We start from the raw sequence: 72,089 nt of genomic DNA on the forward strand, positions 1-72,089 counted from the left end.
TATGAGGGATCTCAGTTTCTTAATGAGGCTGGTAAGGGAGTTTTTTGCATCCTGGGATTTTCCTCTTTTCTGCAATACTTTCTTTTGTTGTAAAGTTTGTTTATGGCAGGGGACCACCAGATTGGCTTCCTTTTTTTGGATGAGAGCATCTTGGTTCTATTTGGGATGGCACGATTCATGCATGAGTTGATGTGCTCGTACAATGCCTTAGTGTAGGATTCAGCAGTTGAACTTTCAGTTCCCGTCTGCATGGGTGTCATGAAGTTTGTCACTTCTGACTTGAGTAGCATAAAGTTGGCTTTGGAGAAGTTTTTTATGGCGGTTTCCTTACTGGGGGTGGGGGTGGGATGTGGATGTTAAGGGTGATTAGCTTATGGTCAGACCTGACTAACGAGGGGGTGACCAGAGGTGTGGAGCATCAATTTCCCATGTTGGTAATGACCAGGTCTAGGATATTAGAGCCCCTGGTGAGACTATGGATTAGTTGATCCAGGGCGTTGGAATTTATGAATTCCAAGAACCATTGGGCAAAGGTGTTGGTACATGAGTAGTTTTCCCAGTTAATGACAGAGTAGTTAAAATCACGCAGTATTAGGGTGTTTGGTTCTGTCTTAATATTTTCCAGTATGTTTAGAAAGGTGTAGTGAGAATCTTGTGGTATGGTGGGGGATCTGTAGCAAGCTACAGTTTGAATTGCAGTCTTACCTAGTGTTAGTTGCTCCTGGAGAATTTCAGACGCATTGTGTTGGGCAACTAGCCTGGTGGTGTGAATATCCTTGGTGAATATTGACACTCCTCCACCTTTAGTGTTTCGTTCCTGGTTTGGTGGCCAAAAAGTGTGGTAAGAGTTGTAGCCTGGTATTACAGGGGTGTTCTCTGGAGCCTTGAACCAGGTCTCAGTTACTGCACAGATATCAATGTTCTCCATATTTAGGAGTGCCTCAAGAGAGGGCATTTTGAGGTTTAGACTTTTAGCATCGAGTAACATTACCTTCACTTCTTTTTGGTGCCAAAAAAGATGGGGTCTAAGGCTGATATTGGACCTGAGCAAGCTAAGCCTATATATCAAGACATCAAAGTTTCTTCTGATGATGGTTCAGTCCATTCTGCCATTACTGCATAAGGAGGATTGGAAATGCTCTATAGATCTTCTGCACATGGACTGGAGGACCTGTTGGGGAAGCCAGATCGTAGGCCAACAGACACTCCAGGAGGCACTTGCTCTTCAAGCTGGGAGCCAATCCTTACCAGTTCATTGCACTGCCATTCAGACTCACCACAGCCCCCCCCGGGTGTTTGCCAAATGTGTATCATTAGTGGCGGCTCACCTGAGACTGTAAGGATTCCAGGTGTTTCTGTACTCGCACGATTGCTCCTAACTGCACTATCGAGGCATCAGCTGGTACAAGCAATGCAGTACCTGTTGTATACCTTAATTCAGCTGGGAATCATGATAAATTTGGAGAAGTCAAAACTAACACCTGTGCAAAGGATAGAATTCATAGTAATGCAACGGAACATAATTTCTCATAGAGCAGCTCTACCCTTGTAGCGTGTATCATATTACTGGATACACTACACCCCCCAGCAAGATTCATCTTAAGAGCTCTAGGTTCCATGTCAGTGGCAGTACTTCTAGTGCCATTGGCAAGATTCTTTATGCGAGTACTTCAGTGGACTCTAGCAGTTCAGTGGTCCATTCTGCATCACCCATTAAATGTCCCAATCAAGCTGACTCCAGTCTGCAGACATCATCTTCAATGGTGGATGATATTGGACTGTCTTTATCTGGAAGGCCCTTTTTCCTTCCCCCTCCAACTGCACAGTGAGCAGGGATGCTTCCTTGTTGGGGTAGGGGACATTATGAAGAAAGACTGGTCCAAGCACATGATCCCCAATAGAGACCAAATTGGACATCAGTATTCTAGAGATGAGAGCAGTCCTTCTGATGTTGCAAAACTTTCCAAAACTGCCTAACTCTAGGAAGGATAGCAGTTCACACAGACAACATGTCAGCAGTCTGGTATATCAACAAATGGGAGATCCCGTTCAAACCCGTTATGCAGGGAGCCCATGAGAGTGTGGGGAATGGGTGATCTCTTTGAATCGCTTTCTTATTGCAACACACATTCCCAGGAAGACCAATGTTCTAGTGTACAGACAGCACATCTGTCATGAGTCCAGACTATTGCCCCTAAATCAATCAGTAGCGAATCAAATCTTCCTCAGATGGGGTCAGCCTTGCTGCGACCTTTTTGCATGTCCCCTGAACACCAAATGCAGCAATTACTTCGTTGTGATCCACCCAAGCAGGGAGTCACCCAGGGATGTCTACATGACTGGCCGAGCCCCCCCCCCCAACCAATTCCTTGATTCCAAAAGTCCTACAGAAAGCCAACATGTTAAAGAGTACTCTGATCCTCATTGCTCCTTTCTGGCCTCATCAGGTATGGTTCCCCATCCTGCGGTCTTGCACCAAATATCCACCATGGACATGCATTCCAGACAAGATGTGATTTTTCATCCATCAGAACACCAACCTTCCAATCTCAGATCTCTTAAGACTTACCACTTGGTTCCTGAACTTACAGTGATTCTAAAAAAGTCCAGACTAGCCCCCCCCCCCCCCGCCCCCATCTAGGGAATCTTACTTGCTTCTCAAAAACCTTTTACAAAAAAAAAAGGTATACAATAGCAAATAGAGATTTTCTGTGGGGGCAGCGAAACAGAACATTGGCCCTTTTTCTTTTCCCATCTCTGTTGTTCTCTTTCTGAGTTCTGTTTTTCAAGATGGAGCAAGGTTTTCTACGATAAAGTTAAAATTGGCAGCAATTGCAAACTTCCATTTTGCATAAGATTCTAATTCACTAACTTCCATATTAGCATCCAGATTATGCAAAACCTTTATGAAAGGGATTTTCCTTCTCATACCCTCCCCCCATTAAAGATCTTTCCCCTCCTTGGGATCTGACATTAATACTACAAGCTCTCAGAGACGCTTTGAACCACTCCTGTGACAAAATTTCTATCATGAAAGGCTATTTTTTTGTGGCCATCACTTCAGCCAGGCGAGTGTCAGAACTTCAGGCCTTATCTTCCAAACTGCCATATATTACCTGTTTTAAAGACAGAGTTTCTCTGAGGACAAACCCCTCCTTCATGCCTAAGGTGGCCACGGAGGCTAACATAAATAAGTCCATTCTTCTTTCAAAGTCATTCCAGCAAGAGCAAATATATGCTTCACCTACTCAGCATTCATAGACAGTTGCATTTCTATCTGCACATGACAAAAAAAACATAGAAAATCTGAGCAGCTATTTATTTCCTTTATCCCAGTTGACTAGGACAGACAGTATGTAAAGTAACCCTAGTGAAATGGATCACTAATTGCAATTCCACCATCATTTATTGAAAGGCTTATAGTTGCCTCGTCCACTAAGAGCCCATTCTACCAGGTCGCTGGCCACTTCCTCTGCTTTTTCAGCTAGAACCTCTATTGATGAAATTTGTGCTGTGGCAACTTGGTTCAATGCACATATTTTGGTCTCGCACTACAAATTGGATTTAATATCCAGACACAGGGCAGCCTTTGGCTCTGAGGTGCTCAGGATATACTTCCATAGGGGGCCACCCAGGGTTCAAGTAGCTGGAGACTGACCTAGTTGTAAGGAAGAATGAAATGGACATCAGATTTAGGAGTTATGTACTTACTATAACTTGGTATCTATGTTGTCCAATTTCATTCTTCCTCACGTCCCGCCTGACCTTCCCCCTTCCAGGAAGTCTAGAGGCGTCTGGAGGATTTAGAGCTACTTAGGCTACCTTTTTTGAGCTCCAGATTAAGGGCAGTATGTTTGCATTTGTAAATTACATTTCTATACTTTTTGTCTTTTTTCCTGGGGCAGTAAACTCTATCTGAGAAGTTAGGGGGAGATCCAGGGCATTATAGGAGTAGGAGGAGCTTGGGACTTAAAGCATCAGTCTTTTGGAATGGCTGATTGGATCTGATGTTGGATTTTATGACCCAGTCATGAGGAAGAATGAAATTGGACAACAAAGATACCAAGTTATGGTAAGTACATAACTCTAAATTTTACAGAGATTTTTATTAACAAAATAGCTCAAATAAGCAAGTACAGACAAATGAAAAAATTTATATGGTGGCACTTAACTCATCAAAGGCCGCAATGCATGTACTAACATCAGAAAATCACTTTAAGCTACAACTAAGGTTGTTTTGCTGGACAAACACTGAAGTTTACATAGCAGGTGTGAATTAAAATTTTTAAAAAAGTCAGCGTTGCATACAATCTGTTAATCAGTTTAATACAAAACATATTTGTAGTAGAAACTGTTCCAGTAAGTTAAGTTAGAATATGGCACAGTAAGCTGCTGTGCTTAGCCATTTGAAGAAAAACTCACCAGGAGAAAAGCAGTAATAGTACACTGCTTATACTGAAGCTGAATAGACTTGTGTCTATCTCTAATTCAAGAACAAATACAGTCAACACAGCAAATTATTCCTACCAGTATGTAACTTTATTCTTTTAAGTAGGCTGTGAGTAAATTTCAGACCAATTGCCCCAGTTTAGAAAAGCAGATTCAGTTTTCTTGATGGTGAATTTAGGCTTCTGCAGAGAGAGAGAGAGAGAACATTTTCATTTTGGGATATGAGTGAATGGGGTGTTAGAGCTGCATTTATGAGAGAATAAAATGCTTCTTTTAAAAACTATGAACAAGTTTGGAAGTCAAAGTAAAAAGCTCTTTCTTTGATGGGCAGCTAGTTTGAAACAAAATATTTCCAGTGGCAGAACAGGAGGTAAACCTAAATAGATTCATAGATTAGTACTAAGCTAACTGCCCTTGCGAGACATTTTAAGCCTAGCCAATTATCCCTTGTGAGACTCAAACCCTTCACCTTGTGTTTGTAAGGCAAACACCTTAACCATTAGTCCAACCTCCCAACAAGGTTAGTTGGTGAAATATTTTAAACAACTTTGGCGTTTTATTAATCTGCTCTAAAAGGAAATCATACATAAGTTTAGGGGGTTGGTAGATGTAGAACTTGGGGATGTTCTTCATCTCACATTGCTGCAGTCCTAACACTTGGGTAGTCCACTGTCCCTCGGTCGGCCCGAATATCAGAGTATAAGGCTGACGTCGGTCAAGGCGCATTTGACTGACATCAGAACGTCAGGGTACAAATGCGCATGACCGACGTCATATCCTCAGTCTTTTTTGCCGCATGGTCCGATGCAGAAGCAGTGTTGCAAGTGCCGTTCGGCGTTCTGAAATTTTTCGAATTCGGAGTTTCAGACCAAAGTCAGAGTTGGTTAAGTACCCCGTTGGGGAATATTTTGGTTTTTTCTTGCCTCAGTGGTTTACCGGATGTCAGAAAAAGTGAATAACTGTATTTCTTGTGGGAAACAGATACCGCATAGGGATTACCATAATTTGTGTATACCTTGTTTGGGACCTGAGCACGACGTTGTTGGGTGTCGCTTTTGTGCTAGGTTCAATAAACGCACTATAAAGCGAAGGTTGGATTGTGCCAGGTTGGTCTTTGGGAAGCGGTGCAATTACAATATGCCGTCGGATGCTCCGACACCGGCTTCCTCAAAGAAGCGCAAAGACAAGGCAGTTAAACCTAGGTTAGAGGAGTCATCCGAACCGGACGCCGGTTCTTTAGAGGCGTCAGTGGAACCGGTGGTTCCGACGGAGGCCTCTCTGGAGTCCCAGGGAGAAACTTTGATTTTACAGGATGTGGCCTCCCAGGAGGCAGGTCAGGCTGTAGGGGCTTCTCAGATAACTGTACTCCCCTCCCTTCCTAAGGGGTCTAGGCCCTCTCTTTCTGCTTCCAAGGCTTCTCCTAGAGGCAGGTCTAGTTTAGCTTCTGTGGGTGTCACTCCTAGTTCTTCAGGTTCTGTGCCCAAGAAGCACATGCTTAAAATGGCAGAAGATTTAATTACTTTAATTAGGGGCTCTATGCCCCCTCCTGATAAGAGGCCTAGGATGGAACCAGTGTTGGGGGATTATGAGCAGGCTTTGGATGTGTCTGAGTCTTCTGCTGAAGACTTGCAGGAGTATTCTCATTATTCTGATTCTGATGTGGATGATTCTACTCCTTCTGCTTCTCCTCCTGAGGATTTTTCTTTTTCAGAGACCCTTCACTCCATGAGAGAGCATTTTAAATGGGAAGGTCAGGACTTCTCTGATTCCAGGAAAAGGCTTAGGGAATTTTTGTTTTTACCCCAGCATAGGCCTTTGGCTATACCTCCTGTTCTGAATGTGGTGGAAGATGTGTTTGGAGGCTTCTCTTAATCCTGATTCTTTGCCTCCTGCTCCTGTTAAACCAGATAGGTATTACAGGGTGCCTGAAGCTCATAAGTATCTTTTAAGAGTCCTAGGGCAGACCCAGAAACTGTTAGCCAGGGGCCTAAGGGTGTTAAGGCTTCTGTTGTCAAGAATCCGGTTCCTGCAGATAAAGAGGCCAGGGCCTTGGATAGATGGGGAAAGAAAGTTTATACTTCTTCCACTCTTGCCATGAGAGCTTTGAATTGCCAGTTTCACATGTTGAAATATCAAAATTATCTCCTTTCACAGTTGAAATCTAAGGTTGATGCTCTGGCGGAAGGTATTGATTGTAAAGAGTTACAAGATTTAGTGCATGTTTCTGAACAGGTGGGTAAGCATTCTTTGCAATGTGGTTTTGATGCTGTACAGGCCTCGTCTAGGGTGGCTGCCACTGGGTCAGTTCTTCGCAGGCATGCCTGGCTGAGGGATCAAAATTTATCTGACCATGTTAAAACTAGGATTTTGGATGCCCCTTTGCAATCTGATGTCTTGTTTGGTTCTCCTGTTGAGGCAGTTTTAAAGAAAATGGAAGACAAGGCTAAGTCTATGCAGACTGTTAAAGATTTTTTGCAGGTTCAGCCTCCTAAGTTTAGTAGAAATTGGCCTACTAAGGGGTGGACGTATCCTTCTTATGATTCCCAGTCTAGGGGTAGATCTAGACGTGGCAGGGGCAGAGGTCAGGGCTCTTTCAGGCCTAGAACAGGGAGTTCTCCTGCACAGTCTTCGGGTGAGGGCAGGGGTCAGTCCTTTCGTAAACAGACCCAATGACTTACCTTTTCAGCTGCCAGAACCTTCTCGCCTGGCAGCACCTTTGGGAGGAAGGTTGGCACTTTTCAAAGAAAATTGGAGTTTGATTACCCAAGACAGATGGGTATTGGATATCATACATCACGGTTACAGGTTTTATTTCCATACCTTGCCTCCTTTCAAAGGCATGCCAGACATTCCTCCTCAACAAAGAATAGAGGCTCACAAGCAAATTTCTCTGTTACTCCAAATAGGGGCCATACAGCCAGTTCCTATGCCAGAAAGAGGCCTAGGATTTTATTCTCGCCTGTTCCTTGTACCAAAAAAGGGGAACACGTGGAGACCAATTTTGGATTTATCTATCCTCAACACTTATCTGGACATTCCCAAGTTCAAAATGTTGACGTTACAACAGCTTTTACCTCTGCTGGGCAAGGATCACTGGATGGTAACTTTGGATCTCAAGGAGGCTTACCTTCATGTTCCTATCAGGCTAAGTTGCAGGAAGTATCTGCGTTTTCGGACTGGGACTTCTCACTATCAGTTCTCTGCATTGCCCTTTGGCTTATCTACTGCGCCCAGAGTATTTACGAAAGTTCTGGCTCCAGTGATAGCTTTCTTCAGGCTGAAAGGAATTCAAATCTATCCTTATTTGGACGATTGCCTGATTCTGGCTCAAGGAAGGGACGATCTTCTTCGTCATTTGGAATATGTGATAGCAGTGCTAAGATGCCTGGGGTATTCTGTGAACGAAATAAAGTCCAGTCTAGCACCCTCTCAAGACATGTGCTTTCTGGGTGTAAGACTGAATACAGCATCCCAGATGGCCTTTCTAACCCCGGACAAACAAAAGAATCTTTCCCTTTACTTCCATCATCTATCTCTTCAGTCCGGGCTGACTGCAAGGACAGTCCTTCAAGCCTTAGGGTTCATGGCATCTTGTATTCTGGTGCTTCCCAATGCCAAACTGCATATGAGGAAGTTGCAATGGTATCTCAAAAATGTATGGACACAGCACTGCCAGGATCTGGACACTGTCATTCCAATAATACCTTACATTCAAAAGGAATTTTTGTGGTGGGCTCAGGAATGTCACCTAAACAAGGGACTCTCTGTGACCCGGCCAGAGGCGAGTCAAATTTTAACGACAGATGCCTCGGACAAAGCTTGGGAGCTCATCTAAACGGAAAGTGGATACAAGACAAGTGGCCTGTCAGACTACAGCATCTACATATCAACTTGAAGGAGATGTTAGCAGTCCAGTTTGCATTAATAGCTTTCAAGGATTTACTTCTTCCAGGGCAGGTGTTGATTCTAACAGACAACACAACTGTCATGTGGTACATCAACAAGCAAGGGGGAACACATTCTTATCCTCTATGCAGGCAAGCAATGATTTTGTGGGAGACTGCTCTCAGTTTACAACTAAGTCTTCAGGCAAGGTTTCTGCCGGGAGCACAGAACTCCTTAGCAGATGTGTTAAGCAGACAAATCATGGATCCCCACAAGTGGAAACTGGATCTTCATGTATTTCAGAAATTGACAGTGTCCTGGGGAACTCCAGACATAGATCTGTTGGCTTCTCCACTAAACCACCAGCTGCCAAAGTTTTGTACAAAGAGGTTTCATCCCACAGCTTGGAAAGTGGATGCTCTTTCTTTCAGTTGGAAAAATCTTCATGTGTATGCCTTTCCACCTCTGCCTCTCCTCCCAAAGGTACTTCTGAAGGTCAGACAGGACAAGCCAAGGATGATTTTGATAGCTCCAGATTGGCCTCGACAGCACTGGTACCCATTACTGAGAAGTCTAGTACGGAAGCCTCCATGGCCTTTGCCTTTGATTCCACATCTGTTGTCCCAGGAGGACAGTCATTTGCTCAATGTCAAACTTCACTCTCTTCACCTAACAGCCTGGCATATTCTGTTTTAAACCATAGAGGGTCTCAACTTCCACAACAAGTTTTGAATGTGATTTTGGAAGCTAGAAGGCCTAGTACAAGGAAAGTGTACGCAGATAAATGGAAGAGATTTTTGTTTTGGAGTGCAGCTAAGGATTTGGATGTTTCTGAGCCTGATTTAAGTGTGGCTCTTCAATATCTTACTGAGTTGTTAGACAAAGGTTTGTCCTTCTCTTCTATTAAGATTCATGCTGCAGCAATTTCAGCTCACTATGACTGTGACCCACCATTGTTTTCTCATCCTTTGTTCAAGCAATTTCTTAGAGGGGCAAAGAATATAAGACCCCCACGAAGGGCTCCTACTCCTGCTTGGGATCTCAGTTTTGTGTTGGAGAAACTTACTCTACAACCTTTTGAGCCTGCAGCTACTGCTGAGTTGAAATATTTGTCATGGAAGACTGCTTTTTTGTTGGCCATTACCTCTGCAAGAAGGGTTTCTGAATTGCAGGCCCTTATGGCAGTTGAGCCTTTCTTAATTTTCCATAAGGATAGGGTATATTTACGTACTAATCCTTCCTTTATGCCTAAAGTGGTTTCTAGTGTGGCTTTAAACCAAACTATTCATTTGCCTACTTTTTATGCAAATCCCCAAAATAAAGGGGAAAAGATTTTGCACACTTTAGATGTACACAGGCAGTTGCGATATTATTTGGACAGAACTAAAGGGTTCAGACAATCTCAGCAGTTATTAGTTTCTTTTGCTTTGTGCTCTCAGGGCAAGCCCGTGTCAAAACAAACTATTTCTAAGTGGATTGGATTTTGCATTGCTTTCTGTTATTCCCATCATGGCAAAGAGATTCCAGCTGGGATTAGGCCTCATTCCACTAGGGCTACTGCCACTTCAACAGCTTTTTTGAGGGGGGTGGCAACTAAGGATATTTTGGAGGCAGCCACTTGGAGTTCAGTGCATACCTTCTCTAGGCATTACCACCTTCCATTGTACTCTAAATCCAGGGCTGGTTTTGCCACTGCTGTGTTGCAGGGCATTTTGGCAGCTCCTGCTTCATTATAGTTTAGCCATCCTCCCTTACCTCTGCTTTGGCATTCTACCCAAGTGTTAGGACTGCAGCAATGTGAGATGAAGAACATAGTACAGTTTTGTACCTACCATAAATGTAGATGTTCGAAGATCCACATTGCTGCAGTCCAATTTACCCTCCCTCCTTCCCCTCTGTAGTTTGAGGTGGTTGTGTGGGTTGGGTTATCTATCTGAGGTATATTGTGTATATTGTATATATTGTATATATTGCACATATTTTTGGTGTTAGGCTGGTTGGTTGTTTAGTTGTTGTCTATGGGTTTTGACCTTTCTTGTTGGGGTCTTCTGACATCTGGGGCAAGAAAAGACTGAGGATATGACGTCGGTCATGCGCATTTGTACCCTGACGTTCTGATGGCAGTCAAATGCGCCTTGACCGACGTCAGCCTTATACTCTGATATTCGGGCCGACCGAGGGACAGCGGACTACCCAAGTGTTAGGACTGCAGCAATGTGGATCTTCGAACATCTACATTTATGGTAGGTACAAAACTGTACTTTCTCCTTAAAGTTTTTGTGATTGGGTGCATCCTCCCATTCAGGTGTAGCATTTTTTTCTGATGCTCCTGCACTCAGGAAATGGACACTACACTAAGAAGAGCGCATTTAGTTCCTGATCCTGCCACTTAATATTTGCAGTTGATATCTGCTGATTACAGTTTGGATAATGCTCTTGACTTTCATCTGTGGAAAGATCCAGTGTTTAATGCCAAAAGTTAAATATTTTACATGTTTGTATCATGCCAAATAACATCCGAACCAATGCCAGCACTGTGGTTATTGGGTGAAGAGCATGTAGAGCAGTGCCATATGTGCTAGTGGCTCCACACAGCCACCTGTAGATATTAGAGGCAGAATAATTAGCCTATCTCATTACCTGTAGGATAGTGTTGGTGAAAGTTCCTCATGTGTGAATAAGTTGGTGTCAGACACAGCCATATGTCTGCTAGAGCACAAACAGGAGGCCCAAAAGATAGATGGTAGGATTTAATAAAGTTCTGTCTGAGGCAAGTTCATTTCAGGAATGTCCTTGTGGCCCCTCCATGTGGTGATCTTGTTCTTAGCTAACAAAGGCCCTGGTTCTTTTCTGTTTTCTATGGTAGTGGATGATGAACTGTTCAGAGGAGGTGCATCCTTTGGCTCTCACCTTGGGGTGCATCTTGGTGTGTGAGCTCCACCCATCTTCCAGTTAGCCAGTACATGCTGACAACCAGTTTAGTCTCGAGGAACATCCCCCTCATGGGCATGGACATAATCAAAGCCAAGTAATCACTCTTTTGTGCCAATAGGGTCTGCTTATCCAGGTAGGTGATAAGGGTCCACTATATCTTCTTACTCCAGGCCATCAAATTTAGGAACATGTTTGAAATCATGTGGGACCTATTATATGGTATACATAATAAGGGGGTATGGCGTGATGTGTCTATGCCACTTGTGGCAGGCGCTGCCTCAAAAGTCAAATCCTTGTTACCAAACACTGGGTGTGCATGATTGACCCTAGTAAATCAGCATGCAGAAATGTATCCCTCCTGAAAATGATGGAGGCCTGGGGACTCCAGCGTCACAGCTTCTTATTAAAAGTTCCAAGACCTGTAGGTCATTATCTGTGAGACATGTAATGTTTTGCCCATTCTGTAGATCCTCAGTAGTCATTTGTTGGTGAAACCTTGAAGCCTTGTATGGAATTCCTTGTGACTCATTATTCCTTTCTTCCAGTTTCTGGAAGTCTCTGAGGAAGAGCCCTCATCCAGGATGTCATTTATGCTGCGTGGAAACACTTTTTCCTCTGGTCTTGAGTCACAAGAAGGAAGACGCTTTCTATAAGACTCCAAACTTTATAGAGGAAAATGTTGATGAGATATCATTGGTTTGACTCCAGCATGATCTTGATCCCACACTTGGACCAAGAACCGCCAACATTTTACCACCTTGCGTACAGGCAAGAAGTCTTGAGTTTTTGACAGGGTGGATAAAGGAGTGTTCTATCTGCACTAGGGCATAGGATGCCTCAGCTGTTTGTCTCACCTCTCCAGATTTCAAGCCTCCCTATTAGAGCAAGTACTGGAGAAAAATTTCTTTTGCACCAAGTCTGGGTCAGAGGAGGAGATGGTCAGTACTCTTCAGTTGTAGTGTGGGCACCCATGTGGCCCAATAATTCTTATCTGTGCTGGCACTATGCATAGTGTCACTGGCTTAGGTGGGTGCCTTCAAAGAATAACCTGGCTGAGGCTATCCTCTTTTAAGAAAAATCTTTCAATCTATCCTAGATATCCCTTTCATGGAGGACATTTTACATGACAAATCTTCTCAAGACTTGTTTTATAACCCATTGAAGAGCCGTGAAGCTCACTCTTCTGTAGAGTATTATGTGAATCCCCTTCATTACCTTTTTTTGTAGCCCTAACCTTTTCCCAAGGAGACTCCTCACAGACTGAGGATGTCTCCTGAGCATTAGGCCGACTTACCTTCCTTTGCCAGAATGCCCAAGAAGATGACTCTGCTTTGTCAGCAGTCACAACCCTAATCACAGTTTAGAACTGTCTGTAAAGGTGGTTCAAGTTTTTTTTTCCAAAAATGGAGAGCTGTTGCCAAGAACAAGGGAGTTCTGCACATTATAATGAATGGCCATATTTTAGAGTTGTTAGAGCCACATGTAGAAAAGACTGCACTCCTTGCATAGCTATTGTGATATCCCTAGAGTCTGCTGCACAGAAGGATCTTAGAAGCTCTCTCTATCCTTTGGAATAAGCTTATAGCTCCTGGGTCTGCCTTGTCATTCTGTTAGGGATGTAGGCTTGTACTACTTCACTGATCATTTATAGTACTTCAGTTTTTGGTGATAATTCCTCAGGGAAGTTTATATCCTGCTATTGCAGGATACCTGGATGATGGTTTTGGACATGATGGATACTTTCTGGCACATTTTTTCTTGGGCTCTACATAGGCAGCTCCTTCAGTTTGTTGTGTATGGACATCAGTTTCAAATGTAAGTTGTCTTTTTTGAGGATTTCCACACCCAAAATGTTTACAAAGGTGTTAGCATTGTTGGGAAAAACCAAGCAGGAGAAGATCTCCATGTGTTCCCCTCGTGGACAAGTGGCCATCATGGTGGCATAATCAAGGGACTTTATATTGGCATTCCTGGAGAGAATGTGGCAAAGGCTGTGGTTTACTAGGGTGACTGTTAACTGATATAAGTCTTCTGATCCAATCTCACAGGATTGTCTTCACTGGTGTAGAGATAGATGTTTTCCATTGTTGGTTGGTCTTGCTTTGGGATAGAACTTAAGAAGTCATGAACTTGACAGCTGAGATGGAAATGCAAAGGACAGGCCCAGCCTGGACTCTGTTGCTCCTTTTGAAGCTGATGGCTGTCAGTCTTCTTGATGCCAATTGCATGCCTTACACTATATGGGTGATGCACTGCTCATCGCTGTACTGGCTGAGAAGGGTGTGTTCTCATAACCTTAGGTCCTTGACAATACAGGAAACCATTCTGGCTCTAGCCAGAGGAAAGGGTCGACCATGGTGGGGATGGCAACCAGCCTTATCTCAGTGCCATAGTCTTGCTTTGGACTCATATTTCCTAGGCCTCCTAGCTAGTGTATCAGAAGTTTGAGTGTGCAAGGAGGCCTTCCATGTAGCAGACATATTATACCAAGTGAAAAGGATTCTCCATGTGGACTAATACACAATACTATACTAGTTGGTAAGTTACAGGTGATCCTGCCCTATCTTGGTGTACTTTGATCCTCAGCTGTGCCATGGTCACAGTGCAAGTATCAGTGATTTCTGCCCATCTAAATCTTGTGGAGGATAGGATTATGAACAATTAATATACTGGTTAAGCAAGTCTTACTTCTTGGATGGTCCTTGTAATGATAAATCATAATATTTGAATTTGCTTACTAGCTATGTTGTGTTGGTCAGGCCACATCTCCTATAGCAGTTTTCATTGCAAAGACTAATGCTGGTGTCAGGCCAGTGAAGGTATTGACATATATTGTGAGAAGCTTCATTTTATAAAACTCTCAGACCATAGTATATCCTTTATGCTCTGTGCCCTGACATGTTCCAGCCACCAAACTTATTCAAAATTCAAGTCTTTGCCAGCCATTAAATAACTTACAATAGCCTGCTTTAGCTAATTGAAATTAACTTTACTGAAGCTGTCACATTCCCAAGATAAAGAATTTGCACCCTTCTTACAGTTAACAAAAGTAATGAAAAAAGCCTGAGTCAGATTATGGTATTCCGTTTTTGACCCAGAGGGTGACGGGACTAACAAGAAGCAGAGTACAAAGGATTAGTCTTGATAAAAATCACTTTAGCTAGCATATCTAGGAGACTCTCTCTCTCTGATGCCCTCCCTGTGGGAGGAATAAAGACCCCTTGTTGAAGTTTCCAGGTAGTTTACTCAGTTAAGTAGGTAGATGGACAAGTGTTATTCTAATACACTACATTCAACAGGTCAGTTATTTAAAGGCAGTTACAGACAATGGTGGGAGGGTCCAGGGGAGCTGATTGGAGGAATCTAGGAGACAGAAAAAGCAAGGAGCCAAACCCAAAGCTCAGATGTTAGTTCCTTATTTGGATATTCCTGAAAAATTAATTGGGTGTACCAGTTCTGCAGCTTATGGAAACTTTTTCTTAGTTAAAAGGTTTTTGTTTTTTTAACAAACAAAAAAAAATTACAACACACCATGGGTTCATGACTGATTTTAGTCCTTTGCACTCTTTCTTCTTATGGGGTTAGGAAAACCTGCAAACCTTTTCTTTAAATTGATTCTACTAAATTGCAGTCTTTAGAAATGTTCAGCAGTTGGACGGATCCTCCTAAATTATCATACCTATTATTGCCATGTGAAAAAAAAAAAAAGTAAAAAGCAGTTAATTCCCCTCAAAGTTTTTATTGCATAAAAATCAAGCATACCCATTTGCAAATGTTACATGTCCCAAAAATGGTGTGTCTTCTTTCACCTGACTCCCAGTAAATGGACTAGTATTCCTTGTCAATCAGTTATTTACTTACTAGTGCTTTATTCCTACAATACACAGTTTTTCTAGCCATGCTGTTACTGATGTTGACAGTGTGGCCTGTTACTGCTCTGTTCCCCTACCACAAGAAAAATGCCCAGGGAACTGAAATGTACTCTAATGGGAAAAAAAAAACAAAACACAACTAGTTCCACACATGGACACACTTTATTGGCAAGGTTCTTCAGAACAGTTTTCAAACACCATTAACTCATTAAATGCTAATTTAATTACATCACCCAAATTCAGATATCCAGCACATTTTAAAGCTACAATCCCAACAAATATAAATTCTTAAAAACAATGTATAATAAACAAACATGCAAATTATTAATATACATATTATATATAAAAGCACTAGTTGATTTGCATGGTAAAATTATAATTCTGTTTGAACTTGTTTCATTCAAACCTTGGTACTTGTCTCCACGCAAGGATATTTGCAATTGAATTCCAATACTTCCAATTTAATTTTCCAAGGGCCACTTCTTATATAAGTACATCCCAGGATCCAAAATTTAAAATAATGTCCTGGGAGTTCTTGAACATGTTTACCTAAGGCACTTTTGTTTTCCTGTTTATGATTAACATTGTACACATGTTCATACATTTGATGTCCTTCTATTCATAAACTGCAGTATTCATCAGATATGGGAATTTGCCTCCATCTAACTCATACATCTGGCCAGTGTACAAAAATCTGCATGCTACTGCTAGGTATGTGTGATGCCACACATCCTCTTGCATACATCAGTCATAAAGGTACATTGGGTATAAAGCGGACGTCAGCATGCACCAACCTCAGAACTCTTCTGCTGCCTGTCCGATCGCTTGTTCCAGACATTCACTCGCCAGATTAGTATTGAACTGTGGTTCAGATAAGTACCCCCTTTGGGTCTTTTTCTTGCTTTTTGTTGCTGCTTATTTTTGGGGTTATTTCATGTAAGCTAGGAAGGGCAAGTGTCAGTGTGGAAGCCAGATTCCACATAAAGACGCCCATGACCTCTTTTTGGTCTAGGCCCAGACCATGACCTTGTCACCTGTGGTATTTGTAAATTGTTCATCCTCAAAACTCTAAGGAGCTACCTAGCTTTGCTTAAGTTGTACTTAGAGGACCAGCTTTTTAAGCACCTGGCACAGGAGATGTATGTGATGTCTGGTCCTTTGAATAAGCCACAAACTAAGAAGGCCAAGAAATCTCAGTCTGATCTACTGGTTGCATTCTCTCTCTCTGGTGTCCCTCCCAAGGCAGATGTAGACCTGGAGGTTGTTCTAAAGTCTGTGGATGTCCTTTCAGCGCTATCACAGGGGAAACCCCGAGGGAGTCTACCAGCATTAAGAAGGAAGTGCAGGTGTCTGACTCTGGCAAAAAGGAGGAACCACGGCTCATTATTTCCTGGGGTCCTCGGGGCGTCACTCAAATCACTGTGCATGAGGATGTGCTTTCTGAGATAGTTGAATGTAGGCCAGTATTTATGCCCTTCTACATTCCATCACACTGAAACTCCTAGAAAGAAAAAAGTGAAGACTAAGCATGTTGTTCCTGCTCAGTCAAAACACCCTCCTGATTGGTAGGCTGTCTTCCCTAATGCCTTTTCAATGCCTTCATGGCCCTGCACCAGTCCTCACCTTCCTCTGTCCCTTTGCAGTCCTTTTCTCCCTCCACTGCATTCAATAGGACAGCTGCAAACTCCTCCTGGGATGAGGAGGAATCCTCTGAAGATGAGTCATTGGCCTATTCCACCCAGCTAGCTTCACCCCTAGGGTATGCCTCCCCAGAAGAGGAATCTAATGGTACAGATTCCCCTGGAAAGGATATTTCTTTGGAGAAACTATCCAAAAAATGTAAGAATTTTTCAAATGGGACTGCTGCCAAGTCTCAGATATTCAAAAAAGGTATTATGACCTCTTGCAGATGGATTCTCCATCACCCTCTGCTATTTTCCCAGTTCTGCCAGCCTTTTTGATGCAATTACTGCTGCTTCCTAGGGCCCAGTTTCTCAACTCCTTGCTCCCAAGTGCCCAGACAGGTTCTACAAGGTACCTGAGGATACTAAGTTCCTGTTTAAAGTTCTGTCTGCAGATCCAGCTACCATTTCTATCACAGCTAAGGCCTTCAAGCTATTGCCTTCTACTTACTTACTTACTGCCCCCTCATAAAGAGAGCAAGGTTATGTAGAGAAAATGTGGAAAAAGGGCTACACCTCTGCTACCCTGGCCTTCAGGGCAATTAATTACCAGACACTCATGGCCAAATACTGTCTGGATCTCCTCTCTGATGCAGGGAAACTCCTTTGAGCTTCCAGATTCTCCTACCAAGGCAAAACTTGCTGCCATTCTCAACTCCTCTGCCCAGGTTATTAGGCATTCCATCAATGCAGTTATGATGCTGTAGATGCCTCTGCTAGGGCAGCAGCCTCTGGGTCAGTTTTAAGGAGATATTTGCTCAGGTTATAACCCTTGCCTAATGACTTCAAGGCCAAACTCTTGGATGCCCCCTCTGTATACTAAAACATTATGTAGTAGCTTGGCTGCAGAACTATTCAAATCTTTACAGGAGAAAGGTAAGGAGCTGCAGGACCTGAAGCATATCCTGGTTTCTCCTTTTCCCAGGTTCCAAAGACTGCCAAACAAAGACTGCCTTTATTAGGAAACCTGTCAGGAAACAAGCTTCTTCTAAATCTATCTAATCCACACTGGTTCAGAAACAGCCCTTTCAGTCCCAGTCTACGCCTGGTAGCATGTGACTACCTGCCTCCATGGCCATCCACTCCCATCCCTTCATCTATCTCTCTCTCTCACGACTTAGAATCGGATCACCCAGGACTCTTGGGTTCTCTCCATCATCCAGAGAGGATATTTCATGGTTTTGGAAACTTATCCCTCCTTCAGAGGCATCCCACAATTACCAAAGGATCAAATGTCCCTCCTTCCTCAGGTAATTTCAGATCTCTCTCTGGGAACTATTCAATGGTCCCTTCTGCTCAACAAGAGAAAGGGTTCTATTCCAGGATGTTTTTGGTCCCAAGGAAGGATGGCCCCTGGAGACCCATTCTGGACCTTTCCCACCTAAACATCTTTCTGAAAGTCCCATTCTTTTGGATGCTGACTTTGCCCTCTCTTCTTTGTCTCATTCTTCACAAAGCTTTCATGGTGATGCTGGGCATCAAAGACGCTTATCTTCACATCCCCATTCACCCTCAATTCAGGAAATTTCTCCATTTTTCTGTTGCTTCCTCTCATTTTCAGTTCTGTGCTTTGCCCTTTGTTCTCTCCATGGCACTAAGTGTCTTCACAAAATGCTTGACTCCAGTCATAGCATTCTGCAGGAATTCATATCTTCCCTTATTTAGAAGATCTTATCCAAGCCCAGTCATCGGGCCTACTTCAGGAGTCTCTTTCCCTCACCAGTTCCCTTCTAGAAAGAGTAGGCTTCACTATAAACTATCAGAAGTCCTCTCTGACCCCATTTTTTCTGGGTTGCAGGATCCAAACAAACAAGATGCTAGCTTCTCTACCCACAGAAAATGTGCTGTTCCTTGCTTCTTACTTCCAGACACTCCAATCTATGACTGCCAGGGACTTCTTATGCCTCCTGAGGTTCATGGAATCTACTAGCCCCATACTGCCCTGGGCCAAACTGCACATGAAGAAAATTCAATGGTTTCTAAAGAGACTGGATGAAACATTCCCACACCCTGGATTTTATGATTACACTCCTATCCTCACATAAAAATGGAGTTGGATTGGTGGATACTTAGGTAACCAAAAATCCTGGTCTCCCCCTACAGCCACCTCTCCCTTCTATAGAGTTATACACAGAAGCTTCAGATAGAGGCTGGGGCATGACTCTACATTCCTGGAGAGTCAGGGATGTGTGGTCTCCCACACAGGCAAAGGAACATATCAACATAAAAGAAATGAAAACCCTGATTTTTGTTTTGAAAATCTTCAAACCCAAGCTTATTCTGGGTTGCTGAGGTGGTTTACAGACAACACCACTGATCTGTGGTATGTCAACAAGCAGAGGGGAACAAAGTCTTACTTTCTATGCAGACTAGCCCTATACGCTTGGGAGTTAGCCCTTCAAAGCCAAGTCTCCCTTCAGGCATTTTACCTTCCCTTAGCTCAAAATGTGGTGGCAGCCACATTAAGCAGGTCCATGACCCAGTCCTACAAATGGGTGTTACACAGGGATGTGTTTCTGGACTTGATCCATCATTAGGGTACACCTCAGACAGATCTCTCTGCCTCCTCCATGAACAGACAACTTCCAAAATTTTGTGCCAGGGTTCCACACCCCCTGGCATGGAAGGTGGATGCTGTATCATTTTCTTGGAAGGGGATGTTTCTGTATGTACTCCCCCCCCCCTTATTGCTCCCCCAAAAGGTCTTACTGAAGATTCATCAGGATAGACCAAAAAGCTTGCTGGTGACTCCTATTTGGCCAATGCAGCACTGGTTCCTCCTCATCCTGCTCTTAGTCAGGGGCAATCATCACAAATTACCCCACAGGATGGGTCTACTCACACAGGACAAGGGAACCCTGATACATCCACAGCTGTCAACTCTGAACCTGGCTTTGTGGGGTGTAGGATTTTGATTCCCTTTAGACAACTGTTTTCAGAGGATGTGCATCAAGTTCTGCAGGAGGCCAGAAAACCCACTACTAGGAAATCCTATGTTTCCAAATGGAAAAGGTTTTCCATCTGGTGTCATAAGAAGGACCTACAGCCACTGTTAGGACAAAACCACTGGAACATCCACCATCTGTGTGAACTGATGAAAGGTGGCCTTTCCTACTCTTCACTAAAGGCTCACCTTTCATCTATCTCAGCTTGTCTGTCTATGTCACCCCCTTTAGCACTGAGGTTAGGAGGGAAACTTTTCCTAAAAGGCGTCCTTCATATTAGACCACCAAGGAAACCAGCTCCTCCTCCTTAGGATCTCAATTTTGTGTTAGAGAAGCTTACATTGGTACCTTTTGAGCTTGCAGCATTGTACATGGAAAACAGTTTTGCTGGTCACCATTATATCTGCTAGAAGGGTTTCTGAGCTGCAAGTTCTGATATCTAATTCCCCTTCACAGTTTTCCACAGGGACAGGGTATCCTTGCGTATCAACCATTGCTTTATGCCTAAGGTGGTCAATGAGTTATCTCTTAACCAGTCCATCAATCTTCCCATCTTTTTTCCTTCCCCTCAATCTAAAAGTGAGAGAATCCTGCATTCTTTGGATGGGCACAGGCAACTCAGATACTATTTGGATAAAACCAAGCCCATCTGTAAATTTGAATGACCATTTGTGTCCTACCACCCAATAGCCTTGGGTCACACAGTTTCCAAGCAAACTATTTCTTCTTGAATTTCTAAAGCTATCTGTTTCTGTTACTCAGCCAATAGCAAGAGCCCTTCTTCTTTACTGAGGGCATTCTCCACTACAGTAGTATCCTCTTCTGGGGCTTTCTTTAAAGGGTTGGACAGTTCTGTCATGGAGGTGGTTACCTGGGCCTCTGTTCATACTTTCACTAAACATTTTAAACTCAATGTCATCTCCAAATCCAGTGCTACTTTTGCTAGGGCTATTGTACATAGAAAATGCTTCTGCTCTTCCTCCTTCCCAGCTTTCCCAAGCATGAGCTTTGGCATTCTGCCATATGTGATGAATACTGCAACATATGAATACAAGGAAATAGAATAGTTGTGTAAAATTTTACCATAACTATAGATGTCCTTCTCTTCTATATGCTGCAGTATTGCTAATCCCCCTGCCTTCCTCCTGATGCTTGCCTGCCTTTCCTGGTGATATGTTTTTCAACTAGGCTAAGGCTGGTGCTTGGCAGCATTCAGTTCTGAGGTTGGTGCGTGCTGACACCCACTTTATACCTGATGTACCTTTATGACTGATGTATGCAAGAGGATGTGCGGCATCACACATACCTAGCAGTAGCATGTAGACTTTTGTATACTGGCCGGACGTACGAGTTTGCCAGAGGTGAACTCCCATATGTGATGAATACTGCAGTATATAGAAGAGGACATCTATGGTTATGGTAAGATTTTGCACAGCTATTCTTCTCCTTAACATTCTTTCAGATTTCCATACGTAAAAACTACAACATTTTTGACAAATCGCAGTATACACCACTTGTTTAGAATACAATTATAGTATGCATTAACATGAGTTCATTGTTTACCATTGACCAGTTTATCACCTTCAAAAATATGACAGCATTGGGCACAACTTCCACATTTATATATGCCCTTCTTATTACCCCCTCATATGCCCCATGTGATTGGTGGAACTTTCTAATATATTTTTAAAATTTCCTATCCTTTCTGTACATAATCTTTGGTTGGGGTCCAAGTATGTCACCCATTTCTTCAGTACGAATGGCATTTTAATTGTTTACAAAAAATTTCTCTCACTTTCTAAGCATGAGCATTAAAGGTGGTGACTAAGGTCCTACCACCTTTATCATCACCTACTTTTTTCACAATACCAATTCTATCACATAATAAGGAGATATAAAAACCTTCCTGTCTCTTTTTGCAAATGTCTTTAGTAACATCCTCTATTAAAGACCTTGGGTACCCTCTAGCTGAAAACATTTTACGTAACAGTTCGATTTCACTAAAAAATGTATCAAACTCTGAAATAATTTTCACTGCCCTCACCATCTGCCCTTTATTAATAGCCTTTTTGTGATGGTGATGGTGAGGTTGGCAACTACTATAATGTAACATTGTATTGGGATATCTTGCTTTCCTATAAATCATGGAGCTAAAACACTTTCTTTGCACATCTTTTTTTTAAACTCGCATCCAAAAGTGTTAAGTTAGAACAAGATTGGTTAAAAGTAAAGGATAGAAAATTAGTGGTATCATTAATATAATTTAAAGACTCATCTAATCTTGATGCACTTCCAATCCAAAAAAAATGCATATATCATCCAAAAATTGAAGAAACAAATTCTAGTTGTCTGCAAATTCAGAATGTAAACCAAACACCCTGTTTTAGTTGCCATATGTTAAAAGATTATACCTAGTGTTATGTTATATGCGTATAAAATTGATAATAATAATTTCTTATACTACTATTTTTTTTATCTAATTTTGCTATTTTTCATTTTTATTATGAATTTGAATGTTTTATATCTACCTTGTAAATGTTTCATATCTACCTTATATAACATATGTACTGTGTAACTATCTTTGGTGCTTTTCTCCACAGGCCTCCACTGAAAATGGGCTACTAGCCCAATTGGACTATCCCGGTAAACACATATAAAATAAATAAAATAAATATTCCTCCTCCCAAAAGGCCATTAGTAAATTAGCATAAATGGGGCACACACTGCCCCCCCATTGCTACCCCTGTCTATTGATGGTATAAGGAGCCTTCGAAATGCACATAATTATTTTCCAACAACATTATAATTGTATTTACATCACTGTTTTCAATGGTTGTATGTTTGTGCAAATATTCAGCAACCCAATTTGCCCCTATGTTTTGAGGAATAACTAAAAAGTTTTTTAACATCCATGGTGACAAAAATTAAATCACCCTGGTATAAGAAGGGCACTACATGCATAAGGAAATCTCATGAATCCTTTAACACTGTGGTATTATGTAGTACATCCTTTAAAAGGAATCTTGCCATGTGGTTTAAAAATACCAGATATTCAAATCAGATTCATCTCATCTAACATTATTCTAGCATAACTTCACACCCTGTTCCATATCCTTCACTCCTATTCTTATACTCCAGCATAGAACCATTAAACAAAATCCACCTTCATAGTCTTATCTTAACAGACCTTCCCTCCTCCATTCCACTATGTTACCTCTAAGCATTCCCATCTTTTCCTGTCTCCACCTTACTTCAGTTATACAGTTAAATCTCATTGAAAGACCTCAGCAAATGTCTCCCACTCATTCTGTCATAAACCAATTCACCCACCTATTATTTTTCCAAAGCATCTGTCATGAACTATTCCAATCTTCTCTTTTATAGATACATTCATGTCTGTAACTCATCTAAAATCTCCCTCATGATTCCAATAACAAATTCTCGTAGCCACAAGTAACTCTCTAAAGACAAAACCCTGATAAAACTTTTTAACTACTATCATTGGACACTTCAGGATTTATCACTCTTGTAACATTCACCCTAACCCAGGACCAAAATAACTAAACTATTCCCATAGTACCACTTCACTCACCTTAAACCTCATCTCACCCTCTCCTTACCACAGCTAGCTCTAGTATTTTAATACTAAATGCTAACAGTATAAGTGTTATAAATAAACTTGAAGATGTGTATTTAAACAGTATTCTCCAGAAATGCTCATTATCACTGAAACTTAAAAAAAAAAAAAAAACCACCCAGCTGCAATGTTCTTTGACTTGAAAGATTGAGAAAAGTTAACTGGAAAAGTTGCAATCATATTCATAAATACACTATAGATCATTATCCATATGAAACTCCTCAGTTCCACAAGGTTGAACATCGACTATCTCTACTCCGAATAAAAACCAAAAAAAAAAAATTGTGTATTGCTGCTTTCTATATACCACCAGGAAATTACTTATCCTTAACTGAATATGTACTAAGCTGGTTTAATAACACTATTAATTTTGAAACTATTGTACTAGGAGGTCTTAATAAATAATAATAAACTGGAAAATCTGCAGCTCTTCTCTAGACTCTAACCCAGTTAACCATTATGGTTTCTCCCACGTCATTGATATTCCTACCAGAATTGCCACAAGAACAGCTAGATTGGATACTAACCACCAACCTTAACTATTCCCTCTTCTGTCTCTTTACCAAATATCATATATGACCATCTCCTCATCTTTGTTCTTAGGAACTGTAACAGCTTTGAAGAAAAAAAATGTGTGTGTGTGTGTGTGTATATATATAAATATAAATATAAAACAACGATGCTTGCAATCTAACTTAATTCAGCAAGGAAATGTTCGTTGATGCATTTCATGAAGTAGACACCTCTAAAAACCATACCTCTTATTTGCTATCATATTAAAACTCTACCTTTCTAGATATTCTAAATCAGCAGGCTCCCTGTAGATGTAAATGAATAAAACCAATCCCTGCTCAGTGGCATACGAAAGAGATCAAACAACACATGTGCAACAGAGATAGGGCATGGAAAATGGTTCGAATATAAAACTCTGTCAGCTCTTGATAATGATGACACCTAAGAAACATAAAGCACCAAATAAAAATGAAAAAAAATACAACTTTAAACTACAGTACAATAACCCTAGACTTTTCTGGTAATCCATTAATAAGCTCCTTAAACCAGGACAAACATCTACACCAACCTTGACAAAAGACAACCAGCTCAACTGCCATTTCCTACAAAGTGTACTTAAAAACAATCCCTCTAGTCTTATTCTTCAGTCTGTTCCTAAACATCAAAACACCTTTTAACTTCCAATCTATTCCCATCTCTGCTATCAAAAAACACATATTAAAACTAAAACCCTGTTCCTTAGCTGCTGCTAATTTCCCCTCAGAATATCTTTCTGTGGCAGCTAACGCCCTAGTAAACTCCATATTATAATTGTTCCCTTAAAGAAAGTCAAATATCCAACATCTGAAAAACGTGGTATATACATAAAGGAGGCACCTCCACAGATTTATCTAATTACAGATATGCAACCATCCTTTCCCGATTGGCAAAGATTCTAGAAAGATGTATTCATAACCAAATTGTGACCTATTCTAGAAAGATGTATTCATAACTAAATCGTGACCTACATAACCTATTATAGTTTAATCACAAATACTCAACATGGCTGTAAACCCAAACACAGTATCACAGCAGCCCTTTTCACCCTTACTAACAATGCCAGTTTAGAACGAAATAAATGTAACTATGCCTCCTCAATCTTTTTAGATCTATGACTTTTGATACTGTTCCATACCTACAGCTATTATCTGAATTCTCCACACTACTATGTCAATGATTAGTATCCTGGCTTTATAACTACCTCTCTGATAGACAGCAGGTAGTTAAGTGGCTACACACCTACTTATCCTTTCTTCTAGTTTTAGGAGTGCCACAGGGTTCCATCCTTGATCGTCTATTCCATATCTCCACTGACTCCCAGTCAAGGCTTCCAAATATGCATAATTAATTCAATATGCAGATGACTCCATCTTTATCTGCTCTACCCCAGCCCTCAAAGCACTACAAAGACTCATCCAAGAGTCTTGAAATTTCACTATCAAACTCAACTTCTTCTTGACCCTAACAAAACAAAATGTATTTGCATGTCAAAACTCCTCAGAATTTTTAACATTCCCTCTAGTAATAACACACCATTTGAACTACAGTATGAAACCAAACTGTTAGGTGTCATTTTAGATGCTAAACCGAAATATGATCACCATATAAGCCATGTGATTAAAAAAAAAAAAAAAAATCAAAAACTTGATACCCTATGTGATGAAAGTTGATATGGCCAGCACAGCTATCTGGAATTTTATAAATAGTTCTGTCATTTGTGAATGTCAACATGATCTATATAGGATGCTAGTGTTGTGAATGTAGTGGAGCTGTGTGCCATGTGTATATCAAACTGCTGATACAGAGGTGTGTGTTGAAAAGGTTTTTGCAAGGTGTTTGAGATGTAGCCTCAGTGTGCCCTACTGGAACAGAACAGAGGTGTACATGCACTATTGTGGCTGTTTAGGTGTATATGTTTTAACAGTGGAGACTGGACTATAGGAGGTTAACCAGAAAAATAGCTGAAATTAAATTACTTTATGGCTATGCAATAAAAGATGGCCCCCTGGATTCACGAACCCTCCATGTAAGACTAAATAAGTCTTACTCAGAGGCTGCAGTTGAACGGTATGACATCAGCATGCAATGAATATTCATGAGGGCACGCTGACTCAACTGCAAGTCTAACACGGACTGTGCAGGAAAGCAGGGGGCGTGTCTGACTGCCGAGCAGTCTAAAGGTCCTCGCCCCTGCAAGTGTCCGAAATGCAAAATGTCAACACACAAGAGCGAGTCCGCTCAAATGTCTGTGTACACAACACCACACTCCCTGACAGTGTAAACCCCCAGCACAGTTATAAAATGTAAAACATTTAATTTTTTTTATTTCTAATTCCGGATATAGCTGCCCGTATTTGCGCGGGTGTGCCCATTGCTTAGCTGCAGTTAGCAATCCCGACATGGAAGAGCATAAGAAGGAATGTTTATGCAAATTACGCCAAATAGCAATAGCGTAATGGTAGAGCATTTGCACAAAGAGGAGGTAATCACGGTTCGAGTCCCACCACTCCCCTTCCTATTTATGTTCTAAATTAGTATATGAAATAATTCCTGACATATATGATTAAAATTTTACTAAAAAACATTGAAATGGCCTATGTGTCAGTGAACAAAATATATATTTATAAAGGATCCTGACATATAATTGCCCGCAGTTAAGCAGCACTGTACCCAGCGCAATATAGGTGCCCATAGTTAAGCAGCGCTTTACCCAGCGCAATAAAGTTGCTCATAGCTAAATAGCGCTTTACCCAGCACAATAGGTTTGCACGGAGGTGCGCATCGCGCCAACCAGTGCACAGTAGGGCAATGTGGAGCAACGTAGATCAAAGTTGTCTAAACACAGACACACCCCCTAGCCTGTCGGGACAATAGTAAAATAAAATGCAATGACAAGGTTCGAACCCAGGACTCTGTGCACCATAATCAAAGTACTGAACAACTAAGCCATGACAGCTTAGGATAAACAGCCACTGTTAACATACATATACTTATAAATGGTAGATTAACCATTACTAAGCAGGTCTGCAGTCAGCCGAGAATTTTCAAAAATGGCCAATCACAAAAAAGTGCGGGAAATGCGGCATATTTAAGCCCCATAGGCGGGAATACTCGCCGCAACTGATTGTAGCTCCCATCTGCAGTTAGAATGGCTGGTGCTGGAGAGGGTACATGCTTTCGAGCGCAACGTTCGGGCATCGAGGAGTCGAAATACATGGTCTGGCTCCTTGTCCACCGTCATGAGTCAAGACTCCTGCAGAGCCAGCTCCAAGGGATGGAGTACAAGGCAGAGGCTTGGAACCAGTAAGCTCATGACCTCACCAGTGTCACAGGCTTTCCTCGGACTGGTGAGCAGGTCCATCACCACCATGCAGACCTGAAGAGACGGAAGCAGGACCTACTGAATCAATGGATGCAGGAGGTCCATGGGATGTAAGATGCACCAATACTGAGTAGGTAGCCATGGAATGCAGTATGTAAGAAATGCTAATTGATTCTGGATAATGGATAGGTATGTCTCAATATCCCTTCATTTACTTCACAGCTGCAGGTGTCTGTGCTGTGAATCAGCAAGCCTATGCATTTAGGCTGCTAAGGCTGCGCCACCAGGCAGGTTAGTGATTATTCTGCATGTATTATTATATAAAATAGGTGAGAGAGCCTGAAAGAAAGTGTTGTAGCCCAATAATACAGCCATAAAATGCCCTGAATAATTCCTCTGCATGTACTGTTGATTAAAATAAGTTAGAGAGCCAGAAAAAGAGTGTAGTAACCCATTTAGAAAGGTAAAATATGTCTGGAATAATATCTCTGCAGGTTTTGTCATATAAAATAAGTGAGCGAGTCTGAAAAAGAGTGTTCTAACCTGTTAATAAAGGTATAATATGTCTTGAATATGCACTGTAATATCAAATAAAGGAGAGAGCCTGTGGAAAAGTGTGTAATGTAATTAATAAAGGTATAAAACTTGGAGTGTGTCTGTGTCACTTACTTTGAAATGTTGTTGTACCCTTGCATTATACGAATAGTACTGTTTTAATAAGTACTGGCAACCCACAGTTGGGCAGTCCCATCTAAAGTGGTTGATGGAAGTGCTAGTAGCTGTGAAGCATATATACAGTACTCAACAGTCAGTTACTGGCTGGCATGCATAAGTAAATCTGGCACACGAGTAGCTTGCTAATTAGATCCCTAGAAATGTGAGTGTGCTACACAAAATGTAGGGTTCTGTACAAATCTAACTGAAAATGTCATGTGAACACATCCAGATATGTAGATAAAGAAATATAAATGCAATCAATAAATATGTAGCAGTCACGTCTGCATCCTGGACAGTTAGTATGTCAGATATGGGTCAGGTAAATAATGAACTAGCCAAACCATTACACAACCTAATGCATGTTGCCAAGTGTAATAATACATGTAGGGGATATACACCTGCAGTCAATAGGAATGTAGTGTAGACTAAAAGTACTTATAAGATGTTAATTGAGGTTTCTTTCTACTACATCCTACTGTATGTGCATAAACAATGCAATTCCACAACTCAATGGGTATGTGTAATCTCAAAACATATTTTGGGACATATGTCCTATTGTTCTATAAATATCTGCATTCACTTTGATGTATGTGCCCTGTTCAAACACCACAATCATGGTGGCCTGTTGCCACCAATCATCCCTGCATGCTGTTGGAATGTCCACGGTTGTTCAATATACGCATGTGTTATGCTTGCTGTTCAACTGTTGGAACCTTGGTGTGTTGGTTTAATGGGAATATTACTGCATGCTGTTACAACTAATTTGGAATGCTGTTGTTGTAATTAAACACACCTAATCACAGAACGTATGGGAAGGCCGGTCCCAGCGGACCCACCTGTCCCTCCTCAGCTGGCGAGTGCACCTGGCACCAGCAGGTCCGGTGCCCAGCCTGGGCTCCCCTCCTCCATTGGTCCTGTGCCACCTTCAGGTGGAAGTGCTGCAGGGGATGGGGCTCGTACCCCCCCGTGCAAGCGTGGGCGGAGAAGGGCCACCTGTCACCCTTTGATGGGTCCAGGTTGTGGTGCGTAGGGAGATCCAGCGTTCAGTCACTGATCCATTATGCCAGCTCGAGGCGAGAGTGGCACGTCTCACGGGTGAGCCTGCCCGTCCTATGCAGCCCCCAGCACAGCCACTCTTGGGGCTGTGAAGGTGCAGTGGTGACTGCCCATGGGTGGGGATCTCCTCAGTTCCACTGTTACCATCTGTGGGCTCATGGGCTTGCGATTTCCAAACATCCATCCCCATCAGTTGTGTTCACCCACCCCATGTGTCATACACCGCCCCTGTATGCATCTTGTTTGTCTTGTCTGTTTACCTCCCCAACCATACCTACTTCCTCTACCTCACTTTCCACTCTCACCTGAAAAAAAAAAAAAAAAGGGCAATCTGTACCCACAAAAAAATTACGCCCCATACATAGCTGCCCATTTTGCACACATGTCCGTTGGACATGTAAACTGATAATTATAATTGGCAGTACAACATACTTTGTTGTCCTCACCCCTCTCCCAGGGGTGGAAGGTTTCAAATTTCACTCCAAATGTATTGCATATGGACAGCTGTTGCTGGTAAAGAAATGGGCAGCTATGGACCTTCCCTACACCCGTGCACATCCCGAGCTTGTTTTCCTACTGTCTTTCCCTCTTTGTGCCCCCTTTTTCACCACTTTCCTATCTCCCCATTTTTTTCTTTCAAAGAAATTAGCATGAGGGTTAGCGGGAGTAAGCACTTTTAAGCAGTAGTAAGCGGGTTTAAGCGAGTGTGCGCATGTGTGCGCTTAGCTAAGCATCGTGCAAACCCGCTTACAACTGCTTAAAAGTGCCTTAGTCACTCTATTTCAGGGCCCTTGTTCTGCTCAGCAGCAAAATAAAATACCTCTGTCAGTCTTGAACCCCAGACCTTGGACACACTAGACTGCATGAAGTACCACTAAGCCACAGCAGATATACAATAACTTGGTGCTGAAATAAATATATCATGCATTACAATGAGGGAATGTAAAGGGAAAATAGGAATGGCATAACACAAATTTTGTTCTGTGGGTCTTTACCAGCAGTTGTTGTGGAATTGCATGACATGACTGTGAAAACAGAACCAGACATTCTAGCAGGGAATAATGTTACAGTAGCACCTTACAAACCCCACAGTTTCAGACCAGGATAAACACTGGCATAGTTGAATAGGGCAGAGGCCAGACTTCCCAACTGTGACTGCTTTACAGGGATGTCCCTGATTCGTAAACAAATCTTAGCTGTGCCCCTCTGAATTACTCTGAAAAGTACAACATTAGGCAGAAAAGTGAGTAATCACACTTAATGAATAATGTCAATAAGTGAGAGTAGATACTGCTTGCACATCAGAAAAGGTGTAGTAATACATATGCTCCGATTCCCTTGAAGTCTCAACTGAAATATGTCTGTAATATATTACAGGTGTATCTCACTTATATGTACCGTTCCCTGAGGCTGTTCAAATATATACCTGAGAGTATCTGAGGCCTGGCAGAAACAGAATCACACAGGCATATCAGCATTTATGCTGTTACACACTCTAAAAATAGCTTTGGAAGGAGTTCCACAAGCATGCCCTTATGTAGGAGTACAACACAGAAATATCACAGGATGTAGCCATGTATGCTAGCAACCAACTGTGACAATGCCATTGTTCCAGTGCTGAAAAGACTAGTGTGGTGCACAAAGAATAATAGGCTAACCTCTGGCTACCATCTGGATATGTCCACAGGTGCAAGCTAAGCAGACAGACTACTTGCCTTGGTAGACTAACAGGTACACAGCAACCCTGTATGTTCAGCAAGATAAACATCACACAATAATAAATAATGCTCTCTGCAGTTCTGCACCCCTACCCAAAAGTACTATATACCTGTGTATTCAGGCAAAACCAAGGTTGTAGGTAGGCATACTCAGTACTGAAATATGTCCAGTTGTCTTGAGCAGCCTGTGCTAATGTCAACACAAACAAACCACAAACTGTTCAGAAGTGAGTAACTTAATAATTACAGTATAGCAGTTCACAAACAGAGTATGTGCCAGAGGAATACATTGCAATAACTACTTTTTTATGGCAGTTAATTGTCTAATTCAAAAAGAAAGAACATACTCCCATGTATCCTATGTTAGCATTTGGAGGGGTGAGTAAAAGTCTACACTGTGAAGTGTGTACTGGAAGCAGCAACATTCAGGTTTAAGTACAACATACATATCACTGGCTACAACCGTAGCTTCAGATATGAGACATATACCAACCTTCTTACTGACACAATGGTGTCCAGAGCAAACAAGCATGGGCCCCACCTTGGAAAGCTGAAAGGGCTACACCTACCTAACCTAGCATTTTATAGCAGTGGGCTGCAATCACAGTGAGTACTGCAATTACCACACAGCAGGCTGCATGCAATTACTAAATGGTGAGCACCAATTGGTGCAGAGGCCGTCACATGCACATGTGCAGATACCTAGAAAAGCAGTCTGTACCTGCTGTCCACACATGCAATAATATCATTGCTGGAACAGAGAGAGAGAGAGACAGAGACACAGACAAAAGAGACAGAAACAGACAGAGAAAACCCAAAAAAACAAACAAAAAAAAAAAACCCAGTAACAACAGAAGGAGCAGAGAAATACAAAGGTAAGGTATGTAACACATATGTATTTGCCGGCATGTAGTAGATGTTCTTGAAGAGTACTCTACATACTGTGAATCATCCATATGTGGCAGCAGTATGCATCTATATGTATCTGCACATGTGCATAGGGCAAGGGACATACTGCAACTGTTAGTGAAGGGTGGACATATATATATGTTGTTGAAGGTTGTTATGTGCATATATCTATGTAGGTTGTAGTGTGTGGCATAGAAAACAGCATGCAGTGCTGGTATATGTCATGTGGTGGTTAAACACTGTGGGACTGATTTGTCAGATCTGCTGCGTTACAGCCAGTGAGGCCTGCTAAAGCTACATGGGCTGAGGACACCAAAATGCATTCTACACAACACTGTGCAATATTATTACATAACTGTATATCTCACAACTGTCTCATAATTGATATCCCACCATGAAAGGTGGACTGTATATGTGCCTATATGTACAGCAATGGATGTTTAGATGTATGTGTGTATATATATATATATATATATATAGAGAGAGAGAGACACAGGGTCATACGTACTGCAACAGGTGCGTGGTGACCAAGGCATGGACTGAAGACCAGTGTCGATACTGCAGTGCCATCCCTCCTTTCCAAAACACTGTACCCATTAACTACCACATAGGTGGAAATCTACCTAACACTGAAGGTGTGATGAGGAAACATGGGACACAGGTGGACAGTAGCCTCCCCTTTGATAATCATAGTGCCACACTAGTCTTGTAATCTGTCTATGTGGTACGTGTCATCACAAAAGTTGTGTCATCTAGGGAAATATAGGTCAGTGTTCCCCTCCACTCATCACAATGCCCTGTGTGGTACGTACCTCACATGACAACTACAGCAAGTGGAAAGGCCACAGGCATACCTCACAAAGAGTAATATCAGCCTCAAACAGATGCCCTATGCAGACTGACTCACAAAACCATAGCTAGACTGTGTTGAATACCACCCACACAGAGGTGACCTCTGCCGGACATACAGAGGTATGTCACACCCATAGTTGTTGGACAACCACCATGTCAACATATCACAATCCCTCCGGGCTACATGCTCTAGGGCCCTAAACCTCGTCAGCTCACTAAACAGCACATGCTGGAGGGATAGGTTCCTATCTCAGAGATATGCCATACTCTGGAATAAACCACCTATCAATAGCAAACAAGGCTCCTCATTAGCAGTTGTCATAAATACCCCTGATGATTGTTTGGGAGATAGGTAATACACCCCGGGAATCACCTCTGTGGTTCTGGTTGACAGGGGCGAGTGAAATCAAATTACGTGTGTGTCAAAGGCCAGAGTAGCATATGGCTAGGTTGCTGTAGGCCCTAGGGCCAATAGCGTATTACCTACCTATGACACGATGCACACACACATGTACTCAGTGCAATACCTGCTATGTGAGGTTGAATGAGTGTGACGGTGAATGTGTGCAAGGTCTGTAAAGGTGTGATAGCTTGGTGTGAATTTGTTTCTGTCATGGTAGTTTGTATCCTAGTTGTGAGGCCAGCAAAAGATGTGTATGTTATTGCTAGGCAGACATAGTAGTATGGCATACATTGTGACGTAGTTCCTTGTTGACGACTGTGGTGTCCCATGGTAGGTAGGCTAAAGCAATACATGTATGCTTAGTGAGTGGTACTGCTGGTGAATCCAACTCCCATATGAACTGTAGTACTACCTGAAGCTGAAGGCCTAAACAGCACAGTATGGTGCATGTTCACATTGCTTGGAAACACTTTTTTGTGTGTTTCCTGTAGTCTGCACAGATTACATACCTCAGGCATAAGGTTTTGTAAGTAGTGGCACACATTACTTTATGGTACACAGGTAAAGCTCATCTGGGTTGGCATACATTTGTGTGTTGTATGTATGTATGTCTGATGTGTGTGTAATTATGCCTGTTCCATGCCCACAATCATATGTGTGTTACAGGGTATACGTGTGTATCTAGCAACATGTATACTCTGTTACAGCAGTATGCCACCTATATTAACAACTGTGCACATATGTTAGGCAGGGGTATGGCATCAACGACTAGGGTGGTTTACTGGTAATACTGTAACTGTACTTTACATTCATTGCAATGGGTGACATCTTTCTTCATGCATTAGCTTGATATATACCCCTGTGGTGAAGTTGTGCATTTTGTCATAAACAGTGTGCCGGGTACTGGTGTATAATGGTTTGATATATAGAGTGCGCCAGGCACTGTCAGTCAGTTGTGGCCTGAGCACCAATATGTGGTATTGAACGTGTGTATCCTCTGACAGACAGATGGATGCTATATATGGCAGTTAAGTGATATCTGTAGTTAAGAGTGTAAAGTGTGCCACATGACTCGCTCACACATATTGTTAATTTCTCTTTCAGGGCGATGGCCCACCAACGTAATCCCTGTTACACAGCAGTGGAGGAACAGGAAATCTACCACAGCCTGGTGCAACACTACTCACTGCTGTTTTCCAGAAGCAGCCAGCACCAGCATGAGCAGACTGCACTGTGGCAAGATCTTGTTTGTCGGGGAAATGACATAGGCATGCATAACCGGACATATGAGCAGGTACGCCATCACTGCAGTGATTTAATTAGACATGTCCAGCGGTGTGCATCTGATATCCATAGACAACAGCTTGCCACAGGTGGTGGGGTGGCCATTCACCCCCCCCCTCACCAGACTGGAGGAGCTGCTCCTAAGCGTGGTGGCTCCTGGCCAACAACAACAGCAACAGACATGTGTCGTCAGGGAGGCCAGAGCCACCCAGCATGTTGACATGGAGTGTGCAGGTAACATGCCCTATCTGTAGACTACTGTTACCTGTATTGTTAGATTATGCATATGTGAGATGTGTACTGTGTGTTTAGCAGTTGTGCTGCCTAGTGTTGTGCAATACTAATATCTGCAATATTATCTGTATACCTGTGACTGTCGACTGTTGTTCTACTGTAGTTTAGCAAACCCACAGTAGCAATGCCACAGTTGTGGCCACTGACAAACTGTCTCATATTCTTGTAGGTCCCTCTGGTGTGACAGCAGGGCAGATGATCCATGCTGGTGAGTGTGTTATGACTTTAATATTGATAATGAAATGTGCATGTCATAGGTGAGGTGTAGGCCATGTACATGTAACACACCTACGCATAATGCATGCTGTGCATGTTTGCTGTGAGATGTTGCACATCTCAGTAATGTCAGTAGCTGCCTCAATCACATGCAATACACAGAGCATCAGACACACTTGTGGCAACACCGTACTGCACATTGGATAGGCATAGTTGATACACATGTACACAACATAACATATTTGTCATACACAGTACACCTCAACATGCTACACATGGCATAACCACACACCCGCTGTAAGGTCACACTTCAGTATCCCACATGTCATCCACACAGCACACATGATATACCTGAGGGGTAGAGGCCTATCATGGGGATGTGCAACACTCTGCAACACATAACACAGTCATGTTAGACAATGTTCCCTATTGGGCACCTCACACACCCATGTACAAAGTGACTGTGTAATTGTGAATGTAGCCACGGCACTGCAGTTCAGGTACAGCATGCTAGGCAGTGGTCTGTCACACATTAGTAGCCTTGAGTGACCACATGATGCATGATGATGATGGCTCATGGTACTACACCCCAGCCAGTTACAGTGACCACAGTATTACACATAGCAGTCATTGCTTTGCACCTCAATGTTGTGTGTGTGCAAACATATGCACCTATACACAATATGCATAGCATGTTGTGTGTGTGTGTGCAAACATGTGAAGCTATACACAATATGCATAGCAGTCGCCATCTGTACAAAGTGACACATATATGTCCTGGAATGCTATTGGGTGTACAGGTCACATGACACACATTGGGTATGTGTGATGTTAATATTGCAGTCATGTAGCATGCCATGTTATGGCTGGATCTGACATATCTGCAATATGTCCCACACTCACCATAACCACTGTACAATGGCCATGTCGAGCATTGGTATTCCATCATGTATACATGCACCACTCATCCCGTGTGTGTACATAGCATGCATGTGCTACACCTGTGCCCACAATTATCTGCTACAGACACTGTAATCAGACATGGAAATCTATATGACACACAGATAACACATGCAGCCATGGTATGTATACCTGTCAGTGATGGTGCACAGGACATTGCAGAGCTTATAATACTTGCACAGCAATGTTGTGTCCTTGTGCACATTGTGTTCCAGGGTGTAGCCAATCACTGAACAACTACACACATGTATCAAAGCCATGTATACTGTCATTAACTAGGGCTGTCTACACTCGCACTGCATGGTCTTGAGCAACACATATTCTGCATGCTGATGTGTGAGGTGATTGGTTGCCTTGTGATACTGTCACCCACCTTCAACCACTATTGAGTATGTTTTGGATTGCTGGTGTGTGTGTGTATCTGCTGTAGTGCAGTGTGTATTTGTGTGCATGTGTTCATGTGTGCATGTGTGATAACATCATGTACAGATTGTAAAGTGTGTTTCCTGTCTTCCTCTCACAGGTGCTGAGGTTGGGTTGGCTGAGTGCAGCAGGGAACCTGAAGTCACTGCCACAAATAGTGGAGATGATGATACATGTATTGTGGCACAGGCAGATTTGACAGGGTCTGTCGCTGGTCCGCTGATCAACAGTACACATCTTTCCACCCCATCTATGCGCACACTGATACTGCCAATACATCCCTCATCACCAATGGCCTTAGCTGAGGGACAGCATACAGTTAGCATTGACCAGGATAGTGTGGTATCCATGGCACATGCATCCCCTCACAGCAGCCATACCCAGATTCCTGGAATGGTACCACATAGGCGGATGTCCAGCGGTTCCCGTGGGAGCACCGCTGGTCATAATGCCCCTGGCAGACGTGATCCCACAGGTCTTACAACCTCAGGTATGTTCTGGGCTGTAATGCAGGCACAGGCACGTATGGAATGGTACACCAGACAGGGACTAAGGGCGCAGAGGGTCCATAACACCGCTATCAATGACAGTATCCATGACCTTGCCGGTGCCATCCGTAATTACACCGAGGTCAATGATAGACATTGGGGGGAGATATTAGATGCCCTCCACAATGTGTTTTCCATGAGCCAGGACCATGCGGGACAGTTGAGACGTCAACATGGATGTATGCCAGCAACATCAACGGCTGGCAGTCGTCGCGTATGACCCACAGATCACAGCCACTCCCATAGTGGCAGTACTAGCCCCAGCAATGCTGGGGCTGGCCTGTCGATTGACCGTCCTAGTAGACCACGTGCACATGGCTCTGGCCAGTCCCAGCAGGGACATGGGTCCAGTCGACATACCTCTGCCTCTGATGATAGTACCCAGTCAGGCTTGGTACCCGATACTGTCTGTAGCACCCCTGTCAGGCACAGGTACTGTGTCCATGCCCAGAGACAATGATTTGTGCAGCCTGGCAGGTACAGTCTGTGGCTGTCCCACAACCTCCCGTATATGGCAGCCACATGGTGGAGCTGTGTGCATGCAGACACACACACATAAACCAAACACCTAGGACTCACACATACACACACACATTACATCAACATTGGCCCATGCTGTACTGTTGTCCCTCACACACACACACACACACACACACACACACACACACACACACACACACACACATGTCGATTGGATGGGTCAATGTCGGGCTCTGGCAAACCAACAGCACACCCTGTGCATATGATGAAACCTGTGCCACCTTCTGTCATCTGTAACATTGATGCAGGAACAGGCTAACATGGTGCTGATGCACAGGGTGACATTATAGCAGTGTAGCAATGTTAGCATGCTGTCAACAGGAAAGTGTAATATCCTTGTAGGTATATCTGAGCAGGCATGATGCATCAAAGCTATGATTGTCAATGTAGTATTGTTTACACCAGTGTTAAGTCTGAGTATGTATTGTCCGCCCATGTGCCACTTGGCTGAAGTGTATAGTGTTGCCAGCATGTGTTAGTGAGTGGACAGTACGTGTGTGATGTGTGCAGTACAGATTAGCAGGTGTACATCTGTGAACATGGTGGGGGTGCACTGTATGCATGTACATGCATAGTGGACACATGGGACATGTGACATGCCCTGTATTACACAGTGTTAACATCTCATATCTCTCAGTGGCCAGTATGCATTCTACTACAGATATGTTCTAACATGGGTACACATGTGTGTATGACATGGGTTGACACTATGCTGTGGGTGATACTGTTATTATCTGTCAATGTTTTGCATTCTGGTAGTATACACAACCTCAACAGCCTGACTATAACCAATCATTAGATGATGTCCTGACAACTGACACACAGATATAGGGAACTCAGTAACAGTTGGATCCTTCCGGTACTATACTATAACAGTAACCAGTGGTATTGACCGCCACCTGTTCCTGGGACCACACCTGTTTGGCATATAGCCCTCTTAGGTACATGCAAACACACTAGAGATATGTCCATCCACATCTGGAAATGCATGCATTGGCCTACAATGCATTCTCTGGATGGGACACATATCCTACACAAGAGTATCATACAGACAGATACCTGTTGTCCAACACATGCTGTATAGCTCTAAGCCAACTTTAGCATAGTCATCCACATTTACTATACATAGTATCCCGACAGTACCACATAGGTGGTAGCTCCACACATGTATGTTGGGTACCAATGTGTACATACAGCCAAGTGTTATGTCATCTGTCCTTTGGTATCCACATATCCAAAGGTATTGTGAAGCCCCTCGGTGTATCACATAAGAAATTAGGGGCCTGTATGCATATCCACAAGGCTGTTGTACACCTATAATGACTGTACATTATTGCCAGACTTTGTTGTGTATGAACATGTCTGACATATACCCCAGGCATGTACCCTCACTCACACTTGTCTATGGAAACTGTCATGGGTGTGTGTGACACAGATTATCTTGGCCACAGATCACTACAGTGGCCGGCCTTGTCACATACATTCATATGTGACCTACGTTCTGAGAAGCAGCGGCACAATCTGTCAAAGGTAACAAATGTATTCATGTAGTATGCAGGCTTCACACCTATGTACTAATTGAGGTCACATGTACATATATTTATTTGCCACACAGATACCTGATGTGTGCAATGCACATACTGTTTTAATCCTGATATATCATACCGTAGTGAAAGCAAAACCCACACCGCATTGACCAACTGTCACACACACACTCAGCAAGTTCAGGATTCAAACCCCTACCTAACTATGTTATGACACTAGAGACATATGCATTAACACGACACGCTATATGCTTTACTGGGGTTCTCATTTCCACTGCTATATTTGTAGGATGCTGACATCATCAGACTTTCCAAAGAGGAATAAACCTCTTTTAAGGTTTTTCCCTAGTCTCCAAAAAGGGCATTCCTCTCAAAGGAAGTCACACAGACACATACACCCCACACACTCAGCAATTGCAGGATTCAAACCCCTACCTAACTATGTTATGATACTAGAGAGATACGCATTAACAGGACACACTATATGCTTTACTGGGAGTTTTCATTTCCACTGCTGTATTTGTGGGATACTGACATCATTAGTCTTGCCAAAGAGGAATGTACCTCTTTTAATGTGTTTTCCCAGTCTCCAAAAAGGGCACTCCTCTCAAAGGAGATGACACACATACACCCCCCCCCACACACACACAGTCAGCAATTGCAGGATTCAAACCCATACCTAACTATATTATGATGCTAGAGAGATACGCATTAACACAACACGCTATATGCTTTATTGGTGAATTCGGTTTCCACTGCTGTATTTGTGAGACACTGACATCATCAGACTTGCCAAAGTGGAATCTACTTCTTTTAATGTGTTCCTAGTCTCCAAAAAGGGCACTCCTCTCAAAGGAAATCACACACACATACACCCCTCACACACACACACACACACTGAGCAATTGTAGGATTCAAACCCCTACCTATGTTATGATACTAGAGAGATACGCATTCATACAATGCGCTATATGCTTTACTGGGTGTTTTCTTTTCTCCTGATATATTTGTAGGATGCTGACATCATCAGACTGGACATGGTAAAGTGTGTGCACTTTGTTTTATGCAATCCCAGGAATGAACCATGTGGGTCAGCAGGTGTTAACAGCTTGAACAGGACTCCACAATTCTTAGCTTGTGTGATCTCTCTGTGGACAAATTGCCATTTCTTCATATGACAATACATATTTATGCACAGGTTGTTGATTTTGTGGATACAACATGTGTCTGGGATGTTGATAAAGGGCTATTCAGAGTCTATGTGGGACATGTGTAGCTCCCTTCAGTGATGTGTGTCCTGGGTGGCTGCCTTGCAAACAGTCTAGCAGGTTTGGGAACCATGATCTGCCCATGATCATACCACAGTTGGTAGGGCTGTGTGTTTGTTGGCTTCCAATAGCTCTGTTTATGACTTCAATTATGATGGACTCAATGGCCTTGCAGATCAGACGTCATAGGCTTATAGGACTATAGTTCTCATGGTCTGTTGTGCACCAACACTTGTGGGGTGTGCCATATGTTGCTGTAACACATTCAACAGTTTCAGATCCTGTAGAGAGGGTGAGGCTCAACAGACTGTTAAGGTGCAGGGTCTGTTTGTTCTGTAGTTCACTTATGACACATATAGGGAAACAATGTAATCCAATTGATGCCATGTTTTTGGCTTTGGAAGGAGCTGTTTACCCATTCTACATGTGATATCTCCTGGTATGATGATAGGGACTTTTGTCAGTGGGAGGTGAGTATGTATGTATGGGCCTGTCTGACAGGATGTCGGCATTGTCAGTCAGGTACAGCTGGCCCTGACTCAGGACATATATGAGTGTACATTGCTATGTATGACATAGCTGAAGGAAGTGTCATGGTTCTGTCTGGACTCCTTCGCAGATAATCTTTACAAAACACCAACAAACCTGAGCACTAAACCCCTGTTATACTCTTTTACACACTTAACACCCTACTGATCCCTTTTGATCAGTCAACAGAGAGTATGTCATCATAATATCCTGGCATGTCCAAAGGTTGGTTTTGTGTGTACTCTCCAGTCCAGCTGGTGAATATGGGACTTTTGAGGCAATGTTACAACTGCCTTATGTACACAGACAACCCTCACCTCCTCCCAACAAACGCAGATATATGTGAGAGATGCAACTATATAGACAAACAGGAGGCTGAGCTCTCTCAACCCATGACCGACACAGTCTATCAGGTGGTGAAGGTAACCACACACACCACAAATCCAGTCTCACATAGACCTATAGCGACAGCAAACAAAATACATTACCACACAAATACATACTCGGAGGCTCTAAATAATATCTGCCTAAGCAGCACAGACCTCCTAAGCAGACACCCAAACAACTGCTATCCCACAACAATACCCACATATCACATGGTTTACAAAGTCAGTGTGCCACACAGTCACTGCCCTTAGGGCTAAACAACACACCTAATACACTTGTAATAGGTGACTAGTCAAACACACTGACATCACACTCACCAGGCTGAACAAGGAGAAGGACACTTTGAGCTGTCTGTCAGGTGGCAGGTTCCGCCACATTACACATGCATTCAGGTCACTCCAAAGCAAGTACAAATATGGCTCCATCATTGTCCATGCTGGTGTGAATGACCTCAGACGTTCCTCCCTGGACTACATGACAAGAGACATAGAGGAGCTCTCTGATCATGTAACCCAGGCCAGTATGACCCTGACCTTGTGTAGCGTCTTACCCTCACCAAGAATGATGGCACAGTATACAGACAAGCTGATCAATTGTAACAGTTGGCTAACATATTGGTGTCATTCAAAGGGGATCCAGTGTCTGTCAGCCTGGTATGACATGCTCGACATGCCAAGTAGCTTCGCTATGGACAGCTTGCACCTGTCACCCCTGGACTTTTGAATACTGGCTAAGGCTGTTGCCACCCCCACAGTGCCTTTTTGGGGCAAGGCTCAAAAGACAAACCCACCTCCATAGACAATACAAGGTAAAAGAAACTACGGGTAATGCTGCTCAACACCAGATGTCTAGACCTCAGAATGCACACACTCAAGACTCTCCTCAGTATGGAGAATGTTGATATCTGTGCAGTAACAGACACCTGGTTCATGCTCCCAAAAGCACACCAGCACTACCAGGTTATACTTCATACTATGCTTTTCGGCCACAAGACTCGGACCGACCAACAAATTTAGGGGGAGTATCCGTATACATCACAGATACACACACCTCCAGGTTAGTAGCACTGCAGGAAGCATCAGAGACCATACATGTGCAACTAACAGTGGGTAAAACTGCCTTTCAGTTTGTAGCCTGCTACAGACCACCCTCCCAAACTCAGGAACCCCACTCAGCTTTCCTGGGAACACTGGAGAATATGACGGTCTCTACAAACACCATTATATGGGGTGACTTCAACTACAGAAACATTGACTGGGAATACTACTCAAGCCCCAACACCCTCGCCCAATGGTTGCTAGAATTTCTAAACCCAAATGCTATGTCACAACTGGTCACCACACCCACAAGAGGGGAAAACATATTGGACCTGATCATCACCAACATGGGGACTCCATGTTCCACACCAAAGGTATGCCCCTCATTGGTAAGGTCAGACCATACATTTATCTCACTGGACATCCATATCCCAACCCCACCCCCATCCTAGGTTCTCCTGGTGAAGAACTTACCAAAAGCAAAACGTCACACTTCTCAAAACCGAGGTGGTATCCTTCAAAGACCCTGAGACAGAGGTAAATACAGCTCAGACTGCTAAATCCTTTACAAACACATTCTATTGACATCTACTGGAATGCATGGATCATGCTATCCCAAATACAAACAAGATTCACTCCTCCAAAGGCAGGGGACCTGTCTGGTGGACCCCAGCCATAAATAAGCTATACAACAAAAGGAGGGGGCTACTACATGATACAGCACAATCCCAAAAAAGGAAGGCATCTCTGATCAGTACTAGCATGAAGCTACGTTCACTCATGAATTCATCTAAGACCCACGTCAAAAGGTAAATTGCACCAGAGACTAAGGACAATCACAAGGCCTTCTTTAGTTATGTCATGAACCTGGGTGCCAACTCCCAGATATGCTGTGAGTTACTGGAAAATGACAATACATACACTGAACCCACAGACATTGCCAAATTCCTGGCAAACAGGTTCAGTGCAAATGTCACCCCCCCATCCTCCCTACTGAGCAAATGTCCATACCAACGGATGATCAGGTGAGTGCTGCCCTCTCCAAAGCAGACAACACAGCATCAAGGGGATCGGACGATGTCCCGGCCTGCATCTTACACAAGCTTCATGATGAACGTAACCCTCACATGAAGTCACTGTTCAATATCAGACTTACTACAGGATATGTACCCAAGGAATGGCACACAGCAAAAGTGGTCCCGCTCCACAAAGCTGGTGCCATAACAGACCCCGGACACTATCACCCTATAAGCCTATCTAGCCTTGTCTGCAAAGCTATGGAGCATATCATCATGGAACTCATACACACAGACATCGGGAACCTACAGACACTGGATCCTACACAATTCGGCTTTGTTGTGGGCAGATCTTGCCTCTTGAACATGGTCGACTTCTTTAATCAGTTACCAGGTCCATAGACGTAGGGAAGGTAATCCACACAGCCTACCTGGCCCTCGCAAAAACCTTCAAAACAATACCCCACTCGGGCATCATACATAAGCTCACCAGCTTAGATATCGACACATATGTCACAAGATGGATTGCTAACTGGATCAGGGATAGCACCCACATGGTAAGTATTGCAGGTGCCATGTCTGACTCTACACCAGTTACACGTGGCATCCCACAAGGCTCAGTCCTGGGACCTCTCTTGTTCAGTATATATTCCTCTGACGTACAGGCTAACACAGGAGGAATATGGCTGACCATGTTCGCATATGACTGCAAACTGGGTGCCATATTTGACTCTCCAGCTGGCACAAGCATCCTCCAAAAGGGTCTCACAGAGATGGATAATTGGTGCCAGAGCCATGGCCTACAGCTAAATGCCATTAAATGCATAGTCATCCCCTTTGGGAATAACAAAGTGCCCACACATTACCACATAGGTGTTAATACATTAAGTACGGTAGAAGTTGTTAGGGATTTGGGGACACGAGTAGTTAGTAATCTTGCCTTTGACAATCACATTGCCAAAGTGGTTAAACAGACCTTCTATATAGCCCACCTTATCCCAAAGGGTTTCACATCTAGATCAAGTAAAGTCATTGTGCCCCTATACTCATGAGGCCCATGATTGGATACAATGCCCCATTTGGGATGTACCTTATCCGACACCTGCAGCAACTGTAATGGCCACAAAAGTACCTCACCAAGTGGATCTAGGGACTCACACAGATGCCCTGTGCAGTTCGGCTAAAGTAACTCCAGCTCTACTCAGTCGCTTACCGCCTACTCGGATGCGATCTGTGCCAGTTGTTTACAGCCATGTCCAACACAGAATTAATGGACATGCTCAACCTCAGGATATCCGGATCCCTTAGAGCTACATGCTCCAGGGACTTACACCTCAGCACAGATATTAATAGGACATGCTGGAGGGACACATTCATATCCCAGAGGTTCCCCTCACTCTGGAATGGGATCCCAGTCTCGCATAGGCAGAGCCCCCCACTGACCCCCTACAGGAGACATATTGAGTGGATGGGTGATCATATGTTTACCCCTGGGATCTCTTCTGGGTCCCTGCTAGACAGACAATAAACTAAACATAAAAGGCCTATCTTGTGTGACCTACTATTCACAGGCACAGTCTACTAATCTAACAGGGCTGCGAAAGCCAAACACACTCTGGCTAGGCTTATAAATGCCCTAGGGCAGATAGCCTAGTATCAACGTATGCACCTATGGTAATGTTCGGGATGCATATTGTTTATTGATGATACTGATTGCAGGTTTTTTATCTTCTTTGCTTTCCCACTTTCTACGAACAACCTAAGTATCTGCAGAACATATTTTATTATGACAGGGTTCCAATATATTATATATGTGTCTGTTGTCATATAACTGTGTGCACAAGGCGGATTGGTGAATAGTGAAAGGTTCCTGGGTTAACACATGCAACTGCCAGATATGTGTGGCCCACTGCTGTACTCAGACATGGCCTGTGTGAGCATGCCCAGTCTATCCTTTCAGTGTTTTGTTGCCTGACATTTGTCTCATTTATTTATGTGTGTGAGCATGCCCAGTGTGACCTTTCAGTATGTTGCTGTCTGACGTCTACTACATTTGTTGATGTGTGTGAACATGACCAATATTAACATTTATACTATATGTGTGTTGAAAATCATGTTCTATTCCTACTGCAGGGCTCACCTTTGTGTCATAACTCGACAGGGACTATGCTGTGCCTGCAGGGTTTCCATGAGATACTTTGCATAGACTTATCAACATTTCTTCATACAGACTGACCAGTGCAATACTGTCATGGTTTAGTGGTTCAGTACTATGACTGTAGTGCACAGCATCCTGGGTTTGAGGCCTGTCACTGCTTTATATTTTCATACTGAGCAGACCAGACTGCTTAAGGGCCAGTAGAGCAAATATGAGCATGTTGGCTTTTGTTCAGCTATGCCCACCATAGACCAAGCTTCTCCAACATTGCTCAACGTTAACCAACATTGCTGAACATTGCCCAATATTGCTCAACATTGACCACAGTTGTGCTAGTGTTAGTGTGTGCAATTGCTTTACATATACTAAATGGTGGTGAAAGCTGTTTAGCACTGCTTTATATCGTTTAACACATGGCAATCATGCCTCAGGTGGTGCTGCAGGGCTGCCTATGTCGGATGCACATACTGCACTCCCTATACATGTTTGGAAACAGGTAGTGTCAAGTTAGGCATCCCTTTTACTATATGTGCGAGTCAGAGAGAGGTATCATTTCCAGGGGTCCTACTGAGCCAGTGTATGTGCTATGAGTTGCCTCTTTGCCAAGGCCAAAGCATACTGGGCACACCTCCTTCTGCCTACTGGGGCAGGCTCAGGTTGTTCCTCCTCTAAGTCACGCTCTGCCTGTGATGGCCTTGGCAATGGTGGGGGGCTGTTTGGCCCAGGCCTATGCTGCTCCTGCTGCAGCTGTTTTCGCAGGATCATATTATGTAGCATAGCACATACCATGACAATTTGGGTACATGTAGTTGGTGAGTACTGAAATGCTCCACCAGATGTGTTCAGGTTCCCCTCTGTTGGTTCTGTGCGTGGCCTGCACAGCTCAACAATTTGCTGCAAGAGGTCTCTGTCCACTCTATAGTGCTCCACTATCTCCAGCTCATGTAGCCCCTGATAGGTTACCCTGGGCCTGTACACTCTTCTCCGTCTCCTCACTGTGGGTTGTCCAGCAGCATTCGAATTGCACCACCCTGAGCATGTTGCATATGTCACCTTATAACAGCAATGGCAGCCCCTAACATTTCTTTGTCTCAGTAAAGCTTTTTCAGTTTTCACTTCTGTTAGCTTACTGCAGTGTTGCAGTGTCTCTTGAGAGAAACATAGTGGAATGTTGTTTGCAGAGTTTTAAGTGCTGGGCTGGACTAGTGTACTGACTGTGTAATTGCCTGATTCTGATTGTTTTCACCTGCAAGCTCTGTTAGTACTCCCTGGTTAACTTCATACTATTTGTTGTGCTTCCTTTTTCCTTTCTGTTTCCTCAGGGAGGCAGCGCCGTGCACACAAGTGCAAACATGCGCACACCAGCTCACACACGCGCACACATGCTTACACGGACCAAAACTTGCTTATTCTTGATAAAACGCGCGCACATTGGCGCAAACATGCTTACACAACTTTAAACAGCCTTAGACATGCTTACTCTGGCTTAAACATGCACACACAGGCGTACACGCACGCACACAGTCCTACTAGCATATACAGACACGCATCCGCACGCATACACTTTGCAGGCACTTCAGCAAGAAACTTTAGTGTTATCCACGGCATACACCTTCAATTTCTTGCCTTTATCTAGGCTACCTGTTGACACAGCTCTTCCAGTGATGTGTAACTGATAGCAGACGCATGCCACTCTGCTCCAATGAGCTTCACTTCTTTCATACATACCCCCCTCGTGATGTCACCTATCTTCTACTCTGTTACTCCCCTTATCCTACTCCTACACTCCACTGACTGTGTTCATTTGCTATGTAAACTTGGGATTCACTATCCTAACCCTCATTTGCATAGGATTGCCTACTAATGCTTGGTTACATCTCTTAGACTGAGCTTCCCCCCTTAGCAACCTCTACTCGGTAGCCATGTTGTCTTCAGCCTGCCATTCCCTTGCATTGTAAATTAAGAATTACAATAAAATCCACATTTGTGGATTTTAATTATTGGTTTTCTTCTTTTTAGAGCACAGCGTGTTTGCATGGAGCTGCGCTACGCTTAAACACCGGAGATCGGGATAAAAAAAAAATATTTTATTTTTATTTTGCATCGGTGAACATTGCCAATGGCCATATTTTTGGCCATTGGCATGCTTCCTCAATTGGATGCATCCTTTTTTTGGAGCTGTCACAGCTCCGTTTTGCTATTTGCAGAACCGTACTCAGTTGTCAATGGAGTACATTTCTGCAAATAACACTACTCTTACTCAGGCGCGGGTTTCCTGGATCACAAATTTACCTCATTTGCATAGCTTTCAACTGCAATTGAGGTAATTTGCATATCCAAGCCCTGTCCGTGTAAGACTTGTTTTAGGAGCTCTGTTGCATGCCCCTGCCGGCTGTTCCTGGATCGCTTGGCGGACATGTTGGCTGCATGGGGTCTTACTCTACTCTTAGACTCCATGCAAGCCTTCGTGAATCCGGCCCAGTATCTTTCAGTTTTCATTGCAGCTACAGACACACAGTCTGTGCTGGGAAGCTTTCCGTATGGTCTCCGGAGTGCACTAGTTACTACCTCTGAGAGTGTGAAGGAATGTAATGGTTTTATGACTTCCAGCATCTGCTAAAGATCTGAGGTCTGTGTGCTTTCACAGGTAGATGCTAATTACTGCCTGCGCCCAGTAGTGGCAATTCCACATGGGATAGAGTCAAATGACAAGAAATGAAGCTATTCCAACAGTAATACTTGAGATATTAATTTGAGAACTGTGTGAGAGAGAGTGCATTCTGTATTCTGTCTTGAACCTGACAAGAACCATTCACCACAACATCTGCCTTCTTCTGATGAAGTAAGTTTCCAGGGAGTAGTATAATTCTCTTTGATATAGTCAGGAATATAGCAAAGCTTAGTTTATAGATATTTTTCTTTATTTAAGACTGTCCTACGATGTTGTTTTAAATATTTCCCGTGATTTTGAACTCTGATGTCACTGTGAATATATACTATTTCCTTGTTATTTTAGTATTTATTATGGTGCAGTGGTTAGCATTGCTACCTCACAGCAAGAGGTTCTCTGGTTCAATCCTCGACTGGGGTGCTTTCTGTGCAGAGTCTGCATGTCCTCCCTGTGGTCGCGTGGGTTTCCTCCGGGTGCTCCGGTTTCCTCCCACATCCCAAAGACATGCTGTAGATGGATTGGACACTCTAAATTGGCCCTAGGTGTGAGTGTGTGTGCCTTCTGTGGAAGGTTGGGTGCCGGGCTGGCAACTCGACACTGTAAAACTTCACTGCCAATCATGAGCAGACAGGTGATCTGCTGTGGCGACCCCTAACCGGGAAAAGCTGAAAGTAGAAGATTAAATATACTTAAACCTTTCATTGTTGCTGATCTGTCTAGATATATTTAAGTTTTGAGAGTACTTGCATGTTTATTTGGTGGCACTGTGTGGACTGCTCCTAATAGCCTTGCTCTTGGTCAGACTCTACCATTTGTATTAATATTAATATTATACAGTAAGATTGGACACCCTTTGTTAAGGGCCTTAAAGTAGCTGATAAAGAGTTGGCTGGTGACAGTGATAACTACCTTACAGTCTGGGCAAAAGGGGGCATAGGTAGGAAACCTGTGCCAGCCTTTCCCAGGTGTGTGTGTGTGCTTGTGTAAATCAAACCTCAAAGAATGTGTGTGTGGGTGTGTCAGCTGCTTGGGCAGGGACACAAAGCCCTGGTTGGACAGAGAGGGTGCTGGAGGTCTTGACTTGGCCACTCAGCTGAGATCTCAACACTATAGCTGTTCCAGTGGGGAGTGTTATTTGGGATCTGGAGAAAGAGGGAGAAACCAGCCCCAGACTGACTGTGGTCCCTGTGTGCTCTTAAGGGAAATTGCACTTAATGCAGAGAGCTGCATCTGAAAATACAGTGTGTGTACTTGTCATCTTCCCAGTGTATGTCCCCCACTCTTGCCAGTAGTGAGGACTGATGCTCCTTGATTACTGGTCTGGTGGAGGGTCATCACACCCTATATAGAGCCAAATATTACCATACTAATACCACAATAAAGATATAGCAAGTGCTTATCTGCTACCAGCACTATTCTATGCTTCTCCCATACTTAACCTCAAATCCAGCTTAATATCCAAACTAAGTTCTTTCTATAACAAAATTTGCTTCAAGTCTTCCATCTTATTCTCCCCATTGCATTGCACTAAAACACTTAAAAGGGCTACAATCAACAGATCAACTAACTTGCTCTCAGCTAATCAGAGCACATGCATTACTATAGCAATCAGATAAGTTCCCTTTACATCAGAATATTCTCCAAGACAATTAAGATCCAGTTCTTAATCACTCCTTAGGAGCACTAAATCAAATAACTCTGCAGGTGACTCACTTTATTTCAACTATGTCACAAAATATTGAAACTCCATGCTTCACATAAAACACCTCAAACCTATCTTCTTTCAAAGTTCTAAAAACAGCTCTTTCAAAGCTGGCTATGCTCCCGATTTGGTCCTAATCATTTGAAATACTTTACTCCCTCTTCTACCCAGTTTCACATCTCCTTTCCACCTTACTACCTTTCCTGCTTATAACTGCTATATTTCCCTCAATTCTGATCTCCCTTTTCTCTGTACCGTATAACTTGAGTATTTACCCATTTTATCTGGGTCTATATTGCAAAACTGAAAGAGCTATTCATCGTGTTCACTTTGGTCGACACATAAACAGCGATCCGTCTAAATGTCGAAGAACATCCACAGCGAAACACAAGAAATCGAAAAAGCATAGTTTGCCAAACCTAGCAGGGGCGGCTCGTGGCATAGGGCTGCCTGACTGCAGCCCCCTCAAAAAGAAAAAAAGAAAGAAAAAGAAATGAAAAAATAAAAATATTTTTTAAAATTATGGGACTTAAGATGCGCGAGACCGAGTCCCGCTTATCGGTCTATCGCATGCTCAAGGCAGCCCGGCCGTCCCATAGGGGACACAAGGGCGTCTGTGCACTTTACAGTGCACAGACCCCAGGATTATGGGGCGCATCCGGACTGCAAGAGGAGCAGCAGGGACTCGGGACAGTGCCTTAGGGATCTCGTTGGCGTGGAAGGAGCATGGGGATCTCGCGGGTCTTCAGTATTGCGCGGGAAGGATGTATGTACGGACGTTAACTCTGGATGTATTCAGGTAAGGTGCCTTTCAATTTACAATGTTTATGTTTCTTTGCTTTACTGGAGTGTGTGTGTGTGTGTGTGTGTGAAAATGTTATGGTGGTGTGGTAGGAATGCCTCAGGCTTGAACCCTGTACCCTGTATGCAGGTGTTAAAGACTTGAGTTCCTACCCACCACCATTTGTAAAAATTTCAGATTTTTACCTCATATTTGATCTGATCTGTTCCTCATAATATCTGTGGTTTGTAAATGTTGCAATGCTTGATATTTGATGGTGTAGTAGTAGCATTGTTGCCTCACAGCTGCAGGTTCTTGGGTTTGATTCTTGGCTGGGGTTCCTTCTTTGTGGGGTCTGTATCTTCTCCCTGTGTTTGTGTGGGTTTGCTTTTGTGCCTCCCATGTTACAAAGACATGTCTGCATTATTTCTTCCTGGGCCTCCGCTGAAAATTTGTTTATTTGTTCCAAGTCAGACTGTCCTGATTAAAAATGTTAAATAAAATTGATAGGCATTTGAATTTCAGACTTAAGGGTTTCTGAATGTTTAATTCCCTCGTCCCAATTTGATGGTGCAGTGGTAGTATTGTTGCCTCACAGCTATAGGTTTTCTGGTTTGATTCTTGGTTGGGGTGGCTTCTGTGTGGAGTCTGCATCTCCTGCCTGTGTTTGTGTGGATTTGCTCTGGTGCCCTGCCATTTTACAAAGATGTGTCTGCAGTTTTAATCCCTGTCTCTGCTGAAAATTGTTTTGTTCTGTCCAGTAAATTTGACAGGCATTTGAATTTCAGACTTCAGGTTTCTGAATGTTTAATTCCTTGCAGATTTGATGGTGCGGTGGTAGTATTGTTGCCTCACAGCTATAGGTTTTCTGGTTTGATTCTTGGTTGGGGTGGCTTCTGTTTGGAGTCTACATCTCCTGCCTGTGTTTGTGTGGATTTGCTCTGGTGCCCTGCCATTTTACAAAGATGTGTCTGCAGTTTTAATCCCTCGTCTCTGCTGAAAATTGTTTTTGTTCTGTCCGCAGTAAATTTGACAGGCATTTGAATTTCAGACTTCAGGTTTCTGAATGTTTAATTCCTTGCAGATTTGATGGTGCAGTGGTAGTATTGTTGCCTCACAGCTATAGGTTTTCTGGTTTGATTCTTGGTTGGGGTGGCTTCTGTGTGGAGTCTGCATCTCCTGCCTGTGTTTGTGTGGATTTGCTCTGGTGCCCTGCCATTTTACAAAGATGTGTCTGCAGTTTTAATCCCTCGTCTCTGCTGAAAATTGTTTTTGTTCTGTCCGTAAATTTGACAGGCATTTGAATTTCAGACTTCAGGTTTCTGAATGTTTAATTCCTTGCAGATTTGATGGTGCGGTGGTAGTATTGTTGCCTCACAGCTATAGGTTTTCTGGTTTGATTCTTGGTTGGGGTGGCTTCTGTTTGGAGTCTACATCTCCTGCCTGTGTTTGTGTGGATTTGCTCTGGTGCCCTGCCATTTTACAAAGATGTGTCTGCAGTTTTAATCCCTCGTCTCTGCTGAAAATTGTTTTGTTCTGTCCGCAGTAAAATTGACAGGCATTTGAATTTCAGACTTCAGGTTTCTGAATGTTTAATTCCTTGTATAATTGATGGTGCAGTGATAGTATTGTTACCTCACAACTATAGGTTTTCTGGTTTGATTCTTGGTTGGGGTGGCTTCTGTCTGCATCTCCTCCTGTATTTGTGTGGATTTGCTCTGGTGCCCTGCCATTTTGCAAAGACGTGTCTGCAGTATTAATCCCTGCATCTCTGCTGAAAATTGTTTTGTTCTGTCCGCAGTAAAATTGACAGGCATTTGAATTTCAGACTTCAGGTTTCTGAATGTTTGATTCCTTGCAGATTTGATGGTGCAGTGGTAGTATTGTTGCCTCACAGCTATAGGTTTTCTGGTTTGATTCTTGGTTGGGGTGGCTTCTGTGTGGAGTCTGCATCTCCTCCATGTGTTTGTGTGGATTTGCTCTGGTGCCCTGCCATTTTACAAAGACGTGTCTGCAGTTTTAATCCCTGCTGAAAATTGGTTTTGTTCTGTCCGCAGTAAAATTGACAGGCATTTGAATTTCAGACTTCAGGTTTCTGAATGTTTAATTCCTTGCATAATTGATGGTGCGGTGGTAGTATTGTTGCCTCACAGCTATAGGTTTTCTGGTTTGATTCTTGGTTGGGGTGGCTTCTGTTTGGAGTCTGCATCTCCTGCCTGTGTTTGTGTGGATTTGCTCTGATGCCCTGCCATTTTACAAAGACGTGTCTGCAGTATTAATCCCTGTCTCTGCTGAAAATTGTTTTGTTCTGTCCAGTAGAATTGACCGGCATTTGAATTTCAAACTTCATGTTCTTCAGAATACATAGTAGCACAACCTTTTTTCTAGCAATTTTCTAAGTTTATAAGATGAATATTTTAAATTTGTCCCTATTTTTGGGACTGTATTCCCCATTATTGGCTTCTGCCCAGGTTTTGTGCTAAGGTTGACAGCTATGGCAAGAACTGAATTCACTGAATATGGACTGTAGAATTGTGCATATTTACTGATAAAGGTGCACTGTATGCATATTTACTGATAATGGTGGACTGTAGAATTGTGCATATTTACTAATAATGGTGGACTGTGGAATTGTGCATATTTACTAATAATGGTGGACTGTAGAATTGTGTATATTTACTAATAATGGTGGACTGTGGAAGTCTGAGTAGACTTTTTATGATAAATGTTCTCAACTGGGCAGTTTTGCCATTATGGGTGCATATGTTTTGTTTCATTGCTTACTGGAAAAATGTTCAAAACAAATTTAAAACACCCTCTAACAAGTGTACTGTATTGTACAAGGAATATAATTTTTAGTACAATGAGGAAGGTGTATCAAAGAGCACATGTATGTTTCATATGCAAGGGGCCTATGATTCGAAAACAGCCCAAAATTAATCTTTATCTGCCACTGGCAAAATGTATTTTCTTTGAATGTGGGTTTCAATGCTGTTTCAATGAATGTGAGTTTCAAGGGCAGAGAAGTTTTAATGCTAAGTTTTCATTGTGAGACTGCATTGCTTTGTTTAACAGATTACTTAATGTTTGTGCTGTAAAATACAAAATAAAACTTTCAAATGAAGTCCAATCATTGAAGTAAAGCAGTATGCACATTAGTGTTTATGGTAAATGGAGTGAAATAGCCAAGTAATGGTTAATTGGAATGGCTGCAGAGGCTCCAGTTCAACCATTATTTTGTCAGGGCAGCAAACTCAGACAGGCCCAGCTGAACTATACCTCCCAACTGTCCAGATTTTCAAAGAATGAATAGATTTTTGCTTCTTATTTTTGGTTTGTTGTTCATAAAATTTGTAGTTTTAATTCCTAAATGATTTGCCAGAAGTCACTAAATAATAAGTTTCAGACTTCATAACCTTCATAAAAATGCATGTTAAAGTAAGAGCCGTTCTATCAACTGTCTCAATTTATACAAGAGCAATTTTAGTACTGTTTATATGTGCCCCAATATATTTGGCCTTGTTCAGATTTACTGCATTAACAGGTTGAGAGGTACATGCAAATAAATTGCTTTATAGAATTAGGCATAGCCAACCTCTCAACTGTCCCCAATTTTTGGCTCAAAATGTTGCTCTTCCCCTAATAATCCCTCCAAAATAGCAATTTTGGAAGAAAACATGGAGGGTTTACAATTAAGAAATAACTGTAATAATCAAAGTTATAGATTACTTGAAATGCATGTAGATTCTTTTATTTTGTCAGCTGCTCAAGGTAGCAGTACTAATATTAAAGTGTCCCTTCTTTGACAGGTAGAAGCTGTATTGTGTGTCTATTTTATATTTTTGCATCACATTTTTGGTCCATTTTTCATAAAATTGTGTTTTTGGCAAATTAGTGACAAATCACTAAAGACTGAAGTTAGAAAATGACAGACATTTGAGTTTCAGATTTTATACCCTTCAGAAAATTCATACTAATGCAAGACCTATTCTATTATCTTTCTAAGTTTATTAGAGCAATATTTAAAATTGTCCTTCTTGTTGTGCCTTTGTCCCACTTCTGTGTATGGCTTTGTCCAGATTTCTTGCTCTTGAAGTTGAGAGGTATGACAAATGTGTCAGGGCCATCACAGTCAGCCAGAGAGATTTCAAATTGTGACATGCTTGTTGCACCCCACTCCCCCATGTAGTGACTCTGGATGTGTCCAAGCAAGGCAAGGAGTAGTTGTATCTACCTTGGATGGGGAGGACACACTGCATAAGTACTACAGTGGCTTTTCATCTGTCCTTGATTTTGCAGAATGGTCTGGTTTCTGTCATATTTTTGTACTGTTGATTTATGCTTATTACTCAAAGTGCCTGTTGCTCTGTGTTTAAGTAGCAATGCTTTAATGACCATAAGGTAAGCTTGTCTGACATCGTAAGATGCAAGTAAGCTTTAATAAGCATACTGTTAAAGAATTGCCAACATTGAAAGCCTTTCTGTTGTTGCCATGCAGAGAATACTTGACTAGATAATGTATAAGCCTTGGGTATTAAAGGACAGGATTCCATTATTTTAAAAAGCTCATTACACTTGTTGGAGACTTCCAGTCATCTCTACAGGCTTTACCCGTAAACTAAACAGAATGCCAATCATGTGTGGTCCATAACCTGTACAGTAATCCTTTAAGCAATGTATCTTGAGCTTGTTTCTTGTTTGCTTTTCATTTTTACTTTTATCATGTTTTCCCCATGAAACGTTGTCAGGCAGCAGGTCTTTTTGGATAAGAAACATTTTTACAAGTGGGGGCATCACATAGATTTCTACTTTCAGCATGTTGCTTGGTACTTTAATAAAGCTGAATATATTATAATTAGAACTGCAGTGCAAGGAGAAGTAGTTTGAGTTGAGTGCTTCTGGTTTTCTTATACTTGATTTTGACTGGCATTCCAGTAATGTATTTAAAAGTAATTTATTTTTCATGCCTCACAACCTTTTGTTTCCATCTAGATATTAAGTAAGCTGTCATGCAGCCAATGCATTGAAATATTTTTATTCTTCTACACTTATTTTTGTCTTGATTGGACTTTCATAATGATGGTTTGCCACCCAGGGCAGCGTATTTAATTAAAGTTAGTTTTTTTGTGGTTTTGTGCATAGCTCCTCCCCTTTATGGTTGACCACACCCCTTCCCTTTGACCCCGCCCATTCAGCGTCTCCTGCAGCCCCCCTGTGATTTGAAGTCACCAGCCGCCACTGAAACCTAGTAACATAGGTATGTGACAGACGAACAACAGCACGACACACCTACACTAGTAAACTACATTTAATGTATGTGACACTCTCATAACAGCCTACACTTTAGGGCAACATCCCAATATACAATAAGCTGTGTAAATATACCAATGAGACGTATCAAAGTAGTCCGACACACTCAGTACCGGAAATGATAAAAGCAGGCGTGATGTGGAACACAACTGTGTGTATGGCAATCGGTATATGCAACAATGGCTACATATACGCTAACAGGTCCTGGTGTGATAGGCAATAGTTACAGTAGAGTAAAATCACAAAAAGACAAGGAGATGTTGGTAGCTGATGGTTACTTACATAACCTGGAAAAGGTGTTGAAATGTAGAAATACTGGTGCTGTCGGCTTAAATATAGTAACAAATGTAAGGGCAGGGCAATAACAATAACGAAGGGTGTAGAGGAAATTCTACTAAAATCCACATCACATGACCATGCCTCCAACCTCACAGAAGTGGAGAAATATAGGGCATGCCAGAAATTGAAGGACATGGCTAGTACTACCAGAAACACTTCAGCATTAGTTGTTGATGATGTGTTGGCTAGCAAGTCTCTAGAAAGTGTTGTAACCCTACCAACCAGGAGATCGCTGCTACAGCAGGTAAACAGAGTGTGGCAGGGGAAATTGTTAACATATGTTAAACCATCTACACCCCTACGTTCAGTATGCTTAGATGATTACAAGTTAAAGCAATCTACATTCCGGTCACAACGGAAGGTAGATATACACTCAAACCTGCATGTACTACTCTTTACAACTGCAGAGAATCTTACAGATCTCTGCAAGTGTGAAATATAGTTTATGGATGGTGTCTTCCTAATAAAAGGAAAGTTTTGCAGACAACTGTACAGTATACATGGAAGTATCACACGTAGCGGTAAGCAGAAATGTGTACCATTGGTATACTGCTTAATGTCTACAAAGTCATTCAAGGCGTACAGCTACATTTGGGACTGTTTACTTACTTTACTAGCTGACTCTAACCTAAGTCCTACTGTAAAGTACTTGCTTTGTGACTTTGAATTGGCAGCCATGAAGAGTATTGCAGCTAATTTTGCAGATGTATGCAATAAAGGTTGTCTGTTCCATTTCTCACAGAATGTATGGTGAAAGGTTCAACAATTGCAGCTGTCACATATGTATGGGACATCAGCTGAATTCCAACTGTCCGTAAAACAATTGATAGCACTGGCTTTTCTATCTGAAAGTGAGGTCATTCCAGCATTTAGACAGTTGTCTAAGACATTCCCTGCCGATGGTAGGGCTCTGTTATCCTATTTCTCTGATGTGTAGGTTCTCGGCCGTGTTTGTAAACAAGTAAATGGACTACAGCCCCTGCATGGTTTCCACCTGTTTACCCTATCTCATTCTGGAATGTGTCATCCCTTAACACTAAAGCTTTACCGCGAACACAGAACCATGTTGAGGGGTGGCATAGGCGTATTCGGTGTTTGCTGGGTAAGCGAATATCAGATATATCAGCCATGATTTCAATGGTGGTACATGAACAGAATAGGGTAAATTAATTGAGGGTGCAGCTTCTGTCAGCTTGTCCAGTATCCCCAAAGAAGAGGAAATCCTTAGAGCGGGAACACCGTTCACAGTCAGTACTTCACAAAAAGGAGGAGTATATCACTCAGGACTTCTTACGTACTGTAGCTATGTTACTAAAAGTCTAATTTATTCTCTATACATATGTTAGCTGTATGCAACGACTACACTTTATATTGTTTTCTTACATTCTACTGCACGGATTTAGTGTGTTGGGGTTGGTCACGATGTTCAGTCATTTTACTATTTGAATTATGTCCAGTTGCTTCAAGGGTTGTGTGACATTCACGTAGGGAATTCATATCATTAGGGAGGGTAGTGTGCATTACCTCATGTTAGGAACATTATTCTTCACTTACGGTGCGGTGATTCTTTCCTTGGTGTTTTTCGTTGTCTACATCAGACCAGGTTCTTGCTCTTGGCCAAACAAAACGTTTCACTGTTTTAATTTTCTCTCATTGTGCACTTTGCTATAATTAGCGGTCGCTGTCTATGTGTCGACCAAAGTGTACTCGGTGATGATTAGCTTTTTCAGTTTTACAATATAGACCCTTTTATCTAACCTACCAAGCTGCAGTTAATACACAGTAGCTCCATGTCTAAACTTTCCGTTGCAACACTCCTTGCTTTCCTTTTTTTCCTGAAATTGACCTCTACAGACTTTTTTTTTTGCTTTGTTCTTTTTCTGTCTTTTCTCTGAAATTGCCTTCTCCATACATACACTGTATCACATGCTAATTATTTTTCCTTTTTCCTCATCTGCACCTCTCACTATATTAAACTGCATCTTTTCTTTGACTGTATGTTTGCCTGACCTTATGTGAACAGATTTCTCTTGTGCACATAGTGTAAATAACTTTTATTTAAATATGTTTTTTCTCATGTATTCTTTTCTAAACATTAGTCTGTATTACTCAAGTAATTTTTATGTGTACTTTTATCTACGGGCCTCCGTTGAAAAGGGGTATGCTTGTCATCCCAGCTGGACTGTCCTGGTAAATGCTAAATAAATAATAATCATCAGTAGCCTACACCATCTTCAGTTCAAGGATAACATTTTTGACAGGAAAGTAAATTTATAGTTAGACAAGTATCCATTAACTACTTACACATGTAGTGTCTGTGTCTGTTTAAGGCTTGACCATTACAGAAAAGATTGTGAAATATGACAGGTTTAACTAAGCTTCCAAATTAAGAAGATCTAAGGCTTTAACTTCCGATCTGAATAAATAAATAATCTAATATTAATAAAAAATGGAAAAAGAAAGAAAGCAGACATAAATTTAACAGTGTGAAAGATGCTGCTGCAGATAATGGAGCTTAGTCAGTGATGACACCTCTCACTATGGGCTAACAATGACGGTCTCAAATCCACCTAACATGGACTCGCCACTTTTGGTCCAGCCAACATTAGCTTCAGAATCACCAAGAATTATGCTGCAGGTGAAGGAAAGGCATAGATAGAATCAGTGTGTGTTATTGTGGACCCCCCCATAAAAAAAAAAAAATACTCATATTTATTTATATATCATATATATATAATCTAAATAAGTAAGGGCCTAGGGTAGAGCCCTGTTTGGGCATCCTGACTGTAACCAAGAATTTCACCTGATACTTGCCATGTCCTATTTGTAAGCCATGCAGATATCAGTCTTATCAAGAGTACATCGATACCTAGTTCTTATTTCTTGATCAGTTTTTTGTGTATGACCATGTCAAATGCTGAAGTTAAATTTATATAAATTACATTGCATCACAATTTTTCATTCATAGCTTTTATATTGTTATAGAATATCATGTTACAGGTGGTAATAGATCTATTTTCATTATATGCATGTTGCTATATGGTTCCAAATCCCAACCGATACAATTCTGACATTAATTTATCCAATATTACCTGCTCCATTATTTTTCCACAACATGAAAGTAGACTTAAGTTTCTGGGTTTCTCCTACTCCCCTTTCCCTTAAAGACAGGTTTAATATTTATATGACCCAGTAAATAATAGATATAATGGTACTGTAAGTTCTTGCTGAAGTGTTCTTAGGTCATTATTACAAATTCTGTCTCCTCCCTGTGCTTTGTTTGCATCCAGTTTGTGCAGTTCTTTTTCAGTATAATCTAATTTGATTCCAGTATCTGAGGTTACCTGGATGTCACCAGGACAACTCATCACCCACTTTGTGGAGCCAAACTGTTTTGCATAAGACTTTGTAAATATATCTATACTCTGTTGTGTCTGAGAATACATTTTAGAATCTACACACAATTTATCAATTTGTATGTCTTTACTCCTTCCACATCTTATGTATCTATAAAAAGGATTCCTATTATGCTCAATATCTTTCTGTAAATTTTTCTTGATCTTGTCTCACACTATGTTTAATTTGTTTGTCCAGCTTGCTTATTTCAGCTTTCAAAGTTGTAGTTCAACCTTTCTTCCATTTCTTAATTTTTTGTCTCTCACCTAAACCAGGTATCTTGTTCTTATGGAAATATATCCCCCTGACATTGTATGCCTAGATCCTGATGTTAATTTCTTTAAAAATTTTAGTACTTAGACAATTTCTCTTTCAAAACTTTTCACATTCCATTTGCAGATTTTAAACTGAACACATAACTCCATGAGTTTTACATGGTGACTGTTTTGCTTCCATATAGTCTGTAATTAATCTTCTGTGCATTGGTTTACATTTCAGTTTGGCAGAAATATCTAGCAACAAATTAACCTTTATAAACCCATGATCACTACACATCAATGGTGGTAAAACTTGACTTTATGTAATAGTAATTATTTTAAGAAAACAATGTCTATTATGTTCCATTCCCTGATCGTTTTTTTTTTACAATCTGAAGCAATTGTTGTCCCTGAACATATGTTATGAATAATTTCCAAACTAATGTTGTTGAATCAATATTATTCCAATCTGTTTTTAGCAAATTTAAATCCCCAGTTAATATTATTCTTCCCTCCTGTGTTTCTTGCAAGAAATGTATGAATTCCTCAAGAGCATCAGCACTTGACTTTAGTGGTCTATACACTCCAACAATTGTTATATGTCCCAGGGTTGTCTTTATTGCCATAATTATACAGTCCATATATTGGTGTTATCGCTGAATATGTAAGAATCACAGGTCTCATAAATATCTTTAATCCCTATGATAACATCTCCACCTGATTCTTTGTTAGAATGTCTGTTACAGTAAAAATATTTATACCCTAACAGAACTGGTTTCCAGTCATTGTTCTTTAACCATGTTTCACAAACAATAACAACATCAGTCTTGTGGAAACAGCAAAGTTTCCAATAAAAAAAAACTTTATTATTAATGCTTCTAGCATTAACAACCATCAGAGATGCATCAAATATTGCTATCTGTGAAATGTTAAATTTTCGATCTGGCAAGTGTTTGTCAAACATCGCAAAATATCCGCTACAAAAATTCTCTTTCCCTGATCTTGACAAATGCACACCATGCTGTCTGAACATGTGTGCCCAAAACTAGGCTTGGATGCTCTACATGTTTCCATTTTTTAAAACTGGACATTTTTTCCATGTAGGTATTTGCTCCAAAAATATTTTCATTCACAGTGACCTAACTATCCTTTCTATATGCAATTTGTGAAAAACGTGTCCTAACACGAGTAAATGCTATACTATCTAAGAGGGCTGTAAATTCCCTACTTATAGTCAGAGAGTCCTTGTGGTTAAGATAATCTTTCCCTACATGAATAAAAACAGATCTGTACTTCCTTACATTAAGGCATTCCAAGGCTTGTCTCACATCTTCTGTTTTTGCTCCTGGCAAGCATAACACTATTCAATGTTCATTATCTTTGCAAATGTAAGTATCAGTTCCTGTAATAATAGAAACTTCAATTACAAGAATATCTTTTCTGACCAGGTATGAAGAATCTTAAACTGCTAATACAGTAATATCTGCTCTATCACTTGTTAAAAAAGGAATGATCTTCATCACCGTTAGACTTATTAAGCTCACTCTTTTCATTGTGTAGTACATTTGCAAGCATACAATTCTCATTCAGCTGGCTTTGTACACTCACAGTTTGAGCCATGTAGTCAACATCTGCCTTTCTCTTTTTTTGTTCTTGCAGTAATGTTCTTCAGTCTTTCCACGCTTAATTTTGATTTCTTCCTTTCACTTACCTCTTGCCTTTTGTTCTACCTTCTCTCTTGGAAAAATGGTGCCTTTTTCTATAGACTGGAGGTTGGCCTTGATGTCGATCACTCTGGTCTGAGATTTACTTGATACCAATGGTACTGGTGTCAAGTGCATCAGTTGCATTAGGGTCTGCAATGATGTAGGAGGACCTTTTGGAGCTGATCTAAAAGGATCTGGCTAGGTAGTGTGTTCCAGAGCTACACATGAGGAAACTGGCACTGCAGAAGGAGTTAAATGTGGTGAAGTGGGTCCAACTAAGCCAGCTTAGAAACAGAAGAGGATGTGATGATACCCAGTTCAATTTGCATCTTCAAAAAATTCTGTCATCATGGTCTTCCAATTTACTTCAGAAGTTACTGATGGTAATCTAGAGGTCTTTAAGCATGATAATTCTCTTTCTAAAGAATGTCTTGAAAGTTTGGTAGGGGATTTATCTCTAATCATGATAGTTTCCAGGACTGGAGACTTGCATGTTGTTGTCATAGAAAGAGAAGACTCTCTTCTCTGAAAGTAGGGGGAAGACGAAAGACCTGTCTCATCAACATTACATTTTTAGATTCCCTTTCTTTTTTTTCTTTCATTTTTCATTCCTTCATGTTCACTGCTTTATCTGAGGAGTCTTTTGGGAGAAAAAATTTCATAATCAGTTTATTCCTTCTGTCAAATAAGAATCTAGGACCAACCCACTTACAAACTGAACAATCAGCATTTAGGTGTTGTAGACTACACATAAGTTGTGGCTGCATTTGCCACACTTAAAGGTCTTATCCATCTTTAATACAAGATTAAGGAAAAGATAATTTAAAAAAGTACTTTTTTTTTTTTTTACAACAAGATTATGTCAGGCTAACTGCCTACCCACCATGAAGAAAATGAGACAACAAAATTAGACAGTGAAAGAAGTATTATTAGAAAGCTGTGGAATACTTAACTGCTGGCTGCAAATTGACTGTTCACAACAGTGGCAAATGAGATCTGAATGGAGACATTCACAGAGGATCATGGAAATGTTTCTGAAGGAGCTCAAGGCACTGGAGCACAGGCTGATGGTTGGATCAGATTTGACAAGTAGCTTGGTATCCAGCAGCCATACTGGACAGACTTGGACAAAAAGGATCCATTGTTCTGGTAAGCACATAACTTCCATTTATAAGCTTTTAGCGTAGTACAGCAATTGAAACATGGGAGTTTAATGATAAAATATAGCTTTGTGATAGCTGAATGGCAATTCTTCACTGCATCAAAATGTAAAACAATGCAGGACTTCTGATAATGGAGTCCAGGTCTTAGTCACATCCTGATTTACTCCACAGGAGAGCAGAGTAGAAAAACAATGGAAGCAACAGTTAAAAAGGGTGGTCGTAGGTAAAACTAGTGGAATGAGAACTGGAGCAGACATCAGATGACACTGGGAAAAAAAGCAGGGAGCCCACTGAACTAAAAAAACACTGACTAGCAAGAGAGCAATTACAGCAGTGAAAGATCACTGGAGAAAGGAGAACCCATAAGTGAGGTTATGGATAACAACTTACATTGAGAGGATGCCTTGCACCAGATAATGGATGGATTAAGGCATAGAGACGAAAGTATGAATCTATACTGCACACAAACAGAAAATAGGTTTAGAGAAATTAAACAGGCATTAATGCTTCAGTTTGATTCAGTACTGGAATTTCTGAAGGAGCAAAAACTACAAGCTGCTTTAACACTGGATAAACTATAGATAATTTAGAACTATTGAAGTAGACAGTAATAGACTTAGAAGACAGAGCTAGTAGAAAACATTTAAGGTAGATTAGAACCCTTGAAAATTTGAAAGGTAGGGATCCAATTACCTTCATACAGAAAACACTGTTTTGCTGGTCAGCAATACCCCTTTCAGAAGTGTCTAATCAGTATAATAAATTAACCAGATACTTATTACCATTATCAGCTTTCGCAAAATGCTTATTAAACTCATTTGCAATCCCATATAAATTTTTTATGTTGTTCACATGAACTTCTAGTGATGTAATTGTGCTTTTAAGCTTTCTAAATGAATTAATATACCTATAGTACATCTTTTTGTTGACAATATTCACTGCCAATTGCTTCTCATAATTCTGTCTTTCCTCTTTAATTTTAAATTGTAATACTTTCCCTATGTTATTCAATTTTGCTATGTATAACCTTGAGGGATATTTCCTATAAAGTCTAAACACCCTCTTTCTGTTTTTATAAAGTTTTAACAATGCAGTACTCCACCAACATGATAACTTTTTGTCTTTATGGGTTTGTTCATAATAGTTGTTTCTACCCCTTTAAGTAAAACTCCTTCCAAAACTGAATAGTCACAATCAAGATGTTCTTTGTGTTTCACTGTTGCAGTCATCACATTTGGGTTAGCTGCTTGCAGTAGCCCTCAGTCGGCCTGATTATCAAAGTCTTGGGTCCTCCATCGGTTGCTGTCTCATCTTCCATGTTGTTAGGTAGTCAGGGGTATAAAGCATGCAGCCGACACCTTTACATCATTCTTTCTTGCCTTGCAGTGCCCGAAGCAGAAGCAGTTCGCAAGTGCTGGTTGGCCGACTCCTGAAATTTTCGTTTTCGAGTTTCAGAGCCGAAGTCTTCAACTAAAGCTAAGTACCCCGTTGGGGAATCTTTTTCTTGCTCTAAACTGATGTCAGTAAAAGTCAATAATTGTATTTCTTGTGGAATGCAAATACCTCATAAAGATTTTCATTCGTACTGTATTCCTTACCTAGACCCTGACCATGACGTACCTCGCTGTTGGTTTTGTGCCTTATTTAAACAACAAACTATTCATCGTCAGTATATTTATGTTTCTAAATATTTTGGTACTTGGCTCAATAATCCAGATATGTCTTTGGTAAGCCATCCGACTACTGACATTCCAAAAAAATGCAAAAATAAAGACAGAGACAGACCGCCTAGGTCCAAAGCTGCCGACAACGCTTCTCCAAAGCTAGTCGCCAGCTTACTGGTACTCAGTGAGGTGCTTTCGCAGTCCCTGATACCTGCTACTTCAGATTTGCAGGCCTCTACTGAGACTCATTTTGAGTCTGGTATGCCGCAAGATGCTTCAACTGTGGAACCTGTGGATGTCTCTACCTTCCTCCTGCTCCCAGAAAACCTGATAGATATTACAGGGTTCCTGACTCTCACAAGTTCCTTTTTAAAAATCCTACTGCAGATTCTGAGACCATTTCACAGGGACTCAGGGGCATTAAGGCTACTACTGCCAAAAATCCTACCCCCCTCTGATAGAGATTCCACGGCGCTGGATAGATGGGGTAAGAAGGTATACACTTCTGCAACGTTGACTATTATGGCCTTAAATTGCCAGTTTCATATAATAAAGTATCAGCAGCATATTATTGGATTGCTTAAACAGAAAATTATGTTGATTCCTGACTGTGCTGATAATAAGGATTAACAGGATTTAATGCATTCTGCTGAACAAGTTGGAAAACATACTTTGCAATGTAAAATACTGTATTCCCCATCTGTACAGAATCCAATAAAGGCAGTCCCAACAGCGTGACGATAATTCACAATTTCAGTTTTAACTCCAGTCTAAAAGTACAAACTCCAAATTAATTCATGAACAACAAGTTTATTGATAAAGTGCAGTGATTCAGTTAAGCACTTTCATTTCCAATTTCATTTCATTTGTAGTATTAACAGCGAGCATACTTCACAGAAAGGGGAGATGACTGCAGTTGCAATGCAGTTTTAATTCATTAGAGGCATCTTGCAGGGCTGCTGTTACTGGGTCTGTACTTAGAAGGCATGCTTGGCTTAAGGAGCAATCTTTGCCAGATCATGTTAAAGCTAAATTGCTGGATGCTCCCTTAAATCAGGATCACCTGTTTGGCAACAAAGCAGAAGACGTACTCAAAAAGATGGAGGAAAAAGCTAAATCTATGTAAACTGTCAAATATTTCCTACAAGTACAGCCTCCAAGATTTAGTAGGCATTGGCCCTCTAAGAATTGGTCCTTTCATGCCTCTTCCAGGGCTTCTCAGTCCAAACCCAGAAACAGCAGAACAGCCAGGCTTCAGTCCTAGGGTACGCACAGGACTAAACAGTGGGGAGCTCCCACTTCCAAATCAGGGAGTAGTAAGACTCCCCCCTTTGGTAAACTGTCTCAATGACTTAACTTTAAAACTTCCGAGCCCTTCTCAACTGCCTGCTCCCTTAGGGGGAAAGATTGCTCTGTAGGCAAAAAACTGGGAACTCATTACCCAGGACAAATGGTTTTTAAATATAGTTTCCCAAGGATACAGATTCCGCTTCTACACTTTACCATCCCCAAACGGTTGGCCAGACTTACCCCCAAATCAGTGGGCAGAGGCTCAAAAGCAAGTACTCTCTCTTAAGCATAAGGGCTATTCAAACTGTACCAGAAGAGGAAAAGGGACGAGGTTTCTACTCAAGACATTTCCTAGTACCCAGAAAAGACAACTCATGGCGTCCTATCCTGGACCTTTCTATCCTAAACACCTTTTTGGTGATCCCAAAATTCAAGATGCTAACTCTTCACCAGTTGCTTCCTATGCTAAGCAAGGATGCCTGGTTGGCAACAGTGGATTTAAAGGAAGCCTACCTGCACATCCCAGTCAGGGAATCTTGCAGAAGATACCTACTCTTCAAAGCAGGCTACATGCATTATCATTTCTCTACACTGCCCTTTGGCTTATCTACTGTGCCCAGGGTATTCACAAAGTGCCTAGCTCCAGTCATTGCATTTTGCAGGCAAAGAAATATTCAAATATACCCATACCTGGACGATTGTCTAATTCAGGCAGAAAGCCAGGACATACATTTGAATCATCTGGCATTTGTACAAAAGGTGTTAACTTGTCTGGGGTACACCATAAACGAAAAGAAATCACATCTTGTACCCTGTCAACAGATTATATTCCTAGGAGCAAGCTTGAACACAACTTCCCAGATGGCTTTCCTCACACCAGAGAAACAAATTCATTTGACAACTTACTTCAAACAAATGGCCACAAAAACCCTGCTATCTGCAAGGCAAATACTGCAAGCCTTGGGGTTCATGGCCTCCTGCATTCTTCTAATTCGATATGCAAGACTGCATATGAGGAAACTACAATGGTATCTAAACAGCCTATGGTGTCAACATTCTCAGGATCTAGAAACAATGATTCCTATCATACCTTGCCTACAGTTAGAGTTCCTTTGGTGGGAAGAGGCCTGCCACCAAAACAAGGGACTACCATTCACTCTACCCCCTGCCGCCCAAACCCTAACAACAGACGCATCAGACTATGCATGGGGGGCTCACCTGGCAGGGAAGTGTATTCAGGCCAAATGGAACCCAAGTCAAATGCACCTGCATATCAATCAAAAAGAAATGTTAGCTGTGCAGAATGCTCTGACAGCCTTCAAGGACCACATTCTTCCAGGGCAATTAATGGTAAAGACGGACAACACCACTGTTATGCAGTAGTGCATAAACAAGCAGGGGGGTACCCATTCATAACCCCTCTGCAGACTAGCCATGGCTCTGTGGAACACAGCCTTGAGCTATCAAGTGCATCTACAGGCTCAATTCCTGTCAGGAAAACTAAATACACTGGCAGATGAACTAAGCAGAAATCTCATGGACCCACACAAGTGGAAACTGGAACCAAAGACTTTCAACAAGTTGATAAACAAATAGGGGAGCCCAGATATAGACCTGTTTTCCTCCCCCCAGAACTACCAATTGGACAAATTCTGCACAAGAACTCCCCATAAACAAGCTTGGAAAGTGAATGCCCTGTCCTTCAACTAAAATCCATCAGTTTATGCCTTTCCCCCTCTGCCTCTCCTCTCCAATGTACTACTACAGATCAAACAGGACAAACCAAGGACAATACTGACTGCACCAGACTGGCCATGCCAGCACTGGTACCCCCTCTTGCACAGTGTGTCACTGCTGGCTCCATGGCACTTGCCTCAAACCCCTACCCTGCTGTCCCAGCAGGAGGGCCAGATTCTACATCCTCAGCTTTAAACCCTGAACCTGCCAGCCTGGCAAATTACCTAATCTCTCTGTTACCATCCCTCAGCAAACAAGTGTTGGATGTCATTTTAGAGCAAGGAGGCCTAGTACTAGAAAATCTTATGCTGAAAAATGGAAAAGATTCTGTTCCTGGAACCAAACTCAAGGGATGGGCACAGCAGCACCCAATTTACCTCAGATTCTTCAGTACTTAACTGAGATGCTTCACAAGGGCCTTTCTTTTTCCTCCATCAAAATTCATGCCTCAGCCATTTCAGCTCATTACAACACAGAACTACCCCTCTTCTCTCATCCACTGCTCAAGCAGTTCCTCAGAGGGACCAAAAACTTAAGACCACCCTGGAGAGCCCTAACTCCAGCCTGGGACCTTAACTTTGTATTGGAAAAACTCACTCTACCTCCTTTGGAGCCAACTGCAAGGGCAGAGTTAAAATTCCTTTCTTGGAAAACAGCCTTCCTTTTAGCAATCACTTCAGCAAAAATGGTATCTGAATTACAGGCCCTTATTGGCAGTGGAGCCTTTCATCATCTTTCATGCGGACAGGGTGTTCCTCAGGACCAATCCCTCCTTCATGCCCAAGGTAGTATCCAGTGTGGCTCTTACTCAGTCCATTCATTTGCCAACCTTCTTTTCTAATCCACAGAACAAAGGGGAACAAATACTGCACTCCTTGGACGTGCACAGATAACATAGATTTTACTTGGACAGGGGTAAACCTTTCAGGAAATCTGAACAGCTGCTGGTTGCATTTACTGCAGGAGCAGAAGGGAAGGCCATTTCAAAGCAAACCATTTCTAAATGGATAGGCCATTGCATTCATTTCTGCTATAAGCACCATGGAAAACCTATCCCACAGGGGATAAGACCACACTCAACCAGGGCTGCATCTACCTCTACAGCCTTTCTCAGAGGTGTCCCCACCAGGGACATCCTAGAAGCTGCTACCTGGAGTTCTGTACATACTTTCAACAAGCATTACCATTTGCCAATTTTCTCTAAAACCAGATCCGGCTTTGCTACTGCAGTCTTGCAGGGCCTTATAGCTGGTCATAATGCATTTAAATTCCTCCTCCCATCCTTAGCTTTGGGAATCTACCCAAACGTGATGACTGCAACAGTGAAACATGAAGAACATAGTACAGTTGTGTACACTTACCATAAATGTAGATGTTTGAGTGTATTCACTGTTGCAGTCCTGGTTACTCTCTGTCCAGCCCCCTGACCTCTTTTGGCTATACCTCTATTCTCCTTTACTATGCTTTAAAGCTTTTTGGTGTATTTGCTTTTTTGCTGGAGGTATAACCTTGTATATATATATATATATATATATATATATATATATATATATATATATATATATATATTTAATTGCTTCCCATTAGGGGGGCACCTGACATCTGGGGCATGAAAAACTGATATAATGGCATCAGCTGCATGCTTTATACCCCTGACTACTTGACGTCATGGAAGATGAGACAGCAACCAATGCAGGACCCAAGACTTTGATAATCAGGCCGACTGAGGGTTACTGCAAGCAGATAACCCAAATGTGATGACTGCAGCAGTGAATACACTCAAACATCTACATTTATGGTAAGTGTACACAACTTTACTTTCTTCCTTCATATTTGCATCTACCCATGTAATCTTCAACACTTCTTCCTTAATTAGCTTATAATTAAGTTTTCTAATATTATAGTATTTTCTTTGGGTGAGTATAGTCTTCTTTTCCAAATAAAACTAGTATCCTTATGGTCCAATCCTCCCAAACGTGTCAGTGGTAAAATCAGAACTCAGTCCTCTTTGATTAATTAGGCCAAGATCAAGTACTTTATCATCATTTGTATTAGCTATTACCAACTGTTTTAAATTATAAAGGCACAAAATGTCCAAATAAACTTTGAGAGAAGTGACCAGTATAAAAAAATACACCAATCAATATTAGGGTAAATACAATTTCCTAAATAATATTACCTGAATTTAAATGAGTCTTAAGTGTATTAAAAATTCATTGTAAGATATATTATCCACACTAGGAGAACAGTAACACATCATTAACCTTACCTTTCCTTGTTTTCTTATGAATCTAAAATCATAGCTTCTAATTTATTATGTAATACCAACTTTGAAGTAACTTATGAATTAAAACAAGTATACCCCCATTTCTTAATTTCTCTCTCAGTCATTCATATTTTTAATATCCAGGAATGGACAAATAAGTCGCATTCTGGGGCTCAAAAATTACTATCACCTTATCATTTTTGTAATTAATTAGCATAATCAGTTCATTATGCTTATTATCAATGCTTTGAGTGCAGAAATAGACTTTACAGGGAAATAAGCTCTTCTGGATCATTTGTAGTCCCTTTTCTCAAGTCCAAATAAGATTTAAGGATTTCTGAGAATTTACCTACAATATATCCAGTGCCATAATAATTTAAGTGAAAATAGTCATTAGAAAACATCCTCAGATGGTATAAACAATCCTCCCAATTAGTAATAGTCTACATTCTACAAAGTATACATAACTTTCTAAGCCAATAATTAAAAAGATGACCATTTGTAAATAAATAATCATTCCATCTAGGTGAGGGAATTATCCCGCTCAATAGTACATTAACAGAGTTTATTTCTAGTTGTTCCAAAATATTCAAAATGTCCCTTTTCATATGATTTAATGGAATGGTATTCAAATCATTGGTACCAGAATGTACCAATATTGTTTTATATTTATCCGCCCTGTCAATAACTTAGGTAACAGATTAACCACGGCTACCATTTTCATTCCTTAAAGAGACAATACTGTTATTCTATTTAATCTAACTGTGGCAATCCCCTTACAGTTTGTTTCAGTGTGGAGTAAGCTACTAACACGATCTCATTTTCCGCCATTATGTCTACGTCGTTAAACGTGCACGTATCAAAATGTTCAGTCTTCCCATGGCTCTTATTTTCCTTTTTTTTTTCTTTACTGTTACTATCATTAACCTGAGTGTAGCCCCCTTCCTGAACTTGAGTATCACATCCTTTTCCACTGTCCAACATATCCTAATCTATTCTGATGTTATCATCCAAACTGTTATATTGTTTTCTCATCAAGCATGCAGTTTCCACAATTTTACAAGAGCTGTTATCTAACGTAATACTCTTTGCACTAATATTATTCAATTTCTTCTTTCTTTTCCAAGTTATTCTTGATCTTTTTTTTTTCTTTTAGATGAAAATCTGTTTTAATTCTTCCTTTTTGGCAAGTACCTTTTTAGCACATTTATTAGTCTCAGCTAAACTATCTGACTGTGCCATATCAATGCTAGTTGAGTTAATCAGACTAACATTAAGATTCTCACAGATACTTGTATGACTGAGTTCCCCACATTCACCCTCTAGTGTATTTAAATTTTCTGTACCACTGTTTTCATTATTAAAATTCCTTTAATAGATCTATTGGCACTATTATCCTATTTAATAAACATATTGAGGTCTGAAATGTCCTCTACCCAATTCTTTACAAAATAATTTATTGATTTTTGTCCCCTTACATTACTGCACTTACATCCTAATGGGAGATCTAAGAGTTTGCCTTCCAAAATACCCTTTAATTCCTCAATTTTGCTACAATTCATATATAAAGCTGTTATTTCATCTGTGTACTTTACATATGCTAACTTCATGCACATTTAAAAAATATGTATTTTAGTAAATCATCTAAAGCATAACTGGTAAGATTGTCCATTGTTAATAAAGACATAAAAGTTAAAGTTGCATTATCATAAGTTATAGTTTAAGTACATCTTATTAAAGAACCTGATAAAAACCAACAAACACTGTAAGCAAACAATAACTCGTATCTAAGAAAGCTCACCTTCAGTTGCTACATCTTTATAAAACTATAACGTTTTAGAAGGTGAAATAATATTATAGTAAATTAAAATTGTGGGATCACATTTCAAAACTTAGTGACAAGTACTAAAAATATCTTACTAATAACTTCTCTTTCCCCATTCATGCAAGACATCTGATCATCTAGCATCTGCACATACTAGGATGTAATATAAAGCTATCCCTTGTGTTGTGATTGGCTGTATCAAAAGTCAATCCACTGGACATCCAAGAAGTTCTCTCTTACAAAAAAATTGAAAAAAAAACAGGTGTTCTTCATGTGTTTAAAAAGATAGGAGAGAGGAACCAAAATAATGTAAAACAACATTATCAACTATTAGAATGGAATCCTTAACAGCACAAACATGTCAGCTCATACTGTGGCATAATATATACCTGCCCTTTGCATTGTGATTGGCTGTATCTGCAATCAAGTCACTGGACCACCAGGAAGTTCTCTCCTACAAAAAATTAAAACAACAGGTATTCTCCACATCTTTAAAAAAACTGGAGATAGTGACAGAAAAGAATGTAAAAACAAAACTATCAGCTGTTAGAATGGACCCCCTCAACACTACAAACTCTTTAAACTTGTCTATCTTCTCATTCAACAAATTCTTCCTGAAATCTGAAATGTTTAACAATGTATATGTTTGAAATAATTTATCAATATGCATGCTGCTGTGTTAGTGAAGCAGTTTTCTTGTGAGAAAAAACTGGCATATATACTTAACAAATATATAATTAAAGCAGACAGAGCTTTGCACAAACTGCAATTTTTAAATAAGGTCAAGGAATAAATAGTTGCATCATAATAACATTAAAATAGGACGTAATATGTAACGAATATTAC

Source organism: Protopterus annectens, chromosome 6.part0 (genome assembly GCF_019279795.1).
Source record: "Protopterus annectens isolate FY-2018-M chromosome 6.part0, PAN1.0, whole genome shotgun sequence".
Taxonomy (NCBI): Eukaryota; Metazoa; Chordata; order Ceratodontiformes; family Protopteridae; genus Protopterus; species Protopterus annectens.